Raw genomic sequence first — 59,268 nt, 5'->3', positions numbered from 1 at the left:
ATGGCATGCCCTCAGTTTTGGTGTGAGGATGAGAGAATTATTGTGAAATGTACACTAAATGGCACAGTAGAATTTTGTATAGAAACACCAGTCCCAGGGTGTGGCCTAAAAAATGCAGGAAGGCACTACTAAAGCTAGGCAGGTCTGGTCTGTGCCTGGATGGCTGACTGCCTGAGAACCACATATACTTTGCCTTGGGCTCCATGATGGAATAAATGTATGTCAGTGACGTGGAGAAGTTGTCTGATGAAATACCCTTGCCACAGCATTGGATAAAGTTATCTTGAAGCTGTGGTGCTACTCACTGGAAAGTGGAAAAAATGAAGTGGGAGAGAAACACAGGTGCCTGATTCAGAAAAGGGATTTCCTTCATATTTGGTGAACTTAGCTTTTTGCTAGTGTGGAGTTCTCCTATGAAAGCCCCACTGGAGGAACAGGAGGGGAAATGTGCTGTTAAAGAACCTCAGTGGGGGGTGTGGAGAGCTTCACAGCAGGTTCCCAAATGGTGGTACACAGGGGGTCCATCTAACCCACTCTGGGTTCTATGGCATATACCCATCAACTGTCCAAAAATGCATGAGTATGCAGCGCCCAAAGCCACGTGTTTTTGGGTGCTTTGACTCACAGAGGAGCGCAGCCCAGAATATGCACATCCTGGTTCTGGGAACCACTGATCTAGATCATGCCCAGTGAAAGGCATGGGTGTACCTATACTTTGGCAAATGTTGCAGCTGACTTAATAAAATAAAAGTGGTTGTATTCCAGCCATTGTAGGGGGAAGCCAGTCATATCTCAAGCCATGAGTGTTGCAGTCATTGAAACTGTGAAACACATAAAGTAAAACAAAAAAACCTGAGAGCCCGTCTCTCCTACAGGAATAGGAAAGCAGTACGAATGGAAGTGAATATTAACCTCTGCCTTGTGGGTGAATTATGACTCATGGCATAGAATTTGAAAACAATTTCCTGCCCCCTTTTACAGTGCATCCACTATGCAGCTGGCTACTCCCTTTGGGAGTCCTCATTTAGGTGGGAGAATGTTGCTGCTGTTGCTGTGCTCGTGTCCTGTTTTTAAGAGTTCCCCGTAGGCATTATTAGAAGAATTTTAAGATCTCATATATAGAATATTCATAAATGCACACATATCTAAATATATGAACTATGTGTCGGAAATAGTACGGGAGAGCAATCCTGAAGCCATTTTGACTCTCCCAATGACCTCAAATATTCCTCTGCAGGAAGGGAGGCAAATGGGGAAAGACTTCCCATTGTCTTTTGCTTGCAAATCCTGTCTTAAGGTCATATTTGTGTATGAATAGGGCGAATCTGTGAGATGGATTCAAGAACTAAAGTATTAACCATCACAAAAGAATGGCCAGACTGCCCAGGTAATGCAATCAGTGACCATTACTGTATTAGGTATCCTGGCGGATAGGATTTCTGCTGCAGACGGCCTCCTTCTGTAATGTATGTATGATTTTTTTTGGGGGTGGTCTTGGGCTACAGGGTGGGCAATTTCAAAAGTCTATATAAAGGCTTGCACACCATTGTTCAGGGTTCTCCTCCCACCTGCTTGTGGTAAGTGGGGGACCCTGTTGCAACAGTTTAATAGAGATCAGGCTTACTAGCCTCTTTGCTTCTCAATATACTCTCGTTGGCTCTGTTATTTTCTCCTACCGATAGGGAACCCACTTAAGGACTCTATACGGGCTCCGAAATACCCCATAAGGGAAAGGGAGCAGTTTTTTCTTATAACAGCATTTTGTTGGCACCTGATTGGAGAGGATGCTGATCTATAGTTGGGCTTTTGTTCCGATCCCAAGCAGGACCCTTTTAAAGCTGACCCTCATCAAAGATTTTATTTCTTATAAAGAGCGGTCACCACGTGGTCAAAGTGCAAGAGCTGTGCCGGAAGCGACTGCCTAACGTCCGACGGAAATACTTGCCAGCCCCGGAAACAGTTGTGGAAGACTCGGGAGAAGCCGCGCTCTCTTTATTCTCCCCTCCCTCCTTTTTAAGCGGGAGCACGAACGGAAGAGCAAAACTCATGCGGCGCTGAGAAACAGACGCTAGCGGAAGTACCCGAGGCTCTCCGGAAAATTCCGAAGGCGCAGGGTTCGGCCTTCCCCGAGGCTTTCCGGAAAAACCCGAAGGCACGGGAGGGGGGGTGGCCTCTCCCGAGCGTTCCTAGGAAGGCTCTCCGAATAAAAGAATAGCGAGCGAGGCTTTGTCCTAGAGAGGTTAAGGAGGCCGCCGAGCGTATTTCGAAAGCGTCTTCCGGAGATAGCCGAGCGTTTCCGTTAACACCCGAAGCTGCCGCCGGAAGTTGCCGAACTCAAGGGAAGGCGCTCCTGCGGCCTAGTGCGTGAGGAGGAGCTGGAGAGCGAGAGCTACTAGAGCAGCTGCGAGGCCGCGTTCAGGCCGCCCTCCTCCGTCCCGTCTCCGTTAACCATGTCCGACTTCGACGAGTTCGAGCGGCAGCTCAACGAAAACAAACAAGGTGAGCGGACAAAGGGGCGGGCGGGCCGAGAGGGGGGTGGGGGAGAGAGAGAGAAAGCGAGCGCGAGGGAGGCGGCCCTCTTCGACATTGATGGCTCTCTCGCGCCCGCCACACGCTTTTCACGACGGGCCCTGAGCTGCCCTGGAGCGTGGGGGGCGGGGGAGCGGCTAAATGGCCCTCCCATCAACGGCGGGGACCCGAGTTAGGCCGAAGAGCGCGTGTGTTTGTGTGCGGCGACGGGGGGAGGGGCGGCCGGCCGGCCGGCTCTCGCGTGTCCGGCCACTTCCTTCCCCCTCTCGTTTTATTTGGCGGGAGTTTGATCGTGGCGGTAACGGCCGCTGGGGAAGCGGGGGAGGGAAGAGAGACGAGGAGAACCGTTGGTGGCCCTTCGCGCGCGCCCTTAACGGAGTTGCGCGTGGCGGGGCTATGGAATGCGGGGAGGGCCCTTGCCCTCTCGGGCCACTTTTTGCCCAATGAGGCGGACTCTGAGTGGGAAGGGACCCGGAGTCCGTTTTGTTCACTCTCTTGGGGAAAGAGGGAGGCTGCCTAGTTATTATTACCCCCCCCCCTCAAAACAACAACTTTCCTCGCTTAGTTGCCTCCTGCAAAGAAAGCGCACGATGCAGCCTTTACGCCGCGTGGAGCAAAGCATACCGGTGCTTGCATGAGTCCCCGACTTGCAGGATGATGGAAGAAAGGAGGGCCAAGTAAATAAGTAACTGGTTCTCCCGCCCACTCCCAGTGCAGGATTTGCGTTAGGGAAGGTGGGTTGTAAACTTGAGAAATGGGAGGGGAATGTTTGTTCATCTCGGTAAGTATTCCTCCGGGCTGAGAGGCAGAGGTTGCGCTGGATTTCGGAAAGGAGGCTTTTCCAACCCTACTTGGGACCCATTTGCATGTATAGCGTGCTGTGTACCACTGAGCAACACCCTTCTTCCCTTCCTCTCAAAACTCTCACGTTTGTGGGTTTTCTTACTATTTTTATCTCATCCTTTAGGGAGATGAAAGTAACATATGGCGATACCCACACACCCCTTTTGCCCTCACAACAATCCAGGGATGGGTAGATGAGGCTGAGATGGTGACTGGCCCAAGATTATGCTGTGAGCTTCTTCACTGAGTGGGGATTTGAAGCCGGATCTCACCATTCTGATGTTAGCAACTATGCAACTTTGGCTCTCACATCTCTTGTCTCTCTTCCCACCTCTTCTCACTTATTTATCCTGGCCTTCCATAAATCTCATTAACTTTCCTCACAACCATGAGGTAGTCTGTGCTTAGAGTGAATGACTTGCCCAAGGATCCAATCTCCAGTAGTCCTCATCCAGAGCTGCCCACTACACCACACTGGCTGAACCACATTATTTCTTTTCCCTACATCATAGTATCATAGTTGGAAGGGACCCTGAGGATCATCTAGTCCAACCGCGTGGATATGAAGCTGTCCCTTACGGGGAATATGCAGCTGTCCCTTACAGGGATTAAACTTGCAACCATGATGTTATCAGCACCACACTCTAGCCAGCTGGGCTGTCCAGCTTTTCCTCAGTCCACTATTTTTTTTGGGGGGGGGAAGTCCAGATTTACATACAACTCAACCAACATACATTAATTAGATTTTTTCCCGTCAGTACTTATGCTAAATTCACTCGGCCTGAGGAGCACCACTTTACACACACACTCAACTGGTTGCCAGCATAATGGAAAACTACTGTGTCAGAGGAGCTTGCTGGCATTCTCCTTGGAGTGGATCTCTTTTAAAACAAGCTGCTTAGCATGGACACTGAGTAAAGTATTGTCTTTCCTTCTTGGGCTAATATTTCAACCACCTGCAAAATACATTAACCCATTTCTCTTCATTTGGCTCTTTTCTCCACCTTTTTACAAATCTTAGCTAATTAGAAAGGCCACATCACTCTCACTTACCTGAGGGTATGAATACCTATGAATCAGTATCTTAGGCACAAGTCCACTACAGTGTTACCTCTGAAGCGAACGCAACCCATGTGTGTGCGGGTCGCGATTCGCCGCTTCCGCACATGCGCGTGACATCATTTTGAGTGTCTGTCCATGCGTGAGCGGCGAAACCCAGAAGTAATGGGCTCCGTTACTTCCAGGTTGCCGCAGAGCGCAACCCAAAAAGGCTCAAGCGACTTCAATCCGAGGTATGACTGTACTCCATATTGGATCCCCAATAGAGATACATGTTGGCTCCTTTCTCGGTAGCATTACTTTACTCTTGCATATTTTTGGTGGTGCTTCCTGCGATGCACTGGGACAAATACAACACAAAATGATTCCCTTAGGGCAGGCATGGCCAAACTTGGCCCTACAGAAGTTTTGGGACTACAACATCCATCATCCCTAGCTAACAGGATCAGTGTCAGGGATGATGGGAATTGTAGTCCCAAAACATCTGGAGGGCCGAGTTTGGCCATGCCTGCCTTAGGGCAAGGCACTCCCAGTGGTCCTAGACTGCTTACCCCAGGGGTCAGGGAAGATGGGAGTAGCAGTCCAGCAACATCTGAAGAACCACAGGCTGCTCCTTGTTTTAGGCAGCAATCCCACAGTATGTATTTCATAGCCAAGTGTTCACATGAATACAGACAGAATGCAACCTTGAAATGCAACTGCAAAAATTGCCTGTCTGCATGGAAAAAGAAAATGCAAGCTACCAACATTTATAAGGCATCTCTGCCTAATTAACTGAGGGCTGTTTTGTTTGCCCCAGGTGATCAGACTAGTTGCTATTTGCAGGCGTGGCATAAGGTGGACCTTTTTAATAGGGCATGCCTTACTATCATACTAATCACGGAATCTTTAGTAGAGACGTGTGCACCTGGAAATTTCCTAGGATCTGATTTGTCCAGACTCTTCTAATGGGCTGTATGTGATAATGTCATTCTGATTCTGAAAAAGGGCATGCAAGCGCCAACTCCCCCTGCCTAGTATAATAGGCATTTGGATGTAAGCAGTAGCTGATCACTGCTATCTGTGGCAAACTGTATAAGCAACTGTTGTATGTACAAATACCAGTTATGCATACCAGTTATGTCCACAAATTCCCTTGTAGTGGCAAGTGTTCCGCCTGCCCTCTGACATACCCCAAGCAGCTGCAGAGTGGGGGTGGGGATTTTCCTGACAGTTGTTGTTCTGCTGGGGCAATCCCTGCTCAGCCCCAAGGTGGGGCTGCACTTCTTTACTACTTCAAAATAACAAGCCCCAGTCATCTTTTCCAACTTCAGCCGTGGAACAGACAGTTGTCATTGACTTCACAAGGTCAAAGACCAAGATCTTGACCCTTGAGGGAGGGACAGGCTCCTAGTAACCACAAACTTTAGTTGGCTATCAATGTCAGTCAATATGGGCCTCTGGTAGTGGTTCCCAGTGGTGAGAGGGACCTCCCTTGGGTGCATAAATTTCCATCAAGGGAATTGACCCCTGAGGTAGGTAGCGTCTACACCAGCTGGCAAGACCTGGATAGGTTGAATGCCATCTGACAGCGTCCTTACTACTCAGTTATCTCAGTTGGATTTGTGAAGTAGGAATTCAAAATTGCTGCTCGTGTGCGACTCCAGGAAGTGATCAGAGATCCTGTTCTATTCCTTTTCTAAGGCTAGTGCAGGGTTACTATTCAAATCTGCAGACACACACAATAATAGGCTATTTGCCTTTGACAATGTGAAAGGATCTTCACAGTTTCATCTAACAATATATTTTTGATGCTGGACTTGGACCCCAGAAGATTGCATTCATTTAGCAGGCATGAGGGGAAGCATTCAAAAAGTTAAAAAAAGTATGAAATGGTCTTACTTGTATTTTGCCTTGGATCTAGAATTCCTAGCAAAGACTGTGGGGCAGAATGTAGGAGTGACAGGGCCTCAAAGGAATGTTTTCGGCTCATAAACGCCTTTTGAAGAAAGCCATTTAGCATTTAGCGCTACATTTTGCACTAAAATTGCCCAAGGCAGGAATGGATTCCTGTGTAAAACAAAGATGAGTGATTTGGATTGATAGCCTGTGGTAATAGGAGAAAACAGGGTCTTCTCCTTGGAACTTCAAAAATAAGTGTTGGTACCACATCACTGTTTGGTTTGTTTTGCTTCCTTGCACAGAAAATAAACCAGAAGCACTACAGATTTCACCTATATGGACCTCTGCTTTGCATTGGTTCTCCCAAGCCAGAAACCCAAACATTCCTGTTACCAGAGAGCCTTAACACCCCCATGCCTTGCATGCTACAGCAACAGATGTGCCATTACAAATACTGCTTTGTGCTGGTCATTGTACAACATTGCTCTGTATTGTTCCTTTCCAGCACAGCTGCATGAGTTGTCTCTAGTGTCCAAAACAGTTCTTTATGTCACAATTTGAATTCTGCTGCTTGGTGTTGGTGTGTTAATTCTGACTTGCTTCACTCCAAATAAAAAGAAGCAGTGGTTCCTGAAAAGAAGCATCCTATTTGTAGGAGTCAGTCTTGTGCAGAGCCAAGAAAATGTTTTTATTTCTAGGAGACAATAGAAGCTGAGGTAGCCAGGCATTTTATTTGTGGCACTTCATAATGCTGCTCACCTTTCCCTGTTGTGCAGCATTAAAAGAGGGCAGGGGTATAAATTTATGGGGCATAAGAAGAAACCCAGATTCTGCAGTTGGCATGATTTATTTCACTTGTAATAAAAGATGTAAAATTATGAGCTGCTTCAAGTACTGAAGGCGATGACTAGAACATTCAGAAGGCATTCTAGAGGAGGAGGTGCTGTGGAGAGCAGTAATCAAGACAGGCATCTGGCTCAAATCTTTCATTTTTCAGTTTTTAGCTAAATGATAGATGATGGCTGCAGCTTCTTTATCTGCTATTTTTAAAAAATGGAAGCAGAGATACTTGGAATATAAACAGCAAAAACAGCACCTTACGGCATTTTCTTCCTAGTGTATCCTTTTCAATCATCCAGTTCTTCCTTAGAAGAGTTTGCAGCCTCTGATTTCATGCATTTCCTTTAAGAGACCCATCAATAACAGTTTTAACTTCCCAAAGATTGAGCCGTGTTAATTCCTTGAGCATCAGGATTTTTCTTTCCTCAAAAAGAGCTCCAGCTTGCTAGATTTGGTAAAAGCTGATCTTGAGATAATCACACCTTGCTAAAATTTTTGTCATGAATGTTAACAATGAGAAACTAGAAAGAACCTCCTATCCTGCCTCTTTATAGCTTCTCGCTGACCCCTTTTTCCAAGGGCAGTTATTGCCCATTGTCATCTACAAGTGTGGCCAATTTAATTATGGCCTTTATAGAGAATGGTAGGTGCTGAACTTGATTTAGGGCAGACATGACCCTCTAGATGTTAAATTCCAACTCACATCTGCCCTAATCATCATGAGCAATGGCCAGAGATGATGGACTTGTAGTCTGGCAGCATCTGAAGGACCACAGCTTATCAACTCCTGATTGAGGAGATGTACAGGCACAAAATATCATATCCCAAATCCTTGTTAAGCATAGGCACAACCTATCTACAAAAACACACAGCCTAACCAGCCTGTCAAGTTTATTCTTGGCACATGAGGGCTTTCTGACCCTTCTCATTAGCAGCTGCCACTATTATACTGGATAAATACCTGTTCATGAGATGATCCATTGCCATACAGCATTTGTGAGTTTGGTAATTTGCAACCAGACAAGACTCAGGTTAAGAAATGGGTCTATCAAGTTGAAGCAGTGGCTGTTGAGAGTAACCTGCGGAAATGCAGCCTTGGTTTCTACAGACCACACCTTTCCAATTTTATGAGTATATTTGAGTTGATTTTCCTGGGGGGAGTGGTAAGAGTTTGTGATAACCAGAAGTGTGACCTCCATTCCTATGTTGCAACCATTGGCATATCAAGCTCTTCTCTCGTCTTTAGAACGCGACAAAGAGAATCGTCACCGGAAACGCAGCCACAGTCGCTCACGGAGTCGTGACAGGAAACGCCGCAGTCGCAGCCGTGACAGGCGCAACAGGGATCAGCGCAGTGTTTCAAGGGATCGCAGGAGACGCAGGTATGGGTTGCAGAATGAAGAGCTTGGGTTTTCCTTCGGTTTCCACTTTTTTGGGTCCAGCAATATGCTCAAGCCCTGGACAAAACCTTAGACGCATAAGATTCATTGGGGCAAACTTAGTCCTGCCTCATTCATTTTCTTTTATCAATGAAGAAGTTGTTCTTAACTGAGCAGACCTGTCTTAAGAGGCTCTCTCATCCTTATGCTGACTTTTTGCTGAAAGAAGCTCTTTGCAAACATCAAGGAGCTTTTTAACCCTTGTATTCAAAGCTTCCAAGTACCATCTCTCTTTTTTTGAGATGCTCATTATTTATAAAGTGCCTGATTAGGATCTGTACATAAAAATAAACTGCCTCTGCATGGAGACCTATGATTTAAGTTCAGTTGTATGTACTTCAAAATCATGATTTGAAGCATGTTAGTAGAAGAATAAGATGGTGGGAATTCATATGGGAAAGAAAGCTTAAGGGCTCTTTCTGGTATAGAAGCACTTGGGATTGATTGATTTTTAGAAACAAAGGCAGTGTGAATTAGCAAATGGCAGAAACTTAGATGATTATAATGTATGACCAGCAAGGGTGAAATTGAAATTCAGTTCAAGGGAAATGGCAATTCTTCTCAAAGTAAATTGGTTGAATTGTATGTACCATTTCCTAGGAAAGCCTTATGCTTAAGTGCCACTGAAATGAAAAGAAGCTGTGCTATAGCTGCATAGGAGCACACAAGACTACTAGAGGCGATGTGCCCAATTAATCATTCTTAGTGTGCGTTGTAGTTTTCACATCTGTTCTGCTTTGGGGGTTGGGGCAGGATTACAGAATTTGGCAAACTGTTGGGGAGCAAGAAAGAAGGGAAGGTTGCACTCTTGACTGCATATGAGATCGGTAGTGAAGCACTTCGGGGCACAAAAGCAGATTCATACGGTTTCAGCTTCTGAAACAGTCTCTCTGTGTGCATGCGCATCCACACACAGTTCTTAGTGACTGAGATTGGAAAGCACCATAACTGCTCTACAGATAAAATTACTGTCTTGGTTCTGTTGCTTATTTGATGCTGAAATTTGTTAATCAGGTTGAATACAATTTAAATACATATACTCTGATTTTTAAAAAGGGGGTTGTATCTGTTTTAGGTTTTTTGTTATTGCTTGCCAGTAGCTTTGATTCTCCTTGGAGCAATGGACAGGACAGAAATCTTTAAATTAAATAATATTCTCATATCCTGCTAGTCAGCACACTTCCATTTTCTTGGCTCAGATGAGTGTTGCAGCCCTATCACCACTGTCTGCCTTTGCTCTATGTGCATGCAATGCAACTATGAAAGTCAGAGAACTGCTTGATTAACGTCTTTGAAGAGCTCAGCATCTTGTTCACAGATGCTAATAAAGCACTGGTTTATTTCTGCTGTCTAACATCCTCTCCAGACAGATGCACTGTCTAGTATAAGTTTGACTATTCTCTCTCCCCCTTTTTCTTAATGAAGTTACAAAATTATCTATGGCTGCGTTAATAGATCAGTGGTGGTCTCTGCAGATCCCTCTGATCCACCCACCCACATTGCCATACACTGTTGTTTCTTGGGCAGCAGTCTCTATCAGGGCCCATGGGGCCCTGCTGCTGTTACTGAGTTGGCTGCCTGGGCCTGTTGTATACACCAGGAATCATTACAAACCCATTTTGTTTCTCAATTTCAGGTCACCCCTAAGCCTAGCGGGTCCCCTGAGGTGAGTATTTCTACTTCTTCCTTGTGCTGACAGGGTTGTCACTTCCACAGTTAACAAAGGCAGCTTGGGTGCAGATACAATTATCACATTCAGTGCTGGGATTCATCCTGGGGGTTACTATTAAAAGGGATCTGCCCTGGAGTCTTTATGTCAGGGTGGATTTGATTTAAATCAGATCGATTTAAATCACTAGTCAGTAAGACTTGATTTAAATCTTCTTCTTTTTTAAAGACTTATTCTTGCTGGCATAATCTTAATATTTACAACCAGATCAAGGTTTCATTTTTGGAATAATAATTTTTCAGAGTAACTTTTACAGTGAAATAAAAAATTCCTGATTTGGTTATACTATTAGAAATACATAGGCAGATAATTATGAAATTATTGTGAGGTTTAATAAATTAACTGTTTACATTTGGACAACTTTTCTGCTGTACTTTATTGGAAGGAGAAAAATTATCATTTCCTTAATAACAATTTAAACAATTTATTTAACTAAAGCAATAACATTATAGCATATGTATCCATGTTTGTTAACTGATGTGGTTAAACTTTAAATTAAAAAAAACCTTATACTGATTTTTAGCACACATGAAAAACTTAAAACAAATCCTTATTTCCTGCTAAGTAGCCTCAAAGAAATCCATTTCTTAATTATTTTAAATCATTGATTTTTATCCACCCTGGTCTATGTAGATCAGGCTTCCTCAACCTCGGCCCTCCAGATGTTTTGAGACTACAATTCCCACCATCCCTGACCACTGGTCCTGCTAGCTAGGGATTATGGGAGTTGTAGGCCAAAAAACATCTGGAGGGCCGAGGTTGAGGAAGCCTGATGTAGATGGTGTCCCAAACTGAAACAAGTGTAGAGTTGACATGACTGGTACATTAATCTTCATATGACATTCAACAGAAGCCCAAGTGCTCTTTCCATTTCCAGCTGACCTTTTCTTCCCTGTCTTCCTTCCACAGCCGTTCTCCCAGGCATGAGAAGAAGAAGAAGGTTCGCAAGTACTGGGATGTCCCGCCCCCAGGCTTTGAACACATCACTCCCATGCAGTATAAAGCCATGCAAGGTGGGTCTGCTTCCGCTTCAGTCACCTTGCCTTAATGTATTGTAAAATAGTGTTATACGTTGCAGCTACTTGAGCATGTTCCTCTACCACGCAAATTAATGGAAATACAAACTTACGTTGACCTTTGGAGGTTCTTATTTTCCTTCTGAAATGTTCTCCCAATTTCAAGCATGCATCTCCATTCCTGAAGAAATCAAATTGAAGTCAGATATTTTCCCTTGGTGGAGGACGAACTCTGGATCAATTTTTCTCACTACACAGCTAGGCCAATAAGTGGGCTTCACTTGGTTCTCTTTTTGATTTTACATTTAAAATATATGTCTGCTTTAACTGGGAACAAGTCTCTTAATGTTGCCATATGAGTGTTAAAAACTGCCAATTCATTTATCTACGATCTGAATCTGGATCTCTTTTTCTCTCCTTGATTCTGGTACTTGAGGTTGGTGTTCTGCTAGTACACTTAAACAGACATATTCCTACAACTGTGAGTGCTAAAAACCTTAAATTGGGATTATCGGCCAATTATAAGAAAAAATTCCTTTGTGCTTGGAAGCTGCTTAAAGATTGCATATTGTCTTACCTGTTTTTTGAAAATGATATTTTGTCCTTCTAGAAATAGAGAAGTAACTTGTTAGACTTTTTGTGATTTCAGAAAATTGTTTACTTCCTAGGTCTCATCTCCACCCTCACCTCTCCCCACCCCACTTAATGGCATGCCATTTGTTTATTATCATATAAACCACTTGGAAGTCACTTGGGATAAAATGTGGTATATAAACAATAATCATAATTTACTTGTGTCAGTTCCTTTAAAAAATGAATGCTGTGCAGTTGTGTTATCTGTCTCTCCAAATGAGGAGTGCTATGCCTTGTGATATTTCCAGCTGAGAATCTTCAATTTGTAACAGCTAGTCTTGGTTTTCCCCTTACCTAGCTGCTGGGCAAATTCCAGCTACAGCCCTCCTGCCAACGATGACCCCTGATGGACTGGCGGTGACCCCCACTCCTGTGCCAGTAGTAGGCAGCCAGATGACACGGCAAGCCCGGCGTCTCTATGTGGGAAATATCCCCTTTGGAATCACTGAGGTACTTGCTTGTTCCCTCAGATGTGCCTCTGAACCTATTGGTGTATTTTCTTTCTTGGGTTAGGGGTGTTGAAAGGAAGATGCTTTGCTGAGAAATTTGGGGGAATAAGTTCATAGTGAAAACACGAGCCAGGTGAGGCCGAATTCAGCATTCAGATCTCTTTGTCCTGCTAACAGGACTCCAAAATGGTGTCAGGACAATGCAGCAGGTGCCAGAATTATGTTGGATTGTGACAGCCCTGTGCTCCTGGCTTCATCTTTCTTTAATCACCTAGTTCTTAAATATTCCTTTCTGAGAGATCATGTTTTAGACCAGGTCTTTTGAAATGCAAGAGTTAACTGCAATGCTCTTCTCTTTTGGAAATAGAGTAAATTACAAGTTCTTCAGTCCTTAACAATGGGGGGTGGGGAAGGTGCTGTAGGAAAGAAGTTTCATGTTTTCTCTCATGTTCAAATTGGTAGGGAGTTGAGGTTGGTAATCTGGCTACAGAGGCTTATAATTGCTGTTCTATTCTTGATGGCCACATTCTCTTCCCCCAAGTACGTTAGTTTCTTCTTTCAGGGTTTACCAAGTGTTCAGTTGGGAACGAATTCTTCCAATATTAGAATGGCAAATTACTGTGGATTGGGATATTTGCTTTCTGTAGTACCAAGCAAGGTGACTTGCTTGAGCCTTTGCAGTGTTTTTACTAAGCTGGAACTTAAGAGTTAGAACTATGCAGAATTCCAGCATTGCTTCCAGTCCTCCTTTTTCACTGTCCAAATCTGTCAAGGGACATTACTGTGTGACACAGATGAAGGGATTTTATTTCCAAAAGGGCTATACATAATCTGCCATACCTTTTGAGCTGAACCAACTGTAATCCCTTTCCAGAGCTCTTAATTCATATCCTCCTTCTGCATGCATGGTATGGCTCTGGCAGAGAAGACCAAATATCTGGAACAGAGGTGGATTCAGAGTAAAGAAAAACAGCTATTTGGGTGGAAATGGGAAATAATATTTGGGCTGTAATCCTATACATACTTGGAATAAGTCCCACTGAATTTAGTGGTGCCTCTGTCTGGGTAGACTGCTATAGAAGTGCACTGTTAGTGCCTAAATGACCAGGGAATTAAATATGGGTGGTCATTATTTGAATATCTCTACAAAAAAAAAAAAAAAAAGACCAAAGAGTTGTTTCCATTTCTTTTTAAAGTGGATAATGTGTGGGACTGCAATCCCCCCGTAGCCCCAAAGTTTGCTACCATCGCAGCAGGCAAGTAGGCAGTTTTGCTTTGTAATCCATTTGTGATCCTGAAGGCCTTTCTAGTGTGTGACATAAAACCTCCCCTTTTCCATTCTCTCCGTGACCCCCAACAGGAGGCTATGATGGATTTCTTCAATGCTCAGATGCGCCTTGGTGGCCTTACCCAGGCTCCTGGGAACCCTGTCTTGGCAGTGCAGATAAACCAGGACAAGAACTTTGCATTTTTGGAGGTGAGTTGAGGCATGTGCATGCATTGAGGCAAGTGTAAGAGGGCGCTTCAGATGGGTGTGATTCCAACATGCAGAATATGACAAGTTTAGAATTTCACATAATCTGTTGGTGGGAGAGGTCAGGAGAGAGTTTGGCTAGGCTTTTCTGGATGCAGGAGATTCTGAGCAATGCCTTGCTTATTTATATAGATAACATGATTTTTGTTGTGGAATTTGCTCTAGAATGTGGGACACACTTGGTGGAAATTCCATTCATTGTATACATGCAGAGTATATATGACTTAGATAACAACTTGATTCTATCACTTCCACAGTTTGTGTACTGACTGTTTAACCCCTTTCATCGCAAGGGTGGAATTCTTCCCTTAAGAACCCCCGAGCCAGCATTTTTCATTATCTGGCCCTTGAGTGCAGGCATCTAATCACACCCCCCAATAGGCCATACCACACATCCTTAACCTTTCACCTTCTCAGTTTCTGTTTGTTTGTTTTTGCTGCTGCAGTTTCGCTCTGTGGATGAAACTACCCAAGCTATGGCTTTTGATGGGATCATTTTCCAGGGACAGTCGCTGAAGATCAGACGCCCACATGATTACCAACCGCTCCCTGGCATGTCTGAAAACCCTTCAGTCTATGTGCCAGGTGAGTATACTAGATGCACCCTGTTAACTAAGGAAGACCAAAGGGGATGGGCAGAGTTTTATGTGATTTGCTGGATGAGACCCCACATAGTCTTCCCATATGCATTTGATCTGAAAATGTGACTGACACAAAAGCCTTTCAACAGACCATGTTAACCCTTTCCCCACAGGAGTGGTGTCCACAGTGGTTCCAGACTCTGCTCATAAGCTGTTCATTGGGGGTCTGCCAAACTATCTTAACGATGATCAGGTGAGAAGCGGTTTCTTTCCTTCTCGCCCCCTTCCTCCTTTCCATTTAAGTGTCTTCATTTTATGGAGAGCCACTCTCCTTAGCTCAGCACAGTGTGGGTGGCATGCAAGCATGATTGTGTGCACGCACCGAAATGAAGCCCTCGTAGCTCACCTTTGTTTTTCCCTTGTCCTCTGCCTCTCAGGTCAAGGAGTTGCTCACTTCTTTTGGACCCCTGAAGGCTTTCAATTTGGTGAAGGACAGTGCCACTGGCCTGTCGAAAGGTTATGCCTTCTGTGAATATGTGGACATCAACGTCACAGACCAGGTAGGGCCAGCCTCTCTTCGTGGTACTCTCTTTTTATTTTTGTTCCGCAGCAGCTCGCCGACCTGCCCGTGGGATAAGGGGGGTTCTTTATCCTTTGAGCAGGTGGGGTGTTTTTTTCTCTCCTCCCCTCTAGGGGGTGCCAGCTTTTCTCTCCTTACAGCACAGCTGCTGACTTAGCGGCAGACACCATCGAGTTAGTGTTCTGATCACTTCTGCTTTTTGTTCCCCCCAAAAAAACAACAACTCTCCCCGAATGTTAGTCGGAGAAGGCTTCGGCCTTTTTGCGAAGACCCCGGCCGCCGTGCCCGACCGAGAGCCGGTAAGAAGCCCTCCCCTCACCAGCCAGGGAAGAGCCGGGTCCGTAGCACATTTCACCTGTCCCACCCCCCAACCCCAACCCCAAGTGAATTCTCCATCCTGCACTCTTAAGAATAACTTGAGTTTCCTTTCTCTCGCTGTGCTTAGTGTTACAGCGGGAGGGGGTGGAACAGGCCCTTAACCTGCAGACATGCTCTGCTTGCTAACTCCAGCAGGAGTTGTTAAATGCAAGTTTTGGCATGTGTAATTATAAACCAAAGGAAAAGCACCCCGGTTTTCCCCTTGCCCCTGTTGGAGAGGGGGGGACCTGTGGTGGAGAGGAAACACCCCACAAATCCCTATAGGGTTCGGAGAGTGTCGGTGGTAACTTTGCATGCTGAGCGTAAGCTCTCATTTCTGGGTTGATCTCATAAGGGTTATGCATGTGGTTTTCTTTCATAATTGAGTGCCTCTGTTAGTGTGTATGGATATGTGTGTCTATATATACTTCCCACGCCTGCTTCCCGTCCCGTGCATTCTTTCTTCCCATATGTTACTTGGGAAATGTGTGTTTTCCCCATGCTCTTCTGGTCTCTCTGCATTCAGGAGAAAGCTGTGAGTTTTTAGCAAGAGCTAAAATCTTGGTTCAGACATTCAGAATTAGATGGTGCTCCTTTGAAAAAAAGAATTCTCAGGTACTTAGAAAGGCATCGGAAGCAGAGGAGATTTTGCTGTGTTTGCTGAGAGTAGGGTGACTAGCAGCTTATTTAAACTGTAGGAAGGTAGATCTTGGTTATATGCTATTGGGATAAATGTCTTGTGAATGAGACTCAGCAAGGAATCTGGGGTGATTGCTTTCAGGCTCCTTTTATGACTTTGGGATGTTGTCTGGGGTCTGGGTACACTAATTTAATCTCCCTTTCCTCTTACTGTACTCTCGGTGTCATCCCTTCCCCACTGTGTACTGTCTGTCAATGTGGTCTCTCCATGTGTGAGGCCCAGGGCAATTGCCTCATCAATTAATTAATTAATTAAATTTCTATACTGCCCTACATCTGAGGATCACAGGCAGTTTATAGAGCCTGGCCTCAGGACAATGTGTTTGATTAAATGGCTTCCTCAAAGTACAATTCTGTTTTCAGTGTTCTGTGTACTTGGACTCTCAACTACCAAATTCAGTTTTTAGCCTAGAACAAAGCATCCTAAATAAGCTTGGCTTTTAAAAAAAAAGCCAAGTTCTCCTGCAGTTATGAAGAGAAGCTTGAAATGGTTAGTAGGCGAGAGAGTAGCTGAGTACAGCCTGCTGTGGTCAAGAATGGAGATTTCAAGGTGGTTTAAAAAACACTTCTAAGTTTCTGTACTTTGCTAAGGTTTCTAGGAGATGTATGAATTAGCTTTAAGTGATGCTGACAGCACAGTCCAGTGATTGTTAACGTAGCTCTGTTGAAGAGAGAGAGATTTCTTACTCCCTAATCGTGCTTGAAGATTGCATCCTGAAATTGCTGATCTAGGAGTAACTGCTACCATACCGTTCTCTGAGGCAAGGGAAAGTTAATACCCAGTGCTCTTGGGAGTTAAAAGTATACCCATTCCCTGGCAAGAAGAAGTGATTCATGATGAATGGCAGTCTGCAGCAAGGTGACATGTTATCAGTCCATAATGTTGTATACAAAAGTGAGGGTTTGGCAAGAAATAGCATTACTGAAGACTATCCTGAAGTTAACTTTTAATTGGTTCACATAAAGGTTCCCTCCCCTCATTTATTAAAAATCAGTGTTTTTGGATGCAAGAAGAAACATTACACAGAATCTGGCAAACAAAATATTAAGAGTAACAGGATCTGGAGTGTGATAGAGAACCCATGAATCCAGTGCTACACTTACGTATCTCCGGAATTCAAAAAGATCTCGGCTCTCTTAAAGTGCTTAATGATTCAGTTCACAGTGCACTCAATATGACCTTGCTTTAGTTGCACAACTATTCTGAGAGGTGGCGGCCTACTCTCACTCCCCTGGGATGCTGTTCTGCATCCAAACTAAGAATGTCAGCTGTGTCAGTTTGTCTCCTGGTGCCATTTGCTCAGGCTTGTAATTTAGACCCGTTTTACAGATAGGATGCTGACAAAACTGGATGTCCTGAGCCCCAGCAGGTCCAGAGTTTCCAACTTCACAGAAATTTAATGTATCTGTTGAGAGCTGTGAAAGTCAAGGTCTTGAGTGCCATACTGCATTGTGGGGGAGGGCAATTTAGGTTTAGGCCATCTGAGGAAGTTGAAGAACAGGGGTGGGTGGATGCCAGTAAGTTACTGTGCAGGACACTGGTGTCCTGCTATTTTTGGTACTGGATACTGTCTAGTTGCTGCTTTGGCTGCTGATAACTTCACACACACTCTAGAAGAGAGAGAGAGAGTTAATTGTGAGATTCTGCAGATGTTTGACCCTTACGTATGTTTGAAAGTTGCACAATGCTTAGTAATAAGTCTCTGATCATGACTTGCCAGGCAAACCCATGAGTCACAACCAAGGTAGGACTCGATTTGAATCCTATTTACAAAGACAAGACCACTGCTTCATCCACTGGATTGTACCAAGCGGAAGCGGGTAGGAGTGTGCCTTAAAGCCTGGACTCCTCCGTTAGCTTGCCATGTTTTGCTGTATGTCTGAGGCAGATGGCTCTCTGTGGCCCCCATGAATGGAAAAGGGGTTGCTCAAGCTTGTACATTCGCATATGAGACTAGACTGGAAAGTAAACATTTCCTTGGTGTGAACCCTGGTAGTTAGGCCCCTGTTGGAGCTGGCTTAGTGAGGGGATGTGCAATTTAGAAGTATGTCAGCAACAACAGAGCAATGGAATTCACATTCTGGAAAAAGAACAGTCTGTCTATGCTAATGACATTTAGCTGAAGCTGAAACCTCACCTCTGCACTTTCTCCTTCATGCAGACAGTCCTTTAACCCCTTCCAACATTATGGTCTTTTTTTTAACCTTGGTTCTATGCCCATTTTGGGTCCCGGCAGGTAACTGAGCTAAATACGGTATTAATGCCATGGCAGTGCAGTTCAGGTAGGAGTCTGGTTGGGGGGCAAGGAAGAAGCCACCTTTGTGTGTGTGACTGTGTTGATGTTTTAGAGGTGGGGCCAGAGGGTGGATGGGTATGTGGCTGGTGGCCTTGGAGGCACAAGATTTGAAGTGTCTGGATTCACTTTTTTCTGCCCTCACAGGCCATCGCGGGCTTGAATGGCATGCAGCTGGGCGACAAGAAACTGTTGGTGCAGAGAGCCAGTGTCGGAGCCAAGAATGCTACTCTGGTGAGGAAGGAACGGAACTGCTGGGGGGTGGGAAGAGGAGGAGGATAGGACTGGTGCTGTGAAAGTGTAAGGTTTCTTGCCTATATTTGTGGGGGGAGGGGGTTCAGGAAGGTGCCAAGTGGTTCAAGAAGAGTAGGTTTTATCAGTGGCTAGAAGACTGTTGCCTTTTTGTTCTGCTTGTGAACTTCCCAGAAGCATCTGATTGGCTACTGAGAAGCAGGAAGCTCCTTTGGTCAGATGATCAAGGCTCTTCTTTCTTTCTTTCACTGTCTTTTTTGTAAGGGTCAGTCTCTCTAGAGCAGCGACATGATTTGGAATGCAGGGAGCTTCCCTATGTCACTAAAATGTATGTTCAGATCTCCCTCTGTGTATGTAACCAGGGCAAAACACTCCTTTAATCTGTCAGGGCCCAGTTCTGTCCTCATTGTGGTATCCAGCAGATCTGGATCTGTGGTGTGTGGCCGCAGTACATGTGAAGGACCCCTAGTAAAATGTAAAAATGTCATTAAAAAAAGAGGGTTGGTGACTTTCTGCATTGATAATGACAAACAACCACCTTCATTGGTTTGATTAAGAGAATGTTGGATGGCACTCTTGTCAACTGATGTACTTGAGTTATATATCGGAGGAAGAGTTTGTTTGCCCTGAGAGACAGGGCTTTAGAAGCAGAGAGAAAGTTCCCAAAAACCACATGCCAAAATCTTCATATAGCTGATAATACAAAGGATGACTTCAGCTGCCACCCCTTCCTTTTATGCCAGTCCTTAGAAACTGAGCTGTCCCCTGTACTCTAAGAGGCAGACTTTCTGGGTTTAGTGGAAGGGAAAAATGCCAGGGCTCCGAGGTTAGGTCTTCATGTAGAATTGTTCCATGGGAGGATGGGGTTTTGGCAGCAGTGGCATGGTACTCATGTCTGTTTCTTTCCTCTTCCCCACAGAGCACAATAAACCAGACCCCAGTGACCCTGCAGGTACCAGGCCTGATGAGCTCGCAGGTGCAGATGGGAGGTCACCCCACGGAGGTGCTGTGCCTGATGAATATGGTGCTGCCCGAGGAGCTGCTGGATGACGAGGAGTATGAGGAGATCGTCGAGGATGTGCGCGATGAGTGTAGCAAGTATGGTGTTGTCAAGTCCATTGAGATTCCCCGGCCTGTTGATGGCGTTGAGGTGCCTGGCTGTGGCAAGGTACTTGGCAGTTGCTTATATTCATTCTCTCTCTCTCTCTCTCTCTCTCTCTCTCTCTCTCTCTCTCTCTCTTTCTTTCGGTGGGTGGGTGTGATGGGTTTAGAACAGCAAAGTGGATAGGAAAAAAAGAAGCAGCAGTCATGTCAGATAAAATGCTGCTGTTGCTAAACATTGACTTAGCACTAGGTAGAAAGGGGAGGGCAAAGTACTGGATGGATTGCTGAAGTAACATGATTTGCCCCTAGAAAGCTCAAACTCTAGCAGAAAGACATACTTTTACAAAGGCATGTCAAGATTGGATCACAGCAATGCAACTTGGCAGTTAACAAAAAAACAGGGTTGTGGGTACCAAGTACTGCAACCCTGACTCCTGCCACTGCTGATCCTTCTGGTATTCCCTCTCCAAAGCAGGATTTCAGAGGCAGTGGGTTGCAAAGTACTTTTGTTGGACTTAGGAGCCAGAACTCTTGGAGAGGTGGAAAAGCTTGAAATCTAGTTTGATGCCTTAAGTCCCTGTTAAAATCTTATTGCCACATTATTGTTCTGTGGTACTACACTGATTTAAAAACAATCAGTGCAAATACCTTATTACTGTGAGAACTATAAAGCTACGGTCAGTTTGTCAGAGAATGGGTTGAGTTGTTGCAGCATAATTAGCCAATAAAATCACAGACAAGAAGCATTCCTTGAAGGTTAGGTGCGTTGTGACAGCAGAGCTGGTGGCTCAGATACCTTCTTCATGCATGCCCACTCTTGTAAAATCATCATCATCATCATCATCATAATTAATCATCATAATAATTAATCATAATTTATTTATACCCCGCCCATCTGGCTGGCTTTGCAGCAGGGCTCTGGATCCAGATCTTACTCCTCCAGTTGCCCATCCCCACAGCTGCCTATGGATGCAGTTTTAAGTGGGGTAGGTATACTATTAATTTTTCTTCCTTTCCCCCCCAATCCTCCTTCTAGATCTTCGTGGAGTTCACATCTGTCTTCGACTGTCAGAAGGCCATGCAAGGCCTGACTGGGCGCAAGTTTGCGAATCGGGTCGTGGTGACCAAGTATTGCGACCCCGACTCCTATCATCGCCGAGACTTCTGGTAGCCCAACCCTGAGCCAGGCATGGGGGTGGGGTGTTTTAAGGAGGCAGGGGCAGCTCGCTGGCCGGAGAGGCTCCTTTAGCAACATAGCCTGTTTATATTTTATGGCCAAAATCTCCTGTATTTTTTTTTCTTCCAATTGTCCCAATCCCTTCCTTTTCTATCCCTGCCACCAGCTCCCTCGGCCCACCCCACCCCCCTCGGTTTCCCAGTGATGGTTACTCTGTAGTAGAAACGTTGTCTATTTTCCCCCATATCCCCATCCCACTGTGATGTTTCTGATTTTTTCCTAAGAGGAGTTTTGCTCTAAAACAAGATGGGCCCGTTTTGTTGTATTTTCCTTTCCTCTGCGCTGTGTGTATGGACGACTATTTCTCTAGCATTGTCTCTCATAATTAAACATTTTTTCCAATTCCCTGGTGTCATTTGGACATCTGTTCTTTATGTTTCTAATCCACAGTTGCAAGTTAACAAGGGTATGAGAATACCCAGCCCTTGGCCATAGGAAATTGCCTGGTTTATGTATAGATTTAATGATGGTTAGTCCCAGGAACAAAAGACAGAGCAAAATGATAAATCTAAGCTTTAGGTAATTCCTTCTAAGGAAGCCAACTGTATGGTAGATTAGTATCTGTGTCTACCTGAAAAATTAAGGCAGCATTTTGTAATTAAGAAACTGGCTTAATTACAGTGGTACCTCGGGTTACATACGCTTCAGGTTACATACGCTTCAGGTTACAGACTCCGCTAACCCAGAAATAGTGCTCCAGGTTAAGAACTTTGCTTCAGGATGAGAACAGAAATTGTACTCCGGCGGCGTGGCAGCAGCAGGGGGCCCCATTAGCTAAAGCGGTGCTTCAGGTTAAGAACAGTTTCAGGTTAAGTACGGACCTCCGGAACGAATTAAGTACTTAACCCGAGGTACCACTGCACTTAAAAGTAAAATATTGACTGTCTCAGATGGCATCTTTGTCTTTAGGCCTATCTACCGATGAATAACCTATACATTCTCACCTTTTCTAATGGAAGAAGTAGCATATGTTAACTGTTTCACTGCTCTGCTGCTTAAAGTTCAGGTGGTCAGTCATTAGTGGTCCTTGACTGGCTGGAATACCAGTATACCATGTATGTACTCAATTTCACAGAAGTACATAATTCCCCCAAAACTCAAATCCTCTCTCTCTCTCGTGTACACACACACTTTTTTCTAGTCCTTATGATCACCGCTTCCTCTTGCCAGAAAACTGCAATGATCTCTCATCACACATAATTTATACTGGTTACAGAGCACAGCTTCTCTTGCTGCAGAATTTGGGGTTCCATCACTGCTGAATTTTGATTCCTTTAGCAAAGCGCCTGCAGCCCTGCCCGTATATATTATCAAGAAGGCTATGATTACAAAACCACCTTGGTTAAAAGAACATCGAGTTTAAGTGATGTAAGCCACCTTGTTAAAAAATTGTATAAGAAAGGTGGGATATGCATTGTCATATAAATAAAAATAAAGCTAATGAGCTTAGAGGGATTTCACTTCTAGCCCAATCCTGCACATGCTCATTTAGAATTAAATTGTATTTTGATCAGTGGGGCTTAGTGTCAGCTGGGTGCAGAACTGCGGCTAAAGTCTTGAAAGTTAGTCAAGTAGAAAGTAGCCTGGTAGCTGTTATCTGTCACAAGAAAATCCAAAGGGAAAGTGGTTAATGGAAAATATATTAGCAACCTGTTGATTTAAAAATTTGCTTTAGAGAGATGCTGAGATGTTGGATACTTTCTCAACATTTACAGATTTAAAAAAAAAACCAAAACCAAAAAATTCAACATTAGCAGTCTGAAGAAATACAGGTGTGTGTCTCTCTCTTCCCCCCCCCCTTAGGCAAGAGTTATATTCTGGGCTCCCACACACATTTCTGAAATCCTATAAAGTGAGGGAAATGCTTTAAACACCCTCTGCTACACTCTCTTCAATCCATACAAAAAATACTGTATCCAAAAATACCCACAGCTAGAACTAAAGCCAGCAGGAGGCTGAAGTGTTACCCTGCACATCAGTTGTTAGGTGGGAAGGTTGAGCAGCATAAACAGCTCCGCTGCACCTCCAGTTTCCCTGGAGCTTCCTCCATCCTCACTGATGTCCTTTTCAGGCTCCTTGTGAGTCACAAGTACTCTCCAGTTCTAGGTTTGAATCTCTCTCATTTCTAGGTTTGAATCGGTTTATTGCCTGGCACCTAGCGTATATGCAGTTGCACGCAAGTCAGATGCCATGTTAGTGGGAGGATGCCTGTATATATTAGTACCAATAAAAGCAAGCTTTAAGTTCAGGTGTTTCAGGGCTGCTCTGATTCTTGTTTCAGAGTGCTCTGAGAGTGTTGAAGAACGTGTGCAACTTTTGGGATGAAACTGAGGCAATTCATCACCTTGGTAACCAAGCATGGGCAGGATGGTTTGTGGTCTTGTCTATGCAAAAGCATGAGGGGCTGTGAGCCTGCCATTTGAAGGTGGGGCCTTGTCTAGTGCGCCACCTAACATTATTTCTTTGTATGTTTCCCTTCTGTTGCAAGGACCTGGGTGTCCTGGTTAGAGAGCAGTAACTACTTGTACTGGAGTTTACATTTCCAATTATTTATTATTCATTCTATAAACTGGTGATTGCAGGATTCACACATGCCTTCCAAGTCAAAAAAGCAATCTGTTTTGCCTATAGTGAGGCTAATGTCATTGTTTCTACATAACTCCTGCATTTCAAAGACGTTATTAATGACAGGTTCTTATTTTTTTGCAAGACAAATTACAACACCAACATTGAGAAAATGTAATGTTTAAAAACACAAAATCAACAATAAATGTAAAATGTATCACAGATCAGTAGATCTGTGGCATCAGCATAGCTGTGAATCAACCTTTAGGCAGGGCCTGTGCAAACAGGTGAGTGGCAGGTTCCTAAATGCCAGTATTATCTGTGCCTGCCTGATGTTAATTGGAAGCACATTCTAAAGGACAGGTGCTGCTGTGCTAAAGCCTCTGGTCTTAGACCAATCTCAGGAGCATCCAGCACTGTTTCTTCTGGCGATCAAAGTCACCAGGTGGGAGTATACAAGGTAAGGTGTAATAGCTTGTATAACTTGGCTGTAAGCTTTGTATGTCAACAGCAAGACCTTAAATTTGGCTGGCAACTTATTGGCACCCACTGCAGATTTTTCAATGCAGGTGTTATTTGCTGTTGGCAGGGCACCTCTTTAACAGCTTTGTGGCAGTTTCCAAACCAAACCAATTGCAACGATCCACTTCTGACTTTTGTGACATTTTGGTTGGCCCTATTACTATGGAGGATGTTGATTTGTTGGGGGGGGGCACAGTTGCTGTGCAGATTTAAGATGCTGTAGCCTTCATTCTATTTCTCTAGAGAAACATAGAAACTGAACTTCTGTTGAGAATTTCAGACAGAACAAGGACCATTGTCCCTGCTTTCTCTAGCTAACAGCACCTCATTGAACTCCAGTTCCCACAATTCTGAGAGGAAAGGGCTATTAAATAAAAGAAAGTGTGTCTGGCTGTTAACCTGAAGGTTGGTGGTTCAAGACCACCCAGCGATGGCCGTGGGCAGGGTTCCTGCATTGCAGGGAGTTGGACTAGAAATGACTCTCACGGTCCTTTCCAGCTCTTAAGATTCTACGACATGTTTGGAGCGGTGGGGTGGCGGCCTCATATTCAGAAAGCAAACCGTAAAGACTGCCTATACTCCTAAAAAGCATCTGCAGAACAGAGGAAGCATTCTGATTTCATTGTATTCTTTTACGCGTTGCTAAAGGTAGCATCTAGAACTTTTAAGCGCCAGTTATTTCAGTGTAAAGTATGCAAGCGACGGGTGTAACTCTAAGGGGGTCCCCTGCTCAGCCTCTGTGGCCGCGTAAACCTCTGCAAAAGAAACGGGACTGCGCTCCCAGTTAGCACGGTTGTTTCTCTGCACATCTATGCCAGCTCCGATTGGTCGACTCCCGAGGGTGCGCCCGCAAAGGGATGTCGGCGTTATAGAACTAGACAAAGTGAAGAGCCACCAACGCCGCCGCTGTTCGGGATATTCCCTAACAGCGCAATCAATGTTATTGAGTCCAACGGGGCTTGCTTTCAGGTCAGTGTGTAGAAGACTGCAGCCTAACACAATAGAGTTTTCCCCCTTTGCTTTCCAATGCAAAGCATAGGGACCGATCCTATACACACCTAGGAGTTAAGTCCGTCGAATTCAGCAAGTCTTGCTTCGGGGGAGGCGCCGCTTCGCCAACCTGGTGGCCTGCCATCAGCTCATTGATTTAATTTCTGTTTTTCACTCCTGGGACGAAACTGAGAGCTGCCCGTACAAAGTAATGAAGATATTCTAGATTTTAGAGGAGTTCATACTGGGCAGAAGTGAGGCAGCGGTCAAGACGGGAGTTCTTGCTCGTTCTAACCCGGATCTTATTTCATGTGTTAAATTAATGTTTAAGTGTGCGTATTAATTATATATATATTCATGAAAACCTTCTGTGACAATAAACATAAGGAAATAAATAGGGTGTTGCAGGACTCTTTTACGTCTAAACTTTTGGGCTGGTCTTGTGTGTTGGTTCTGCATAGGCAGACCTCTGCAATTCCCGATTCCCAAAATATCTATGGTCGATCTCTGACTGCCGCCATGGCACAAGCTCTATCCCATTTTAAAAATCACTTCAGGGGAGCGAGTGAACGTGCGAGACGAAAAGGAAGGATGAAGGAGCGCCGGAGGGACCCGCGTACTTTCCTAGGATACACCCCCGCTTCTGCCAAGCCGCCAGCAAAAAAACCGGAAGTCAAGGCTGCGTGAAACGCCCACTTCCCTATCTCGGCGGCCTTCGTGCGTCTCAACACCCCTCCCATATACTACCCTTGTTCTCCCATCAGTTCCATCTCGATTATCTCTATGATGCCGGAAGTAGCGGTCATAGAAGCGGTAGCAGAAGAAGGGTGCGGGCGGAAGTGGGCGAGCGCTGGAGGCGGAAGTTGCGGGAGGTGAGCTTCCGCTTCCGTTTTGCGGAGAGTCCTCCCGGCGCCGCCGCCGCCACTGCCACTGCTGCCGCTTCTACCCTGTCCGCCGGGAGAGGCCCGGAGCCCCCGCGAGGGCCATAGAGAGGGGTTGGGGTAGAGCGGTCCCCCTCCCCCTTGATCTCTGGGCATTGCCAGGGAGACGAGGGAGTCCGGGGCGGAGTCCTCCCTCAGGCTGGGCCAGGCCGAGGTTTCTCCGAAGGGACGGAGCCGTCGCCTCTGCCCGCTCCCTCCGTCCCCGCTGCCCGCCTGACCCGGAACCCAGCGTGACGCCTCACCCCAGGTAGCCTTTGCCCAAGGAAGCTGCTCTGAACTCAGACCCGCCGGCCCCGGAGTGATCTCTGACCTTCCTGCCTGCGTGACCTTTGAACCCAGCCCCCTACCCGATCCAAGTGCCCCCCGCCTCACGATCGCTGTTGGAAACCCCTCTTGGCCTCGTTCCCCGGGAAAGCCCCACTCCTGAATCCCCCCCCCCTCGGTGGACTGGCAAGCTCCCTCCACCGGCTGCTCTTGCAACCCCCAACTTGTCAAGATCTCCCCGTTTTCCAAAAAGAGACCCCTGGCGATGCCCCCTGGCTGGGGGAAGTGGGGAGGCGGAAATACCTTCTCTGGACCCTGAGGCTCTTGGGGGTGATATTGCTGCTGACTCCTTCGCCCGCCTAGAGCCTCCACTCACCTGGGGCTCATAAAAGTGTGACCAAGAGAAAGTTGCCGGGAGATCTGCGGAAGAAGGGACACTGAGATATCGTTGTGCCCAGGTGAGTGGCTGCTTGTCTGTAGGCAAACATGGCTGGGAGGTGGTGGAGGCCAGCCAGGAGGCTGTGTGGCGGCAACCCATGTGCCCTTTCCTCTTTCCGGGCTGTTAGATTTCATTTCTGCCCTTTCATTTCAAACCACCCAAGTTCAGCTCACGGGACAGGCGTGTCCTGCAAGAGTGAGTGGGAGAGGGAGCGCTCTCTGGCATCTCTGGACTGAGGCCGGCCCCATGAATGCAAGATGAGTTATGTTGCTGCCAAGTTGTTGGGAAGGAATTGATTCAGTGGTTCTTGGTTAAAATAGAAGGATTAGCACCCCCTCCGACTTCCAGCAAATTGATAGTGGGGCTTTATTATTTTTATCTTTGTTTATTGAATTTATATACTGCCCAATACCTGGAGGTCTCAGGGCGGTTCACAGAACAAAATCAAAATATAAAACCACAAAATATATAATCAAAATAAAAACAACAACCCAATGACACCCCCCCAACACATTTTAAAAAGAATACAGAATATTAATGAATTCCAGGGTTGCTGGGGGGAGCACCTGTTAGAGGTTAGAAAATTATGAATGGTGTTGAGAGAGAAGAAAGATAAATTATACTCTTTTCTCTGAAATACTAGAAAAGTAATAGACAGAAATTGATTGGGAGTTGGTTGAGAGCAGCAAATAAATACTGTTTTCTGCTATATGTTCATTACAAAATGTGCTGGCGGTCTGCTTTTTTGGTGGCTTTAGCACAGTGTTCAAAATTTCCCAGGCACGTTTTGCTACTGGGACGGATCCAATTGCGACTACGTGGAGATTTCTGGGGGCCAGGTTGGCGACCATAGTTTAAAACCTCTGCATTGGTCCATAGTTAATACCATTTCCATTTCCACTTTGTGTGTTTCTCTTTCTTGCATATTGGGACAAGTGAATTGTTGCAAGAGCAAGCTACAGTCAAGCAGTGTAGTTGAGGTCATAGAAGTGTAGCATTGGAAGGGAGCCTGAGGGTCATCTAGTCCAACCCCCAGCAAATAGGCAGTCCGAGTATGCGAGGTTTAAGGTGCCATTTGGAACCTTACTTATATATTTGAGTTTCTAACAATGCAAACTACAGAATTTGTTTCCAGAAGATGTGGCCAATGAGCCAAGCAGCTTGAAGAAAGGATAAAGCTGCCAAAGGGTGGCTGTACTGGCTTCAGGGTCAGAATTTGTATGCCTCTGAATGCCAGGTGCTGGGGAACGCAAGCAGGAGAGTGAAAAGATACCTGTGTCCTGCTTTGGGCTTCCCATAAGCCTGTGAGTGGCCATGGTGAGAGAGAGAGAGAGGGGATGCTGAGCTAGGCAGGCCTGTGGTTTGATCCTTTAGAGTTCTTCCTACATCCACTGAAAAACCTGTCAGCGATTGCTAGCCAATAATGATGATGGAACCTCCCTTGGCAGAGAGAACATACCTTTTGTTAACTAGATGCTGTGGATGAGCAACAGGGGACACTTGTCCTGGGACACATGGCTGACTATTGTTGGAGATGGAATGGTAGGCTCCAGCAAAGGGAAATGTGTGATTTTTTCAGCTTTTCAGAGCTACAGGAAGCTTAAGCTTGTTCCTTGTGAAATCTTTGCTTCTGAAGCAATTTTGGGTGGGGCGGGGGAGGCTATACTTTGGCCACTTGCTCTTTCATCCAAGCAAGCTCCTCTGCCTGTATAAACACCTGGATTTTCTTTCTTTTTTTTTTACTTCTTTACTTTCTAGCTTGGTTCTCATCCTGGGTGCAGGAGTGGGACCCTTTGCCTATCAGTGCTGGCTTTGCCACAGAGCTTGTTGTTCTGAGCTTGAGTTTTCAAGGTGAGGAGTAGGAGGAAGAGAAATTGGAGCGTGGCCTGTTCTGCATTGTGCCTCACTCCTCCCTGCCTCACTCCTCCAGGCCTAGTAGAAGCCACCCCTGTGGTTTTGTTGTGGGCACTTGTAGCAAAGGAAAGGTGCTTTGTGCATATGCCAAGTTCCTCTTTTTTATTATTATGTTATATTTTGCAGTGGTAAGGCCTTGTTTAAAATTAGAGGAGGCATGAAAGTAGGGCAGGCGCCTTGGGATTGGACAGGTGAGACAGAAGAGATTTAATGGTCATTGGGAAAGATGCATGTCTTCGGGCGGGCAAAGGTACAGAACTGTTAAGACCAGAATTGATCTTCCAGCTGTCTGACTTTGAACTATTTTAGGGTCACTCCTAACTGTTTTGCTTTTATGTATTTTGTGTTCTCTTTTTGTTTTTTTATGTTGTGAACCACCCTGCGATCTTTGGATGAAGGGGAGTGTACAAATTTAATAAATAATAATAATAATAATGTTTCACTCTTGCTGTGAGCACTAGAAATTTGTGTTGCTTTCTCAAGGTGAATTCGTGGGAGTGCATTCCACCATCTGGCTGCTCCTGTTTGCTTTCGTAGACCCACAAGTCTGCTTTGGTTCTTTTGCCAGCTTTCATTGGGGCCTGTGAGATTTTGGCTATGTATGCTTACTAGCTGATGAGACACAAAGTAGAAAGTTGATCTTACAAGGTGAATTAACAACGCACATTTTTTTACAAAATAAAACTAACATATTTTTAAAATATCATCATTGTTTATTTAAAAAATTTTTTTACTGGTTTTTAAATTGTTGTCTTTTCTATGTTTTTAGTGGTTCTTATTTTTATCTGTAAGCTGCCTTGAGTCTTGTCAAAGAGAAAAGGAGGAAACAAACACACACACACAGGTTAAATTTGGCATGTTAAGCCAACATATATAATCTTTTGAAACTAAATCAGTGTGACCCACTGTCAAGATAGTGGCTAGATTCAGGATAGGAACAGAGGAAGTTGCCTGGTACTGAGTCAGACTATCGGTTCATTTAGCTCAGCATTGTTGGCAGAGTGACAGCAGCTTTCTAGGGTTTCAGACAGGAGAATAGTTTGAAGGATTGTCTGAATGCAGCTATTGAGTCCGAGGACCGTTTTTCTGTGTAAATAAGGAGCCACGAACAAATAATTTTCTGGGTTTCAGCATTATAAATTGTGACATCATGGGTCCTATGGTTGTGAGTGACGGGACAGATTCCCCTAAAAGACTTGGATACCAGATTCCTCCCCTACCCCCCAATAATTTCTGCAGTTGATAATGTAGATCACTAAATGCTTGAAGCCTTCACCTGGGTGCGAGGCAGCTTATTGGTGTAATACTGCAGGCTGACTCAGTTTCCTGGCCAGGAACCACCTGGGAGAAGAACCATCATGTAGTACAAAGGAAGGTAATGGGCAATTGGCACAGTTACCCTGTGCCAGGCAGCAGAGGAGTGTGAGCTCCTCCTCCCATGAGGGGGTGGTGAGCAGAAACAAACGCCAGGTTCAGAATTTCGGTATTTGGTGATGGAAGCTGGGAAGAAGAAGAAGAGGAGTTTGGATTTGATATCCCGCCTTTCACTCCCCTTCAGGAGTCTCAAAGCGGCTAACAATCTCCTTTCCCTTCCTCCCCCACAACAAACACTCTGTGAGGTGAGTGGGGCTGAGAGACTTCAGAGAAGTGTGACCGGCCCAAGGTCACCCAGCAGCTGCATGTGGAGGAGCGGAGACGCGAACCCGGTTCCCCAGATTACGTGACTACCGCTCTTAACCACTACACCACACTGGAAGGGGGAGTTCCAAGTGGGCAGTGGGTGGTGTCATTGGCTGGAGGGGGGAAATGTGGCATTTTAAAAACAAGGTTTGAAAAGGCGAGAGGGCAGGAGGAGAACTCCATGTGAGGCTGGCCGGGAGAGGCTGTCTGATTTTGACCCAAGCTTGCTGAAGTTATGAGGGGAGCATCTACAACAACAATTTATTACTTGTACCCTGCCCACCTCACTGGGTTGCCCCAGCCACTGTGGGTGACTTCCAACAGAATATAAAAGAACACACGACACATCAGACATTGAAAGCTTCCCAAAACAGAGCTGCCTTCAGATGCCTATGGAAGGTTGTATAACTATTTCTTTGACATCTGACAGGAGGGCATTCCACAGGGCGGGCGCCACTACCGAGAAAGCCCTCTGCCTGGTTCCCAATAAACGAGAGACACTCTTGGGGTGTAATGTTCTGCACTTCCTCCATCAAAACCCAAGTGTAAATATGTGTAAATAAACCATATTTCTGAACGACACTGCAGTCTCTGCCGTGCCTCACTCCAAAGGAACAAAAACCCTGGTTAACACCAAGACCCCGGGCATCTCATGCATCACTCGGCAGAGATTGGAGTGACCAGTAACAATATATTATGATGTTGCTATGACTGGATGTCAGAGGCCAGTAAGTTATTGCTGGCTCTGAGATGGCTCCAGGAATGCCATGTGGGTTTTGCTGAGAGACCACCCACTTGTGCCCACCTGGTTGATTGTGTGTACTGTTTTCACACTTTTTAAAACCTGCAGTTTACTCACTTTATGAATATTTACTCTCTAAACAAATAAGAAGCAAATACAAACTGCTCTGCCTAGTAATTTAGTACCAGCACTTGGTTCTGGGCACCTTGTTATCTCTAAACAGGCAGAGAGGTGCATGGCCTGCAAGCAGCTTGCAGACCACTTCTGGATTGTTAACTACATTTACATTTCTAGGGCAGGGGTAGCAGTGTGGTCAGGCAGGCGAGTTGAGCAATGTAGGCAAAGGAGAAGTGAAACAGAAAAAAGCAACTCCGGAAAGCATTCTACCCTGCCAGACAGTGTAAATGCACTCTTTAGTTGTAAATTAGTTGCTTTACTGGTTAGGTTATTGTAACTTAAGAAGATCCCTGTGGGATCAGGCCCAAGTGACTAAGATGCTTCCAAGAAGCCCACAGGCAGGTCATGGAGGCAATAGCGTTCGCCCACATGTCATGCCAATGACGGCTCAGTTAGATGAAGCTCCCCTCCTTCTGCCTGTCCTCACACCCTTTTAAAGGCAAGTTGTGGCACTGAACTCTGTGACTTGGGTGTGCATTGTATGCAGAGAGAGGTATTTCCTTTGTCTGCCCTGGATAATCCAAGAGTTTGATTAGTGGTACCTCCGGTTACGAACTTAATTCATAACTTAATCTGTTCTTAACCCGAAACTGTTCTTAACATGAGGCATGCTTTCGCTAATGGGGCCTCCCACTGCTGCCGTGCTGCTGGCATGTGACTTCCGCGCGCATCCTGGGGCAAAGTTTGTAACCAGGATCATCTCCTTCCGGGTTAGCAGAGCTTGTTACCCGAAGCATTCATAAGGAGGACGGTACGTAACCCGAGGTGCCACTGTACACCACTTAGAGATATTTTTATATTTTGAGCAGTATGTAAAAGGTATTATTATTATTATTACTAATAGTCAAGCGGCTCTTACCATTTCCGCTAATGCTTGAGTGAAATTTCCCTCCTGTAACTCAAACCCACCAGATCTAGTCTGGACCTCTAAAGCAGCAGAGAAACAAGTGTTTGCCTCCATCCATACTTGAAGAGTGACATCAAGACGAAATATGCCCACTTCCTTTCACCTTTCCTCATAGGGTTTGTTTTCCATCCCATTCCCCATCTTCCTTCCCCTTCCCTGGACCTGTTCCGATCTGTCTCCTCCTTTCTTACTGAAGAACGCAGGTATATCAGCCACCAGAACTAGAGAGAGGATGTAAGCTTCACTAAGGAGCAAACTTTGGTAGGTCTCAAGAGAATTATTGTGGGTTTTTTGCCTGCGTATGCTTCTCTGTGACATTATTTGTATCCTGCCCTTCCTCTGAGATGCACAGAGAGGTGGGGTAGGGTTGAAGCTTCTTCATGGCCAAACTAGGGCATAACTTGCATTTCTCACATACAGACCCAACAGTTGAGTGATTGTGCTGGATTTGTATCATTCTGTTTCTGATAATGGCCAGATTGAGAACAAGGCAGGAAATCCATCCACATGCACCGGTCTTCTTTTATTAGGCACTGTCTACATATCTTCGTCTCTCCCTTAGGGACTAGAAACTTTGAAGAAAATTATGAGGACATGGGGTTCTACATCCAGTACAAATTTCTCCCCTCGCAGTTACAGAATGCACACATCTGTGCCTGGTTAGTGCACTTCAAAGCGCAAGGGAAATAAGTTCTGCCAGAAAGAAAATCAAATTCTGTGTGTAGAACAAACTACCCCAGCTTCCATGTGGAAAAGTCCTTGCTCTGTGTAAAGCTGTTCAGAAGGTACTTCATTCACAGCGCAGCTCTCACAAAACTTGGTGGACTTTTATCTTCTTGCCGTTGGAATGAGTGGCACGACACTAGGGGAAGAGCATTTATGTGGGTCAGTGATGTGCAGCTGAAGAGCCTGGAGAGACAAATAATAGCAGAGACTAAGGCAGTACAAGGCACAGAAACTTCTCTTTTTAAAAAAATGCTTTTTATTGGTTTTTCATTTAATACCAACAAACAAATTACAATAATATTCAACAGTCGTTTACCCACATTATTTCCCAACACTCTGCCGAGCATTGACTTCCCTCGCTCCCTTCAACAAGTTTTCTTGCTTCAGTCACCTTACCCCAGTTTCTTATTACAGTGGTACCTCAGGTTACATACACTTCAGGTTACAGACTCTGCTAACCCAGGAATATTGCTTCAGGTTAAGAACTTTGCTTCAGGATGAGAACAGAAATCGTGCTCTGGTGGCGTGGCAGCAGCAGGAGGCCCCATTAGCTAAAGTGGTGCTTCAGGTCAAGAACAGTTTCAGGTTAAGAACGGACCTCCGGAACGAATTAAGTACTTAACCCGACTGTACCACTGTATATCCAGTCAGTCTACGTCATAAGATTTATTTCAGTCCTGTCAGAGTCCTGTCCGAGTCTTCAAATTTCTGCCGTTATTATTTATATAGTCCATAAATTTACTCCAATCTATTTGGAATTTTGTTTCCTCCTGATTTCGGATCTTGCAGGTCAGTTTTGCTAGTTCCGCATAATCCACCATCTTTGTCTGCCACTCCTCTATTGTTGGTAAATCTGGTACTTTCCATTTTTGGGCTAACAAAGTTCTGGCAGCAGCCGTAGCATACATAAATAACCTTTGATCTGCTTTTTCTGTTTCCTCTCCCATCAAGCCTAGCAAAAAAGCTTCCGGCTTTTTTGGGAAAGTGTATTTGAATATCTTTTTCAATTCAATATAAATCAGTTCCCAAAACTGTTTCATTTTCTCACATGTCCACGACATGTGGTAAAAATCTCCATCTTTATCTAAACATTTCCAACATGTCTTACTACTCATCCTATACATTCTCGCCAATTTAACAGGTTTCAGATACCAACGATACATCCTTTTCATTATATTCTCTCTTAAGGTGGTACATGCTGTAAATTTTATACTCTCATTCCACAGTTTTACCCAAGCGTCATACACAATGTTGTACGCAAAATCCATTGCAAGGCACAGAAATTTCTCACAGACATTGCATGCATTCAAATATATAGGCGCATCCATTATTTTATGATTATATATTCCCCCCCCCCCCTTTCAAGTCTAGATTGGCTTGCAGGGCAGATCACAATTAAAAGGGTTATGTTGAGGTGTGGCAGAGGCAGTCGGTCATACTGTCAGGGTTCTCCTCCAGAGAGAAAGAAGGCAAAAAGAATTTCAGGTGGACTAAGAAGCTGACTGATAATAAACTCGTAGAAGCAGCCTTTCTCTTAATTCATGAGGTCTAGCAACTTGCTAATTAAAAAACCCCTGACATTCTTTCTAGGACCTCCGTGGGTCACCGCATTCTGTGTTGGATGCAAGATTCTACACATGCTTTCCTATGAAGTTAGACCGCTGGTCCATCTAACCCAGATGGCAGCAGCGGTTTTCCATGGTGTCAGGCTGGAGTGAAAACAGGAGGCAGGGCTCAGACAGATGCCTTTGTCAGAGAGGGAAGCATCATTGCAGCCAGTTTGCTGGTTAACTTGAAAAATCTGGAGTCTAATTGGATTGTAATCCCTGCTGTCTACAGTAAGGATACAGTGATTTAGTGGCACTGTTTCATCTAAACTCCCACAATGAATTCATGAGTACACACACACACACATCCAACCAGTTATTTTCCTCGTTTCGTCAACTATTTTATCTCTCTCCAGTTATCTGCCAACATCACTGGGATTTGCAATACCATGTTTTTCATTGTTTAAGAGTTTTCATCAAATGCAAGACGCTGGCAGGGGTGGAATCTCTTATCCCAGAGGCTTTGTTTAGTAGTCCAAGTAATCATTCTGTCCTCTTGCCAGACTGTGGGATGCAGGAGGAGGAAGGGAGGGCAGAAGGGAGATTTAAAAAAATGATGGCGGGGAAACGAGTGCCCGTAACCAGAGGCTTTCGGTCCATTTCTCTTAGCAAAAGTAGCTGTCCTTGGAAACTGTGAAGGAGGGAGGGCCTTTGCCAAAGATGTGTTCATTGAGAGGTTATTTGGAGTTGGGGTTCTGGCCAAGTTCAGAGTCACTGGGGCAGCCCACCTTTAACCCACCTTTCCACACAGTTGAAGCAACAGAACTCAGTCTTGAATAAAAGAGGAGACAATGCGGAGTAGTGGTTAGAGCAGGGGTTGCCAACAGGGCACCCACCAGACATTGTTGGGCTCCCAGCTTCAGGGATAATGGAAATTCTAGTCCAGAAACATCTGGAGGGCATGATGTAGGCTGTGCCTGGGTTGAACCCTTGAGTTGAGGGAGTCTTGAGTTCAAATCTTCACTCATCCGTGGACTTCAGTAGGTGAGCTGGGACCAGTCACTACCTGTCAGCCCGACCTACCTCACAGGGTTGTTGTGAGAGGGCAGAGAGCCCACTGCCCTGAGCTCCTTGGAGAAAAGGGCAAAGGATAAGCTTAATAAATGTATGAACCACTGCACCGTTCTTTCTGAGTGGCTTTCCTTTTAACAGTTAAGAAATCAGCGCTTGGCTAAAGTTGATGTTGAATAAATGTTTCTACATGGGGGATGTAGAATATGTGGCTCTCTGGATGTTGTCATTTTGGCGGCTTATTATATAACAGGGGTTATTCCATCTCCCTGTACAGGTTGAAGAATAAAATAGTTAGGATGGCCTTTCTTTCCAACTGTAATAACTTTTCTTTACAAAATTGTAAGCTATCTTTAACAGAATCCTTGGAATCCTTGAAAAAGTCCCCTTTTACTGAGATCTTAGAGAATATAGTCTGACCCAACTAGCACGAGTAGGTGGTGGACGGGGAGCCACATTGGTGCAATGATTTATAACCTCTGGTTCCTAAGCCAGGAGCGCCACTAAGCTAAGCTCCATTCAGCTGAGTGTTGCATGCAGGCCATGATGTGGTGGTCTCAGTTGAAGCCTGTGTGCCCCCTCCCTCTCCCGCTGGATCTTCTTCAGCCGCCTCCAGTGTGCCTGTTTCGGAATTCTACGGCTTGGAGGCAGCGTAGAGAAAAACCGGAAAGGGGTGGAAGGTGGAAGTTTCCAGAATCTGGCCACAGTGACTCATTCCTCAGCAATGTGGACTTCCTTCCTTTTGACGTTTAAGAATGTTTGGGGGTCAGGCAGGGCCAGGGGCTCCAGGAAGCAGCGGACGGGTTTGGGACAAATGCAGCGAGTTCCACATCTTCCAGCCTTTGCTCCTCTCGGCTCCCAGCAGCTTGTCCCTTCCTAGAGACCCCGAGAGCTTTGCCTAGTCCACAGGTGCGGAGAGAGATTGTTGAATCCCGTCCCTGATGATAGGAAGCTTGAGGAAAGTGTATATGGGTTATGTGTGCATGTATGCATAGTTGCTGGAGTGCTAGACTTAAGACTAGGGCGATCACACAAACATCTACCATCTATCACCCAGTGGATTGAATACCACACACTGCCCTTTCTATGTTTGAAAGCATGGCTTATAATCACCAATTTCATTTGGCCTGCCTCTATATGTTTAAATCGAGACTGGTGGAATATTCTTATTGCTAACGTCATCTGGCAATGCGTGTTGTGGTTTATTAGTTATTTGGATGTTTTTTCCTGTTACGTTATAAAATAATTGGGGAGGGGAGGAAGACGGGTTCAACTCCTTGCTGGATTATATAGCTTTCTGGAGTGGCCTAGGGCTGGTTGCTGTATTCTACAAGGCAGTTGTGAGGATAAAAGGAGGGAACTATTTAAGTCACCCTCAGCTTTTTGGAGGAAGCATGGAAGAAAAATGTAAAATAAATTTTCTGAACAGTGGATCTTGATCCTGGAGCCTGATGCTCCTTTGATCAGAGGGAGGGTATGGCATGCATCATTCTTCTTTCCCCATCTTCTCCCCACCCCGTCCCTAAACAGGGTTGGGTGTGACACTCTTTGGGCTGCCTCTCACATCCCAACAAGATGGATCTCCAAAAATTGTTAGACTGCAAATCCCATCATCCCTGACATGGCTGCTTGGGAACGATGGGGGTTGTAGTCCACCAAACTCTGGAGAACCAAGACTGGGAGAAGGCTGCCCGGGGAGGTGGGCGTTGTTCGCCTCTGTTTGAAGTGCTGGACTGGAAACTTTTTGCTTCCAATCCAGAACAGGAAATTGTTACCCGGCTATTGAACAGCAGAAGTTCTGAATCCCCCCTCTCCTGGTTTTGTTTGCTTCTAAAGTCTCTAGCCCTCAAGAATGTGCAGAGAAGCTTGATACAATGTGGAAAGATAGGGAGAGTTCTTAGAAAAGAGGAAGGGGCGGAAGAGGACTTCCTTTGGTCTGAGGGAGAGGGTGGCTCCTTCTGAATCCTTTACGAGTTACCAGAATGAGAGATACAGATTGAAGCAGCAAAGCCTTGGAGAAGGGGACCGTTTCTCTTACCACAGACTAAAAAGTTGCTCTCCTTCTCTTGCCAGGCGCGTCTTGGAATGGCTGCCATGCCTGGATGGCTTCGGAGGGTGCCCGCGGCACACTAGGGACCCTCAGCCAAGCAGCACCAGGGCGGCTGCGGTGGCCTCGCCCCTCAGGAAGCCAGCCGGGACCCGGGAGGCCACCTCTCCTGGCGTGAGCCGGGCCCGTCTCAAAGCCGTCAACGGGAAGCTTGGGGAAAGGGGAGGCCGCCCTCCCCGCTGCCCACTCTGACAGCCGCCGCCATGTCGACCTCCTCGCTGCGCCGCCAGATGAAGAACATCGTGCACAATTACTCTGAGGCAGAAATCAAGGTGCGGGAGGCCACGTCCAATGACCCTTGGGGCCCGTCCAGCTCCCTCATGTCTGAAATCGCAGACCTCACTTATAACGTGGTGGCCTTCTCCGAAATCATGAGCATGATCTGGAAGCGTCTCAACGACCACGGCAAAAACTGGCGTCATGTCTATAAGGTAACGAGCTTGGCGGTGGTGGATTCGGTTTCCCTTGGTCATGAAAGGCGGCTCTGCCAAATCGAGGGAGGTTACTTAGCTCAGTTGTAGCCCGTGCCCTTTGCCTGTTTAAGGCCTCAATTTCAGGCCCAGGTAACTTGGGGCGAAGCAGCGATAGGCAGTCTTTTCCCAGACAAGGGCAGGGTTTGGGTTTTGGTGACCCATAGGGGACCACATGATTGGGGGGGGGGGCAGTTTACTGCCAGATGGGGCAGCAAGGCCAGATCAGAAAGGCACAGAGACGGCATCTCAGCTGCAGGGAAACCGCCATGAGTACCACTTTGCAATTGCTTTTCCATTGCATAAGGAAATATAAAACCTTGAGCTCCCCCAGCGCCTTGCCTGTGCTTGCTTCTCCTTGGTGTGAGCTTTCTTATATCTGGTGAAACTGATGACGTTGCTACTTTCCAATGGTTCTCCAAATTCAAGCCTCGTGGTTGCAGAGTGACAAGTGAAAGTTTTGAAGAGAAGGATCTTGGCTGGCACAAGGCTGAGAAGGCGGTCCCTCCAGGGACCTTGGACTAGAGTCTCTGCCAGTTGGGGAGTTAACCGTTCTGGCCTTATTGGAACATTTGTTCTGATTTGGTATCGGACAAATGTTAGATCTCGTTTTTAGAAGCCCCTCTGGCTAGTGCTTTGGGCCTCTTCCACCACTCTACTTCTGTGAAGAACTACGCACAATTTTTTCTCCCTCTCTCGTAATACTTGAATGACCTTCCTCATCCTGGCACCTTCTGTATGTTTGTTGGCATTCAGCCAGCAATGCCAGGGATCAGGTGTGCTGGAAGCTGGAATCCCGTTTTTCTCCTTCTTCTTCTTCTTCCAGGCCATGACGCTGATGGAATACCTGATCAAGACGGGCTCAGAGCGGGTGGCGCAGCAATGCAAGGAGAACATCTACGCCATCCAGACGCTAAAAGACTTCCAGTACGTTGACCGCGATGGCAAGGACCAGGGAGTCAATGTGCGGGAGAAGGCCAAGCAGCTAGTGGCCCTCCTCAAAGACGACGAGCGTCTCAAGGAGGAGCGGGCCCATGCCCTCAAAACCAAGGAGAAGCTGGCCCAGACTGCGACCGGTGAGTGCTCATTCCCAGCCGGGTGGCCTCAGTCAGGCTGGCAAGCGTTGCCTAAACTGTTTAGATGGGTTGTAGAGCCTGTATGGTGTGGCTGTTAAGAGCAGCCATTGCCAACCTTCTGCCCTCCAGATGTTTGAGACTTCAGACCCCAGCCAGCTTGCCCAGGTGGCTGATGGGAGTTGTAGTCCAAAACATCTGGAGGGCACCACGTTGGCTGGGATGGAGTATAAGCAGGTTCTGATCACTACAAAGCTGTGAAATTAACTGTGCAACTTCAGGACAGTTGCTGTTTCTCTAAGCTCAGGAACGGCCAGTGTGGTGCCCTCCAGACGCTGATGGACGACAGCTCCCATCGTTCCTAACCCTTAGCCATGCTGGCTGGGGCTGATGGGAGTTGGAGTTAGACAACATCTGGAGGGCAACACATCTGCTACCACAGCCTAAGTTATTGTGCAGGGTTGCTGTGTGAATAATACAGTTAGGATAGACTCAGCTCCCCCGTGCACAACCAAACTGGAAGGCACACTACATGAAACCCAACTCAAGGGGGATGGGATAAACATTTTTATATAGAAATAATTTTTCAAATGTCGTTTGTAGCGAGCACAAGCAGTTAGAAGGGGAGGTGTGAGCTCTCCCTTGACCCCTCCCAGTGGATTGTTTGGGTTCTAAGGCAGCAGGTGAATTGGAACCTGTTGATATATCATCACTGAATTGAGGTAGATAAAGATTTCTGATTCCCAGTCGTTTAACAGTGGCAACAATAAAATGATCCCCTTCCAAATTATACCACTGGCATGAAGAATGCTTGGGGGCAGTGGCTATAACCAGGAGTGAATGTTTGTTAGGAAGGAGAAGGAGCTCACTTTTCTTCTGCTTTTCAGAACTAATCCCAGTGTTCAGCATGGGTTTAATGCCCAGTGTCCACCTTTTGCACTAGGCTCCAGTTAGTGGGTCTTGGGGGTTCTAGTAAAAAACAACCCCAAGCACTCAAAGTAGATTCTTCAGGCTTGAAAGGCCTGTTCCAAGGTGGTCTCCTATCCTGGTCTCCTATAGCAGGAATGGCTATAGGCAGCCCATGGGCCAGATCCACCTGCAAACCAAACTGAGGTGAGGAGTGTTAAACAAGGTGCAGTTAGGCAAAAGTGCCTCATTCTGTTTGTAAGGAAAAGCAGCAACGGAATGTGTGGGTTTGTGCTTGCGCTGTTCTCTTACCACCACCTGCTCAGGCTGGGAAGACCAAAGGTCCACTGCTAGTTAGCTCCTTGAGGTGAGTCCTTGAGGAAGGTACTGATATGCCTCTGAATACCAGTTGCAGGAAACTGCAGGCAGGGAGAGTTGCCGTTATGCTCAGGTTCTGCTTGCATGCTTCCCACAGGCATCTGAATTGGCCACTGTGAGAACAGGATGCTGGACTAGATGGGCCATTGGTCTGATCCAGCAGAGCATTTCTTATGTTCTAATGAAGAATGATAGTTCCCCAGGCCTTCTTCCTCTGTACTGAAATAACTTCTCACCTTCTATGTAGGTCAGGCACCCCCAAACTCGGCCCTCCAGATATTTTGGGACTACAACTCCCATCATGCCTAGCTAAAAGGACCATGGTCAGGGATGATGGGAACTGTAGTCCCCAAACATCTGGAGGGCCGAGTTTGGGGGTGTCTGGTGTTGGTGCTTTCTGTAGCTGGAAAACTCTTTAGTGCTAGGTCATACCAGACCAGGACATCATCTGAGCCATATGACGCAGCTGTAAAGCTAAGCAGGTTCAGGCCTGGTCAGTAATTGTCTGGGAGTTTTAGGCATGCCACTGGACTTTCCTCATGGGAGGAAAGTGTGATGTGGATATAATATTTTTATTGCAGAGCTCGACAGTCTGGACAGGAACAGGAAGCTGGATTCTTCTGGCCACCAGACCACTTATGGTGGAAAATATAGCCTCCCTTAGCAAAATAGTGGGCTGTTCCCATGGAGTAGCCTTCTCCAACCTTGTGCTCACAGCTTTGCTGGCTAGGACTGACAGTGGCTGCAGTCCAAAACCGTCTGGAGAGCAGCAGCTTAGGGAAGGAGGCTGGAGAGATTAGAAGATGGTGTACAAAAGACCCTTCTGTGAGGATACTGGATAGAAGAAAAACCACATGTTCCTCTCTTGGGTTCCTTGAAGTTGTCCTGGGAAGGTCTTTGGGGCCCATCCCTATGTTGTTCCCTGTTGGTTCTCCTGAAATGTTACCTGCTGAAATGTCAGAGACAGCCGCTCATCCCTGATAAAATGTGGCTCTGGCTCTGCAGAACCACATTTCCCTCCCTCTTGAACTTGGCGGGTCGCCAGGCTCAGTTACAGGCTAAGTTACAGGCCTCTGTGATCTGTCAGTGCCCCCTTTCCATTTTGATAACCCCCAGATCAAATTCCAACTCTGTTGTTTGCAAAGTGCCTGGCAGGGCAGAATGAGATAAGGAAATGGGAGTAGCTTTTGCTTCCTATTCTAAACTGCTCAGCAGAATTATGAGGAATTGGTTAAACATTAGAGGCATGTAATAAGCAAGAGGCAGGGAGAATTTCTGTCTTCCAGTCTGCTAAAAGGGCTACAGCCCATACTGAATGAGCTTATCATTTACCCCTTATCCGTATTCCCACTTAAAAACACCCTCACCCTCGACGTGCAGAGAGCCAGTCTGATGCTATTTATTCTTCTGGTGAACACCCAAAGTCCAATGCTTCAATCACACAGACCACCTGATCTCATTCCTAAGCCCATTGATTGAAATACAAAACAATAAATTCCTGAATACAGTTACTTCTAAAGTGGACTATAGACTTTAAAACTATAAAATCACAACTGCAGATAAATAAAAAGCAGCAGCAGCAGTTCCACTCAGCCTACGGCAGTCCTGAGCATTGGCCTCTCACTCTTGGGTCTATCAGGATTCCTGCGGTGATTTTGGGCTGGGATAGGACAGGGGGACCTGGAACAAGGCAGGTTATCCTGATGAGAAAAGCAGAGAGTGGGCAGAGCCTAACTAGAAGAGATAGTAGAGAGCACTTTTTATTTAAAAATAGCTCCCACCACCACTTCAGTCAGGTATATTGGGTGACCCCAAGTTCTGATTTTGGAGTAAGAGAAGAGGCCATATCTCAGTGGTCAAGCGTGTGCTTTGTATACAGAAAGTCTTGGGTTCAAATCCTGGCATATCTTACTTAAACGAGTTGTATATCAGGGGCTGAGAGGGACCTCGTTCTGCCTGAGATGCTGGGGAGCTACTGCCAGTCAGAGTAGAATAGGTATGGGGGAACCTTTGGCCCTCCAGTTGTGGCTAAATGATAAATCCCATCAGCCCCAGCAAGGCTGGCCAATGGCCAAGCCTGATGGGAGTCAGCGTTCAGCCACAGCTGGAAGGCCATGGGTTCCCAGCACCTGAAGTAGACAATGCTGTGGACTAGATGGACAAATAGCCTGATCTGTTCTAAGGCGGCTTCTTGTTTCCTTGATCTGGCTTGTTCTGAATTCTGCTGCTGTTGCAGATTAGAAGTTCCATTTTTCTCTTCCTCTTCTTCCCACCCCAGCCTGTCCCTAGTACTGGCAGCATTGGCGGTTTAGGCCTGAGGCTTCCTCATTAGCTGGCCTCTCTTCGGAGGACAAAGTGTGTGGACTGAAGCTTGGATGGAGCCAAAAACTGTTTCTCAAAAGGGTAGTTGCTGGAGCCTTCCACGTGGCTTGGAAGACATTAAGAAACAACTGCAAATTAATTGAGCTCTTTGCCTTTTAGTTATCCTAACTCTTGATTCAGAACCTGCTTTCATGCTGGGTGTGTCATATCAGTTGAGCTTTAAGCCCAGCCCTACAAGAAGTGTTCTTCTTTGGTCTTGCGGAGAACTGACTCTTTAGCCTACCATCTCTTTCTTTGGGCTCATATAATAAAGCCACAGTGATCCCCCCCCTTAAGTTGTTAATTGGAATAGCCAGACAGGTTCCAAAAGGACACATAAGCACTCTGGATAGTTCCAGGTTGAGGGAATCCCTAAAAGTCCACACCTCGACAGCCCAACTTCTGCTCTTTTATCACCCTTTACCGTTTCCCAAATTAACACATTGTTTCCCATCTCTTTATATACTATTCTTCCCCCCTCAATTGCACCCTCATCCACAGTCTGCCATTTTGATGGGCCCAACATAGATGATGAACATTCTGTGGTTGCTAGGCAACTGCAGGGCCTGCATGAGTCTGCTTAGAGGCCTAGGAAGCCACATATTTGGTGTTTACTAAGCCCTTCCCCAGGCCCACAAAACTCCTCAGTGTGGCTCCAGAAAGCCAGTAAGTGGCAGCTCCGTCAAGTTTGGGAATAAGTATCTCATTTCTCCACTGAACAGACGGGACTTGTTCCCGAGCAAGGCTAAAATATGCCAATGACTCCCCTTAGTTCATCAGAGATAATTACATTTTTGCTCCTTTCCATTCCAATCCCCTCCCTTCCTTCCTTCCTTCCTTCCTTCCTTCCTTCCTTCCTTTCTTTCTTGTCAAGGATGAGATTTGGGAGAGACCAAGCTCTCCAAATATGCCCTGTACATTTTGACAAATTTGCGTTACCTGTAGAGCACGCAAGCGTCAGTTACACAAAACCTTTTCCCGGTGGGCAAAATAACTTTCCCATTAGCTGACACAGAGCTCAAAAGCTTGCAGCCTCCCGTTTGTGAGAGGAATTTGGTCTAGTGCTGTCGTATGTATTTCGGCCGAGCTTGTGAGAGAGAATGAGAGAGAGAGAGAGAGAGAGAGAGAGAGAGAGAGAGAGAGAGAGACTCAACAGTTCCCTGCCAGGTTTCCCTCTGACAGGGAAAACATGCCCACAGAGAAAGATTAGTGAATCATCTGGCAGGCAAGTTCCTCTTTTGAGGGTAGATCCATGTACCAGGCTGGCAGAACTTGTTCCCTTGAGGAGAAAGTGGTGGTGGCGGTGGCGATAATGGAGGAAAACTGTAATGACCTTGACTATAGCAGGGAAAGCCACTGCTCTCCCTTTCGTCCCTCGGCCACCTCCGTCTCAGCCATGGCCGGAATCCCACCTCCATGACACTGCTTTGTGCGGTTGCCTGCATCCCTGCGCTAATGAGGGATGGCAGTTGGTGCCAGGCTGTCTAGGGGGTGGGGTAGACTTCTATTCAGGTCATGGCACAGCGGCTGGGCCATTCTCCTCTCTCTGCTCTGTCACCACCCCCAGCCATCTCTGCCAAGGTTCGGCCAGAGACTGGGGCTGGATCTTCCACGGTGTCACGGCTGTTCCATCCATGTGCTATTAGCTGAACCAGGGTCCTTATTTCCCCACCCTCTCCTGCGCATGCTAATTGCTGACATGTATCAAATGTGAACCTCATGCTGCAGTCAGGTGTGCCTCCTACTAGTGGTTAGGGGAAATGTCCACCTGCTTCCCCACAATTTCTGCAGATTTCTAAAACTGACCGCGGTTTATCCCGTTGGCTCAGAGCAGATGATAAAGTTAAAAAGGATTGCTTTTTTATTATTACACTCTGCATGGTGTTTGACAAAGTTGCAAGGGACAGCTCCCAGCCTGGGAAAACTGGAAAAATAAAATATGCTCATACTCTAAGTAGGCCAAAGTTAGTGCTAGCTGCTCAGGAATCCACTGAGCTCACAGAACCATCAGAGCCCAGAATACAAGGGGCCTGGAGAGATTGTGGGGCAGAGAAACATAACCTGCCGCCAGTTAACTGCACACCCACTTTTTCTGTAGTGGGTCACACTTTGTCGTGGAGAATTAGTAAAATTTCAGGCCCCTGAGCAGCTAAGGATTTTGTATAGGATTTCAGTCCGTCCTATGATGTGGCAGCTTCCTGGGATTTGGAAATGCTTCAGCCGTGACTTCAAGGCTTCCCTGGTGTTAGAGCTGAACAGTGTGGAAACCCTTCTCGCTGTTTTAATTGGGTGCCCTTCTCCAAGCTATGGCTTGTCCATTTGTACATTCTCTGGCTGAGCAGAGATTGGCAGCTGGGTCTAGTCAAGTCCTAGTCCACTGCTGTGTAGGGGAGGGCAAACTTGTGGGATTCATTGTGTGCTTTGCAGCTGGAGCCAAAATCAGAGTGGTGGGTTGGGAGGGGATGGAGCCAGTTACCCACTAAACCCCATACTGGGGTAACCTGTGTGTGTTACAAATACAGATCTACACCTGAGCTACCATAGAGCAGGAACACAAAAGTTTAACACTGATTTGCAGAACAGCATAGTCTTGATAGTCCTGTTTTACACTGAGGCTGAAAGAGAAGCATTTAGCACAAGGGCAGCCATGGGAAAAGGTATTCAGTTGTGTGTGTGTTTTTTACATTGCTATTGTTTAACTCTTGAAAGTCTGAACCCATGCTGATCTACTGCAAATAACCCAGAGATCTATAAGGTAGATTCCAGTTTGCCTGCCCTTCTGCTGTTTTTATTTTTTTACAGGTATTAACAAAAATTATATACTGCTTTATTGTAAATAAAACCTCTGAAAACCACTACACCATGGTTTGTTTTTTGCTCTCTCCAGTGATGCTACCTCCCCATAGCACTCTCCTGCCTGCTGTGTCCACCTTGGTGGTATTAACCCTTTCCTTTCCCACCCGCTTTCTTGTTTCTCAGCTTCTTCAGCTTCCTCATCTTTGGCAAATGCCCCAGTGGAAGCGGAGCAGGCTTGGCCCCAGAGCAGCGGGGAAGAGGAGCTGCAGTTACAGCTGGCGCTGGCCATGAGCAAAGAGGAAGCGGAGCAGGTAAGCGCCAAGGTAAATCTGTCACTGGCGACTCTTTGGATGGGCGGGGAGGGAAGGGGTGGTGGGGGTTGTGGACGTTTGGAGAGAGATGTGGGTACGCCCTGCTCCCCCAGATGTGGGGATCTACTGTTGTGTTCTCAAGGCTTCTCCTGCAGGCAAATAATAAAAGCTGACTAGGAAAGCAGAGCCACAAGCTCTTTTAATTTGGCACTTTCCTAGAGGAAAAGCCTTTCCCTCAGATCCAGCTGGTTCTGGCTCAGAAGCGGGCAGCCCACGGAGGTGCCGGCCTGCTAATCTGCTTCCTGAGCATGTCCCTTGTATTCAGAAACTGAGCCTTGTTCAGCTCCCCCCTCCCACCATGATTACCAATGGGAATAACAGGGGCAAGCCTGTTGACCTCTCTCACACTTACCCATTGATATTTCTGCAGCCCCCCTCACCGCCCTGCAATTTGGGGAACAAACATGGTAATCATGTTGAAGGGAGGGAAGAGCCAATCTGTGGCGCTCGTGAGAGGAAAGGAAGTGGATCATCTCAGGTTTTTATCCCCCCCCCCCCTTTGACACACTTAGTGGTGATACCAACTATATTTGCACAGGATAATGATAAGGAGGCGGGAGGTGGATTTGACCTCCACACCAGATAGCATGATCCCAAAGGCTCCCCTCCACACTATTCTGCACCTTGTATGCTTTCTCCCAAGCTGAGACAGAAGCAAAGGATTCTTTCGCCGCCTCTTTCTCAGCCCCAGTGGCAACTGAGGCCAACTGGAGGCCCTTCAGATATTCCCATTGTTCCTGACCTTACTGGGAGGAGCTTGTAAGACAGTCCAGAAAGCCAGAGGCCTAGGAGCCTGAATGTTCCCCAGTCCATCTGCCAAGATCACCTTTGGAGATCCTCTCCTGGGGTCTGCCATGATTTAAAGTGAGACGGGGCCTTTTCAGGGATGGCCTCATTTATAGACAGTGTTGACACCAGGGGTGCTTACCTACCAAGTGCCTCATAGTAGTGCTTTTATTGGCCATTAAAAAGGAAGCCTCATTGTTTTGTTATCTATTCTGCTTGGTATTAATGTTTGTCTTTTCTATGTATACTGGCCTGAAAATATTTTTATTGAGCAGCAGCCTTAAAAAAAAATCTTCAGATAAAATGATGCACTCAGTGAGAGGGCTAAAGAAGATTTTGCCTTTGCCTTGGCTTATGAGAGAGTGAACAAAGTCCAAAAGGAGGATCCTGGTAATTTAAAACACACACGTTGCAAGATTCACCATGGCTTACCACCCTGCACCAAAAAAGGTTCACTAATTAGAAAGCGGCAGGGAGATTTGGAGCACCATGTAAAATGTATAGAATTCATAGAAATACATCCCATTAGTCCTGGGGCAAAGATCCATTTCAGCCCAGCAGGCCCAGACCCTCCTGACCAGCCACCCCAATAGTTAAAAGATGGTTACTTTTGTAGTAGTTGCATAAATTGGTTTTACCAAATCAGACTGCTGAAACGGTGCAATTCCCCCCCACCAATCAAATACTTAAAATTTCGGCCCAGAAGGGCATGAAGTTCATGCCTCCTCCGTAAATGAATATTTTTTGGTGGAGTTGTAAATTGGTGGGCAGAGCTGATTCAGCTATTGGCCAATGTCAGCCCTTCTGGACCTTCCAGCTCTTCCACAATTTAAAAAATATGCCCCCTGTTCGTTTGTTTTTTTTTAAAAAAACCAATAACTGCTGACCAGGAAGGTGGGGGAAGGGAGGACATGAGATTTATGCTGACTCAATGAACAGATTGACTTGTCCAGCTTTGTTTCTAGTGTGTGACCCCCTCTGGGCAGACGCTGCTAGCAGAGCCTTGTGGGCGGCTGAGCTTTTCCGTAAGCATTTTGGTAATGAAGTCAGTCCCCGTTGGGGGAACGGAACCCTAGAGTTGCTGGCCACACGCTCCACTGGCCCACGTTGGGAGCGGAGGCTGATGGGTAGCGGGCCGGTCTGCTAGCTGCCATCTTGCGCCGCAGTGCATCCTGGGTAGAAATGTTAAAAGGTTTCAGGGTAGCTGTGGGTCTGTTTATTCATTTGTTTGTTTTCCTCAGTACTACTTGTGGTTTGAGAGGAATGGGGGGAAGAGACAAAAGCGAGGCACAGATGTGTTTGAACCGACGTTCCCCGGCAGGAAATGGCTTTTTGATTGAGATTTTTCATCCAGATTTTCGCACAGAGCCCCCCCTGCGGTGACGAGCTCTCCCTCCTGGCTGGGGGAGATCGGGAATGCTTCCGTTCTCTGTCGCACAGGGTCCACACGAATTGATCCTGCCCCCTCAAAGACACCAGGTTTTGCCTACCTTTTTTCTGTTGTATGTTAACCTCTCCCGCAGCACCAGACTCCTTAGCAGCGCTGCCCCCCCCCCAACCACCCAGGATCGTGTGGGCTGCCGCCTTGTTCAGGTTTGCCTGCCAGTCTTTCTCAGCGGAACAACACAAATTGCTCTAGAGCCATCAGTCTTGGCGCTTGAGGTTCTTTCTTTAGCCCCACACTCTATCCAGTATAATAATTATTATTAATGCTACTTGGGCCTGCTCTTCCTTTGAGTGAGAGGATGGAGGAGGGAGCTGTCTCCCACCCAGACACCCACCAGTTCCCTGCCCACAGAACTTCTGTGATTCTGGCAGCCCTTTGTCCCAGCCTGTCGCCCTCCAGGGGCTGATGGGAACTGTAGTCCAGAGCCTCTGGAGGGAGGCCACTAGGTTGGACATAGGGCGTGCAGCTCCCATTGGCTGTGCCCAGACCTGCCACTCAACACACGCCACGGCCAATCAGACCCTAAGTCCTGCTTTTTTTTTGTCGCCTCCTTTCCTTTTCTGTGGCTCCTCCCAAGTGGGGTGATTGTGTTTGCTTCCCCCATCCCAACCCTTGTCCGTTTAATTTTGGCTCCTTATTTTTGCCACCTTACTTCCACTTCCCTCCTCTTCCTCCTCCTCCTTCATGCCGCATTTCCTTCCACTTTACCCTTGTTGTTTTCAAAACAGAAGGCCGAAAGGGGGGGGGGGGGGAGAGACAGAAAGACCCACAACAATTTAACTTTACTATCCAGGGAACTGAGCTAGAAATATTTATTTATTTTGAGGGGTGGGGGGAGGTGCCTGTTTCTACACCAGAGATGTCCAGCCTTGGCACAAACGACTCTTCCTTTCCTCCCCCCCCCCTTTCTGTCTGAAATAGTTTGGGGAGTCGCATGTCCTTCAGCATGAAGGGCTGAAGCTCAGTGGCAGAGCACCTGCTTTGCATGCAGAAGGTTCCAGGTTCAATCCCTGGCATCTCCAGGTAGGACGAGGCAAAACTCCTGCCTGAAGCCCCGGAGAGATGCTGCCAGTCAGTGTAGAAAATGATGCACAGCTAGGTAGAGCAGTGGTCTGACTCTGTAGCAGGCAGCTTCCTATGTGACAGGGGCACTGAACCTGCGACCCTCTATATGTGTTGCTGGACTCCAGTTCCCATCAGCTCCCAGGCAGCATGGCTGCTGGTCAGGGCTGATGGGAGTTGTAGTCCAACATCTGGAGTCACAGGTTATCCACTTGTAAATCCAGAAGGAAGTGCCTTTCTTCCTGCCATAGAGGATGTCTGCTTCTCTAGAAGGCAGTTTCTCCTAGCGTGCGGGAAGAGCTGGGCTCAACGTCACCTCTGTATCCTGCTTTCCCAGGGATCCCCGGTGCCACCTTTACCCTGACAGCACCCCTGTAAGGAAGGCTAAACAGACGGCACCAAGGCTTCTGTGGGATTTGAACCCAGATTCTCACGTTGAAGCTTTGCCCTGTAGCTGCTAAACCGTATTAGCTCTCTGCGATTTCTACGTCTTGCCGGGGATTTATTAAAGTGCGATCGGGGAGAAAGATTCTGGGATTGGCCTCTTTACAGTCTCGTGAAGCTTGCTCCTCCTTGAATCTCTCCTAGATCACACCCCTCAAGCAGCTTGCTTTTGTTCACGTGAACGCAGCTTGCGTAGACAACTCGGGGGAATTGGAGTGTTTAAGGGGCTGTGGTTCAAGGGCTTCCCCAAATAGCACAAGTGTCCCTGGGAGGGAAGGTACCGTATTTTTCGCTCTATAAGACGCACCAGACCACAAGACGCACCTAGTTTTTGGAGGAGGAAAACAAGAAAAAAAAAATCTGAATCTCAGAAGCCAGAACAGCAAGAGGGATTGCTGCGCAGCCTGCATTCACTCCATAAGACGCACACACATTTCCCCTTACTTTTTAGGAGGGAAAAAGTGAGTCTTATAGAGCAAAAAATACGGTAGTTCCCCCAACCACACTGAAGAATACTTTAGCCGAGCAGAGGGGAAGCACAATGGATGGAGAGAGCTGAGAATCTGGGTGGTAAGGGGACCGCTAATCGAATGGGTGTTTGCCGCAGAACGTGGCGATATTGGGTTGTGTGCAATGGAGGTGCCTGCAGTCCGCCCACCTTCTCCTTCCTTCCTTCTGCCCCTCCCTCCCTCCCTCCCTCCCTCCGCTGTGTCGAGCTCCATTCCATGCCTCTTACGTTGTGTTTCTTCCCCCCCAGCCCCCTGCAGTGGCCGACGAGGACCTACAGCTCCAGCTAGCCCTTAGCTTGAGCAAAGAGGAACACGACAAGGTTAGACGCACACCTCCAGCCCCCCCCCACCCGCAGCAGCTCCTCCTCTCGAAATAATCAACTAAACCACTTTCCGCCCCCGGCCCCAGAGCAGGCCCCAGCCTCACACTTTCCCCACTAACTCAGCGTTCTCTCTCTCTCTCCACGTCCCGAAGCAGAGCGATGGCAACAGGGGTGCCGTGTCTCCATTTTTCACTTTTAGACCTCTTTAATTGTCCCGCTGTGTAGAGTCAAGATTTCCCGAGGTGCCTTTCCCCTTCCGAGGGAGGCCCGGAAGGTAGGACAGGTCAGTCCGCGTGTCCTGCTGCTTCGAGAGGCGATGGGTCGCTGGCGCCTGCTGAGGCGGGTCTTGCGTGCGTCTTCTGCAGAACGGAGGCAATGGACAGGAGGAGGAGGAGCTTCCTGAGCCATGCGGAAATGGGGGCCAGGAGTGCTGGCTGGAAAGGGGAGGCCATCCCTTGGAGTAAGGGAGTTTTGGGGTGGGTGGATATTTAGCGGAGGATGAGGAAGGTGGTAGTTAACAGATTGGAGCAGCTTTGCCAAGCTGGAGCCCTGAGATGTTTCAGACCACAACTCCCATCAGCCCCAACTGGGCCGGCCAGGGTAGATGGGAGTTGTAGTCCAAAACACCAGGTTGGCAAAGGCCTGGTTAGAGCTTGAGGGTAAGGAGAAAGGAAGACTTCCGCTTTCTCCCTTTGCGAGTGGAGCTTACTAGCTTCAACCAGCAGCGTGGAGGAAGGGAGAAGTTAAGGGGAAACACCAGAACAGAAGGGCCAAGGCTGGCCAAGCCACTTCAGCATTGGGGGGGGGGGTGTCTTGGAGCCAGAATGCCAAGAAGGGAGGCAAATGTAGATGAGGTGCTGTTCGCTTGGGCACCTGCATTTTCAAGGGGGGTTGCAGGGGGGAACGAATCAGGGCTCCCATGAAGGGGTGGGGGTGGGAGGAGCTGGGCAGCCATGGCTCCTTCCTCGGCTCTCCGGATTGCCCTCTTGAGTTGGACAGAATCATAGTGGCGGCTGCTTGAAGCATCGTCTGGCACCCGGCCTGCAGCAGGCCCTCGCCCAGCCTGTTGCCCTGCACCAAAACCACCAGCCCCAGCCAGCAGAACCCTTCCTAGCTAGGGAGGGTGGCTTTGGCTCTAAGTGCCAGGTGGGCGCCAGGCTGGGCGAAGGGCTGGGCCATGAAACCTCCTCCGCACTGCCTGCCTCTCCTGAAGGTGAGTGAACTGCTTTGCCCCTGGCCCACGATAGCTGTTGATGCCCTCTTGTCCTTCCCACAATCCCCTTGCAGGAAGAGCGGATCCGGCGTGGGGATGACCTACGACTCCAGATGGCCATTGAGGAGAGCAAAAAGGAGACGGTGCCTGCCAAGGAGGAGGTGAGGGTGGAGCAGGCAGGGTCCGGGCAGGTGGCTCTGGATGGGTACCTGGGGCAGGGAGGGGAGAGGAGAATCGTAAGGGGGGCCATTGTTGGAGGCAGAATTGCCAGGTACACAGGCCTTGGTTCGATCCTGCAAGGCAGCACTTTAATGTCCATCTGAAACTTTTATTTTTATTTTTTCCTGCCAAGGAGGCGCTCTGGGTAGTAACCATGTGACAGCTGTCCATTTTCTCCTCCCATGTACGTAGATTTCCCTACCCCTTTTTGCTAGGCTGAGAGAGAGAGAGAGAGAGAGAGACTAGTCCAGGACCACCCAGGGACTGAGTGGAGATTTGAACCTTGACCTCCCCGGGCCTAATCTGGCACTCTAACCACTGACCTGCACTATTTATTCCTTTGAGATGGAGATATACCCCACCTTTCCGTTCAATGAGCTCAAAATGGGGGTACAGTGTTTACTCACCCATAGTACTCTATGAGGTAGACGAGGCTGATACTCTAACCACGATGCCATTCTTGCTCTTGGGGTATTATAAAGCGGAGGGCGTGGCGGTATTGGGGGGGTTGTCACTGTTTTCCAAATGGGACGATAGAGACGTGATTAATTCCCTGACCCGTTTCTCTGCCTGTCTCCCACATTCCTTCCCCACCTGCCCCACATGCAGTCATCCCTCATGGATCTTGCAGAGGTCTTCACCGCCCCTCCCACTGCGGACCCCTGGGGCGGCCCTCCTGCTCCCGCTGACCCCTGGGGTGGCTCTGCCCCAGTTGTATCCGCAGCTCCCACTGACCCATGGGGACCATCTGCTACCGGAGCAGCCCCTACAGGAGACCCGTGGGGGGCCTCTGCGGCGCCTCCTGCAGCCCCCCCAGACCCATGGGGAGGTGCCCCGGCTGCAAGCAGTGACCCATGGAAACCTGAAGGTAAGAGCGAGAAGTGACGGAACAGATCAGGATATGATCAACATGATTCAGCATTTAAGCCTTTTGTTTAAAATCAGGTGAACTGAAAGGGCTTAGGTGACCTCCTCACTTGCTCATTTCTCTCCTGCCCCCTACCAGAAAAAAAATACATTTTATGGGGCATTTATGGGTTTCTCTGTCCACCCCTTTCCTCTGTGTGGTGGAAGACAGGCAGGATATACATTTAAATGATAGCTCTTGTGCTTCGGCTCTGCAGCAATTTTCCTTTCAAGACTCTCCCTTCCCTTCCTTTTTTTTACTGGTAGGAAATTCATCATTTGACCCTGTTTGATGGGTGGTGTTATTTTAGTTGCCAGAGAGGAGCCTGGATAGCTCAGTTGGTTAGACCATGGTCCTGATAATGCCAAGGTTGCAGGTTCGATCCCTGTATGGACCAGCTGCATATTCCTGCATTGCAGGGGGTTGGACTAGATGATCCTCAGGGTCCCTTCTAACTCTACAGTTCTATGATTCTATGATTCTGGCTCCATGGTGAGAACATTTGCTTTGTGCTTAGAAGGCCCCGGGTTCCTTCCTTGGGCCACCCCCACCCCAGCTAAAACTATCAGTTGATGGGAACACAACTCCCGCCTGCTGCCTGCTGCCAGACATCATTGGCCTAGAAAGACCAGCAGTCCGATTCGGTATAAGGCAGCAGCTCCCTGTGAGTGTTCAAACCTGGCAAAGATGCAGCGATCTCTTGTCGCCGAGCTTTCTTACCATCTCAGGCAGGCTGCCCACTGGCCACAGAGAACTAAATTACCGTTCTGTCTGCATCAACCTGGGACTCCTAGGTGTAACACAAACGCACACACATCCGTCCTGATGCACAGGGGACAGGCTGTTTCCCCAGACATTGATAAAGTCTGACCCGCTTGATGTTTCCCCCAGGTGGAGGTTCCTCTGGGACCACGGCAGCGCCACCCACAGATCCATGGTCATCTGGAGCAGCTCCCACGTCCCAAGGGAAACCAGCGCCCGATCCCTGGGCTCCGGCATCCACGTTTTCTGATCCCTGGGGTGGCTCCCCTTCCAAGCCCAGCACGAACGGCACAGCAGGTGAGGGACAGCGAGGGCTCCTGAGCCCCTCGGCCTGGCGGAGGGAGGCTTGGGTCAGGCCGGCTGGGAACTGGGGCTCCTGGGTGCCTTACCCCACGAACGAGATGCAGGGAACGGACCCCCAATGCAGGATTGTGTGAGTCTGCGGGGAACGGGTCCCTTCCGCCCTTGCTCTCCTGTTAACCCTGCTGGCCCACCCCCTTCCCCCTTCTGCCTTGTCCCTCCCCTCCAGCTGGCGGAGGCTTTGAGCAGTTTGGCAGCCCCGGGGATGGGGACGAGTTCTCTGATTTCGACAGCCTGCGCCCGGCACTGCCCAAATCCGGGAGCAGCACAGGTGAGCCCTGCTCCCTGCATGGCTCCGCCTTCTCACCTCTGCACCTCCACTTCGCCCTGCATGTCCCTGTCTCTTGCCTGCCACTTGCTTACTCTCGACCCCCGGGACTGGGTGGCAGCGTTTCCTGGCATTGCCCTCTGCCCTCTCTTGGGTCAGCCAAACTCAGCTCAGAAGTGACACCCCACGGACCAGTTTTGTTCCTGCATGTACTTTGAAGAGGGCTCTCTTTCTTTCATTCTTTCTCCCCTTCTCACCCCCCACCCACCCTCTTTCCGGCTTCTTTAACCCAGGGCTTGTCTGACCCTTGCATGATTCGTATTGGGAGCATGTGCCTATGACTGTTGCAAAACCGGAAGGGTGTATCTCTGCTGGCCTTTGTCTTTTCCCTCCATGTTTGATCTGTGCTCTTCTGCATCTTCCATTCCCTTCTCTCGCCACTCTTTCCTGTCTGGCCCCACCAATCTCTCTCTACCTCTCTCTTTAGGTGAGCTGTCCCTCTTAGCCGGGGAGGTGCCCATTTGCCGACCCGGCAGTGGCACTGACAGCCCCAACACTTTTGACATGGCCTCCATGGGCGGGTCGCTGCCCGAGATCTCCAAGCCAACGCGGAAGACCCCAGAGTCATTTCTGGGCCCCAACGCTGCCCTCGTCGACCTGGACTCCCTGGTCAGCAAGCCTTCTACTGCCTCTAGCATTGCAAAGGCCTCCAACCCCTTCTTAGCCCCTGGTAAGTGCTCTGGGGCCAGGGCACTCTGGGGATTCAAGCAGGGCAGAGAGAGGGATATCTCCTTAGTTCTGTTTGGCTGAGTCATACAAGTCAGAACGGGGAGGGAAAGAACCACGTCTTCTTATATCTGCAGGACTCTCCTTGGGCAGGAAACTCTCGCCAGGACTCTCTTGTCTGGCCCCCTATTTATGGGGCTTGCTGTTTTGAAGCAGGATTAAAAGCAAACCTCTTGATGGGCTTAAAAATCTCTTCCAGGGTAAACCAGGGAGAAATATGCAGATGAAGTTGGTTTGTGCGGCTTATTTTGCGTAATGTCGCCGTACTGAGTCTCATTGTTGCGATGAGGGGTTAACCAAGGCAGAGACCCCACCTTACCCACCAGAAATCTTCTGCCCAGCACCTTCATGCATAACATCACAGTCATGAGGCCTAGAAACTTGCTTCACAAACATGCGTAAACCTCCTCTACTACTCCGTACCGCCCTGTCCTGCTCCCAGCCTGAGGTTTGAGCTTGGAGAGGGGAGGTTGGGAAGCACAACTTCTGGCTCCTTGGAGGCTCATGCAGTAGATTTGGATGTAGGAGCCACAGGTCATTTCAGTATTACTGGCTTTGTTTATAAGGTGCAAATGAGACAAGTCCTCTTTGCTTTAAGCCAGGCCTTCCTTGAGCTTGAGTTTGGTGGGTGAAAGCAGAGCAGGGTTGATACGCAGTAACTTCCGGGATGGGCTTGAGCAGCAAGATTCAGGACAGAGAAAAGGACATACTTCTCTGTGCTTCAGCGCATAGTTAAACACTTTAACTTACTCCCACAGAAGGCAGTGATGGCCGCCAACTGGGATGGTTTTAAAAGAGGATTAGAGATATTGATGGAAGACAAGGCTATCAATGGCTGCTAGCCACAATGGCTTCTGGGAATCTCAAGCCACTGTGAGAACAGGATGCTGGACTAGATGGGCTACTGGCCTGATCCTGCAGAGCTTGATGATGTTTTATGGGGCTGCAGAGGAAACCAAGGCTCCTGAGAGTTGAGGGTGGGAGGCATTGACCCAGGACTTCTGGGTTCCTTTTAACTTGTTTTTCTTCCTCCTTTCTCTCTCTCTCCTCTATCATCCGCTGCAGGTTCAGCCCCAGCCCCAGCCGCGTCTGCCTCAACTACAAACCCCTTCCAGGCGACGGCAGCTGCCCCGCTTTCGCTCAACCAGCTCCGCGTCAGTCCGGTCCTCCCTTTGTCTCAGCCGGCGCCCCCTGCCTTCCCCGCCGCAGCTCCTATGGTCTCTGTCTCCCCCATGGCCCCCGGGATGCCCCTGGCCTCCGTTTCCCCCATGGTAGGGGTGCAGCCTTTGGGCGCTGTCCCGACTATGGGGCTCCCTGCCATGGGCCTGCCCCCTCAGAGCCTGCCGCCCACTGGCGTCGTCCCCAGCAGCACCTCAGCCGCCTCCATGGGCAGCACCAACCCCTTCTTGCTATAATCAGGGGGATCTTTTAGCCCTGTGGGGATGACACCCCCTTGTCACCCCCCCACATTCCCCGTTTGCAAAGGGGGGGCCCTTAGTTTCCACCCACAAAACGGGGCAGCTGGGAAGGCGGGGGGAGAGAGAAGGAAGGGAAGAGACTTAAGTCCTTATTGCGAGCTCCTCCACCCCCATGTTGGGGGTAGGGTGGACTTAATTTTTTCTCTTTTTGGTTTTGGTTTGGGGGCTTAATTGAAGAGCTCCTCCTTCCCCCCTCCCCTGCTGCTCTTCAGGGCAGCTGGGAGACCCCATTTCTGCTGTCCTCTGTCGGCATCAGGGCCAGCTCCCTTCTCGAACTCAAGTTGAGGTTTCAGCGTCATATTTGAGGGGAGGGAATTACGAACCAACAACAGATCTAGAGTTGGGTGTGTGTGTTTGTGGGCCTTTTCCTAAGGCAGGTGGTTGTTGTTGCTGTTCTTTGTGCCCTCTCCTGTACTGGCCACAGAAACCCTTCCCATGTTGAAAGGCGAGGGGGGGTATCATATTTTGGTCAACCCCTCCCACACCTTCCTTCATAAGTCTCTCTCTCTTTCTCTCTCTCTTCCCTTTTGCAGAAGGGATGGAGGAAGAGAAGTGGCCGTGTGCTGCCTCTACCTGCCTCCCAGGCCCTTCCAAACAAAGTTTCCTTGTGGGTAGTGGGAGGGTGGGGAGAGACAGATGGACACTGTCCTTTTAAATTATGATTTTATTTTGGTAGGCACTCCCCCACTTCCCTTCCAGATTACATCTCCATCCCCTCCTGCCCCCCCCCCTTGCTGGGACCAGCCCTTCTCTGCCTCTTCTTCTTTTTTTTTCCACTAAGGGGGTGACGTCAGTGAATCCCCTTCACTACACCTGGGAACGGTTGAGACACTGGGAATACTTGTCTCTTCCGTCTCCGGGGCCAGGCGGGATACCACTAATCTGCGGTCAGAGACCAAAAGCTGGATCTGGAAAGTGGGGCTGGACCATCATTCCTCGCAGGGCGACGAGGCCACCGCTACACTTTGCCGCCTGCCCTCTGCAGACTCCCGGGCCGAAGGGAGCCACCATTTTTCTTTCGTTTTGCAAGGATCGTGGAGCCCTATTGGCGCATCACACCTCTGGGGGTGGGGACTTGGAACAGCCAACACAGTCTGCTGTGAAGAAGGAACCTGGAAGCCATCGGAGGATCAATACTCTTGAGAACCTTAAAAAAAGAAAAAGTTTTCCAACGTGTCCGGGGAGGGAGGGGGGGACTATTGCAGAATTTGAGTCTCTCTCTCTCTTTCTCTCGGCCTGCTTTGTGGAAGCCCAGAAACAGCCAAAGGCCCCCTGCCAGATGTGGAACGGCAGGGGACCTGTAAAGCCCAGCCGCCCTTCTCCGTTTCTGGACTGCAGCAGGCCAGGGTGAGGACTCGGATGATGAGTGTGGACAAAGCAACAACGTCCCCGCGGAGGAGGAAATTCTCCCTCTCCCTCTCTTATGCCAACAGTGCGCATTGCTTGAAAAGGGAGCCGGGGGGGGGCAGGGGGAGAGGAGAGGACACGCAGCCACACCCACAACCCGTGGACCCCACTTTGCAGCACTCTTCGCACAGGGGGGGATCAAATGCAGTCTGAGCCGTCCACTCTCCACACGTGACCTACTTTTCTCCCCTTCCTGCTGCAACCTCCTCCTTTGTGTGCATGTGTGGGGGTTTTTGGGGGGTGGGGGTGTTGCTCCCACTGCTGACCCACTCGAGACCCCAGAGAGGGCGTGCCATCTTTGACTTGTAAAACAGCGGAGTCCTCTGTCCGTTCCGACAGCACAGCGAAGAAGCCCCCACCATTCTTCAAGACTCATTGAAGGAGGGAGGGGGGGAGATGGGTAGGTGGGCTGATTCTGGCCCTTTGGGAGCCAACAGCTTGTGGGGAAAGGGAGGGTCCGAGGCTGCGTGTGCGTGTTTGTGTGCGTGCGTGCGTGTATGTGTATATGTGTTGCTGCTGTAAGTGATTGTCGATTCTTATTTTATGCTACGGGGGGTGGGGGGCGCTTACTCATTAGCACCCAGGACAATCTGCTAAATCCCTCATTCTTCCCCCACCCTCTGCCACCCCAAATCTCTTGCAATTGTGTTTCTGAAGTGGGTGGGACATCCTACATCTCCCTGCTGCTGCCGCCACCCCCACCCCCCCCCAAAAAAAACCCCCCAATCATGCCAGGGGATAATTTTCTCCCGACACCAGTCAGTATATTTGCAGAATCATTGTGTCATTGGTCAAGGGGTTGGGGTGGGGCAGAGTGGCTGTATGTGACCCTCCCCCTCTTGGCTCTACCCCACCCCTTCCGTTATCTTCCCCACCCCGACCCCCAAGCCTACCCTGGTATGCATCAGAAAAATGCTATTAATGAAATGAAATAAATGGAAATTCTTCTATGGCACCCAAAGGCTTTCGCCCCTGGGTTTGCTTTTGAGGGAGAAGGGCAGAGCTGGGCTCGGGTGGGAGGAAGATGAGGGCGATGTTCATCATTTCGACCTTGGATGCGGAGCCTGTGTGCTGCCCTAGCCCACGATGGTTGCTGGGCTACAACTCTTGACATCTCTCACTACTGGCCGTGCTGGCTCAGAGCGACTGGAAATGGCAGCTTAGAAAATCTGGAGGGCGGCAGGGTCTCCATCCATGACGTAGGCCATCATTTCCCTATGCAGTGAATTCCTACGAGACTGAGCCTCTCTTGAGGTGACAAACCCCTTTGTTTTGAGCTCCCCTTGTACAAAAT

General features: G+C 47.8%; 2 protein-coding genes across 11 annotated transcripts; both read left to right on the top strand.

Moving 5' to 3' along the window:
• Nucleotides 1-1,877: 1,877 nt before the first annotated feature.
• On the top strand, nucleotides 1,878-21,401 carry U2AF2 (U2 small nuclear RNA auxiliary factor 2). Its single transcript, XM_083409105.1, has 12 exons — nucleotides 1,878-2,499; nucleotides 8,399-8,534; nucleotides 10,228-10,257; nucleotides 11,230-11,333; nucleotides 12,268-12,419; nucleotides 13,779-13,895; nucleotides 14,399-14,537; nucleotides 14,707-14,786; nucleotides 14,971-15,093; nucleotides 18,611-18,697; nucleotides 19,635-19,883; nucleotides 20,856-21,401. Exons 1-12 carry the CDS (start codon nucleotides 2,451-2,453, stop codon nucleotides 20,988-20,990), a joined length of 1,401 nt encoding a protein of 466 aa, XP_083265231.1. The 5' UTR covers nucleotides 1,878-2,450; the 3' UTR covers nucleotides 20,991-21,401.
• Nucleotides 21,402-25,990: 4,589 nt separating this feature from the next.
• Nucleotides 25,991-58,935, top strand: EPN1 (epsin 1). Of its 10 annotated transcripts, none has more exons than XM_083409232.1 (13): nucleotides 26,013-26,796; nucleotides 37,615-38,079; nucleotides 38,945-39,194; nucleotides 45,816-45,943; nucleotides 46,374-46,481; nucleotides 49,158-49,259; nucleotides 50,500-50,571; nucleotides 51,862-51,948; nucleotides 52,616-52,874; nucleotides 53,805-53,972; nucleotides 54,205-54,306; nucleotides 54,791-55,033; nucleotides 56,155-58,935. In XM_083409232.1, the coding sequence occupies exons 2-13, from the start codon at nucleotides 37,852-37,854 to the stop codon at nucleotides 56,502-56,504; spliced, it is 2,097 nt and encodes a 698-aa protein (XP_083265358.1). In that variant the 5' UTR covers nucleotides 26,013-26,796; nucleotides 37,615-37,851; the 3' UTR covers nucleotides 56,505-58,935. The 10 variants fall into 10 exon arrangements, with proteins under 10 accessions (XP_083265364.1, XP_083265360.1, XP_083265361.1 ...); XM_083409230.1 differs by having other exon boundaries at nucleotides 45,816-45,955; XM_083409234.1 differs by lacking the exon at nucleotides 46,374-46,481 and having other exon boundaries at nucleotides 26,001-26,796; nucleotides 45,816-45,955.
• The last annotated feature ends 333 nt before the right edge of the window (nucleotides 58,936-59,268 follow it).

The sequence above is a fragment of the Podarcis tiliguerta genome (genome assembly GCF_965153285.1).
Source record: "Podarcis tiliguerta genome assembly, chromosome: 13".
NCBI classification, from domain to species: domain Eukaryota; kingdom Metazoa; phylum Chordata; class Lepidosauria; order Squamata; family Lacertidae; genus Podarcis; species Podarcis tiliguerta.
The sequence above is the reverse complement of the archived record's forward strand: the minus strand, read 5'-3'. Positions and strand labels throughout refer to the sequence as shown.

What these genes read in the sequence shown, in the direction of transcription:
- U2AF2 (XM_083409105.1), top strand. Translation starts at nt 2,451, where the DNA reads ATGTCCGACTTCGACGAGTTCGAGCGGCAGCTCAACGAAAACAAACAA. An exon ending in ACTATCTTAACGATGATCAG is followed by an intron (nt 14,787 to 14,970) that starts GTGAGAAGCGGT and finishes TCTGCCTCTCAG; the next exon opens with GTCAAGGAGTTGCTCACTTC. An exon ending in AGGTGCCTGGCTGTGGCAAG is followed by an intron (nt 19,884 to 20,855) that starts GTACTTGGCAGT and finishes TCCTCCTTCTAG; the next exon opens with ATCTTCGTGGAGTTCACATC.
- EPN1 (XM_083409230.1), top strand. Translation starts at nt 37,852, where the DNA reads ATGTCGACCTCCTCGCTGCGCCGCCAGATGAAGAACATCGTGCACAAT. An exon ending in CGGAGCAGGTAAGCGCCAAG is followed by an intron (nt 45,956 to 46,373) that starts GTAAATCTGTCA and finishes ATATTTCTGCAG; the next exon opens with CCCCCCTCACCGCCCTGCAA. An exon ending in CAACCCCTTCTTAGCCCCTG is followed by an intron (nt 55,034 to 56,154) that starts GTAAGTGCTCTG and finishes CATCCGCTGCAG; the next exon opens with GTTCAGCCCCAGCCCCAGCC.